This window comes from Convolutriloba macropyga, chromosome 9, assembly GCF_964194025.1.
Source record: "Convolutriloba macropyga chromosome 9, txConMacr16.3, whole genome shotgun sequence".
Taxonomy (NCBI): domain Eukaryota; kingdom Metazoa; phylum Xenacoelomorpha; order Acoela; family Convolutidae; genus Convolutriloba; species Convolutriloba macropyga.
In genome coordinates, this window is record NC_134476.1 from 18303176 (window position 1) to 18375264 (window position 72089).

The window sequence follows — 72089 nt, forward strand, 5'->3', positions numbered from 1 at the left end:
TCAGGCAGAATGTTCTTTCAGATGCCGTGAGAAACCTGTATGAAAACTATACAAACCGTCTGCTAGACGTTAAAAAAGCTTGAGGTGCAATGACTCGTTATTAGAGAACAAATTTGAACTCGAAATGTATTATTTGATGTTTGTAATGCTTTTTAAAAAATCTTCAGGTGTACGTAGCTTTTTTGATATCATAGTGTAGCTCTGACATCACGATTTCAAAACTCAGCATTACTGTAAAATGTGCTACATTACTCAGACACAGAGCCAATCAAAAATTCATAAATCCCACGAAAATGTAGATTTCGAAAACTGTAACTCAAATCAATTGATTCGTGTTTTCACATTTATCTGTTGTTATTTATGGATCACTGTTCGCGCCCCATAACAGAAAAATCAAACCATCACATTCTTTATGTATAACTTAACCAAAATCGATATCAAAACTAACTTCAGTTCAAAATTTCATTGATTAACCTGCTTTCTTTGTGTAAAAACCCTTCAAGGGAAGCGAAATAGAGTTTAGTTGTAAAAAATGAACGGTTCTGTTGCTCAGAATTCGCAGCAATATAATATATGCAAACTTTACAGACACAAAATGCATATCACTGGGTGACAGACCTCATTTCTTACTACTGAGTTCAATTATTTTTTACAGGGTCTGGGCAGCCTGCACCGCTTGCTGTGCAGCATTATCCAATTCCTGTGCACTAATAATATTCAGTCCACTGTTGCCTAAGATCTCCATGGCTTCGTCCGCATTTCTTCCCACTAACCGAACTACAAGAGGCAAGTCCAAACCCAGTTTATTTGCACTTTCTATTAGCCCTTTGGCCACTACGACTGAGTCTACGATTCCTGCAAAAATGTTGATAAAAATAGTTTTGACTTTTCCGTCCATTGACATAATTTTGAAAGCTTCTAGGACTTGTTGCTCCGTAACACTCCCACCGACATCCAGAAAATTGGCTGGTTCGCCTCCGTGCAGTTTGATAATATCCATGGTGGCCATAGCTAGACCGGCACCGTTCACTACACAAGCGATGTTTCCGTCCATACTGATGTAGTTCAATTTGGCATCTTGTGCGGCTACTTCTTTGGCATCTGGAAGAAAAATTATCTTTTCTAGTTATCGAACATACTAAGTTCAGAAACTAGTGATTGATCAGAATAATTGTTACAATAGCGTAATTATTGCGATAGACTTATTAAATAGCTTCAGAGATGGTATATGAGACTGATGCCAGCAAATTGCCTAATTTGAGATTTTTGCTCAAACCCCATTTCCATTAAGAAAGACGCTAACGGATCCAAACCAGACTCCAGTCCCATATCAGAAAGCTTTGAAGGAAATTTCCTAACAAAAAAACCTATTTGAAAGTGAACAAGATCCAAGTTTCAAAAATTGTTCTAATTCAGTGAGCAGTTTCAGTTAGATTCTAAACCTATACTTACTTCAGCTTCTAAACTGAATGGTTTTAAGCTTAATAATAATATCAGCTAGCAACCGCTCAAATGAACTTTGATAAACTAATTCCAAAAGACCATCACCGGGCTTCATCGGTTTATCCCGTTTCTTTCGATTTTGCTCTTTTGACATTATCCGTATTCACTAAACTACGTAATTCAATGCCTGAAAGAATTTAAAATCTATTCAGTTAAAACACAGTGAGGTAAGTCAGAAGTCAAACGTGAAAATCGTGACTTATGTAAAACGAAAAACGTGATCAAAAGGTAAATCGAATTAAAAAACATAGCCGGACAAGTCCTGACGTACAATTCGAAGAATTTTCATTGACTACAAACAACTTAGACCTAGAACAGACTATGAGTGAATTGGGAAAACCATTTCTAAAAAAATCAGATCAAAAAATTTTTTTAAAAAAATTGGAAAATCAATGTTCAAATGCGGCATGTGAACAAAAAAACCAAAAGCGATAAAATGAAAATTGGTTCAAACAAAAAAACTAGGACTAGAATGAACGACAAATGGATTGGAAAAACCATTTAGAAAAAATCCAATCCAAAAAATTGAACAAACAGTAAAAATCAAAAAGAAATTGCCTCAAGCGAACAAAAAACCTCTAGCGTGAAAGAGAATTTTTGTTCAAATACCGTTTTTTTCAATCTACTTTAAATTTAGGGGCCTTTCCCATTATAGGCCCCATGAAATTATAGCCCCCTATTATGGTTTAATTACCATGTTTGGGGGGGGGGGGGGCTATAGGTTATCTTACCACTAAGCTGGGGGGCTATAATGGAAAAGACCCAAAACTAGAGCAAAAAAATTTCACGCCAAAAATTACTCGCAATTTTGCTCTACTTCCTGTTTCAGCGTGATTAAAATCACTACTCCAATTTGACTTCAAAAATGAAAATGTATGAACAGATCTTAAAAAAAGACAGCACCCCAATGCAATTCAAGTTCTTTCAATGTAAAAAAAGGAGCGCGCCTAAATAATAGCCGTTTGAGAGGCTGACGAAGTATCACCAAATGTGAAACGAACTGATCTTTCAAGTACGAAGTGAAACTAAGCCGACTATCCTAAGCGCGGTTGAGCAAATCAACGTTGAACTAAAAACGGAAATTCTTCGACAAATTGAATGCGACTTATACTACCAAGAAGAATGTTGTAAGGTTGCAGCGATGGCTCAAACTGAAATTGAAGAAAATTATCAAAGAATAGAAAACATCAGAATAATTGGTTTCAAGGAAGATGTCGACCAGAATGACAATTGGAATACTGTAGCTGAAACTGTTATGATCAAAAAGATATTGAAGTCGCGTAATCGTTGCGAGTTGCAGTTGACGAGAAGGATTATCGACTTCCCGTGGACCGGCAGAAGGCAAAGTGATTGAGCGTTCAATAATCGCTCAGTTTGTCCGAGAGTTATGAAGTCTGATACTTAAAAAAAAGTTATCAGCGACAATTAACAGCGTAAAAAAATTTGAAGTTACTTTAACTGCGCGTGCCAAATTTCTTTTCATGATTAAAATAGATTCCCGTTTGGCTTCAGCGAGGACACGAGATTGAACTGTCATGTCAGGATTGCAGTGTTTGCAAAGCACGAAACTGATCTTTGTATGGGATCAAATAGCTTTTCAGTTTTCAAACAGATTTTGTCTGGAAACTACGGAAGACACGTGTTTGAGCGCTTTAACTTGAAATCCACCAATGTACTGCTCCTCAGAATTGTAATATCGCCACAGTGAAATTGTCCCGGAACGAGAAAGCGAGAAACTCAGCGACAGGGAACTATCAGATCTGCAACAGAGCCGTTTGATACTTATTTGAGTGAAATCAGAGACAAGAATCCTTTCAAAAGGAAGAGACTTGAGGGTTGTAAGGCATGTGCTATTGAATTATAAGGTAGAACCATAATCGAAAATCGATTAATGGAAATTCATGCTGATATGGTATCTCGTAGGAACGGTATAGTAATGCAATATGTAAACTTAACAGAACCACTTCGTTATTTATTTTCAAAAATCCCATGCCTAAATGAAACGCGTCATATAGCAATGGAATCACAACTTAGACAGCTAATCAGTGAAAAAGTTCAGCTGAAAATGACGAGCAACAATGAATATTATATCAAATCTTTGACCGATTGAATGATTAAATAACACCAATAATGGAGATTTTGATTATTCATCCTAGCTTGAGCACAAGGATTGCGGAGTTCGCGTAGAAAGTGACCATTTTCTTTGGTCTAATATCGTTCGTGATATCATTCATTCTTCAAATTTATGCGGCTTATTCTGCAACAAAAACAGAAATCGTTCCACTCTTACAGATATACGATTTCAACATCAGCAAATCAAAGTGAGACTCCTTGCGGTTGTGGGTGATGCCGAAAACAGTTTTCTTCAAACACAACCAAAATCTGAAATCATGAGGGGAGAGAGAGACACACAGAGAGAGAGAGAGAGAGAGAGAGAGAGAGAGAGAATTATGCCATTGATGCCCAGTTATTCAAACAGTTCACCAATTAACGAGTGTAGTAAAGAAACTGCATTGCAAATTCAAAAAATATAATTTAAGTTTCAAAAAAGGTTGCAGTCATTATCGCTTAATCAATTTGTTCCAAATGCTTTGACAATTTGTTATTAATAATGATAAACTGTAATTGTAGAGGGGTAATGTCGCTGCTATTGTACATAAATTGTAAAAATTACACACTATGACATTAAACAGATATTTCAAGAATAGAAAAATCTGATTGCTCAAAACTGTGATGTTAAATGATTTGGTACTAAGATATAAGTGGGTTAAAAATTTGTTGGAAAGAGTCGACAAAAACAGAAGTTGATTAGAATTAATAAAGACAAATAGAAAATTCTTTTTAAGAATGGACAGACCACACAATAAGCAACTCATATCCCAGGACCCGAAATAAAAGACAGATAGTATTTGGATAATAAAAGACAGATAATATTTGGATAATATTAACTAATTACGAATTTAAATATTTGCTCACTATAAAAAAGGAACAATTAGTTATCTGTGGAAGAAAAACAAGAAATTATACAGGATACTGGATTTACTTTTGCTTTCAAAAAAGTAAATTATGGCTTCTCGGAATTCGTAAAATGTTTCCAACGATCCTTCAGCAAACGTTTTTGGGCCTCATCGCCCATTGACAACACTTCTAAACCAAAACTTCTATACATTGTTGAGCACAATGTTCCAGTTCTAAATGTCTGCTTATTGAGGCGACACATTAAGAGTCTGGAAGCAATTGCATAGTTTTGAGTCTCATCGTGGCTTACTTTGTTTAACAGAAACACGCCTATGTGAATAAGATGATCCAAGGTTGCTTTAAGTGACTGGTTATTAGAACTCTTTATCTAAGGTAACTCAAAAGTGGTGGCATTATTATTCAAGTTAAAAATAATTGTTTCTTAACAAAATTTCTTGAATTCAAGATGGAAGAGTCATTGCTGGTTAACTTCGTTTAAGAAGGCTACTTAATACGGTTTATGATTAATATAAAATAAATCCAGGGCAAACAAAATTGAATTTACTAAGCTCAAAGTTTGACAACGTTATCGCAAACATTAGCTCGCCAAAACTTCCGACAGTAATTTGCGGATAAGTTTTCTCGTCCGTTCGACAAAAAACTTAAAAAATTACGTGCTGAACGCAAGCGTGCGCAAGGTAAATGGTGAAAAGACTCATAAGTCAGCTCAGCTAAATGGATTTACTATAAGAATGTTCAGCAATATTTAGGAGACTCATGACAAACGTTAACTCTTTCAAATGAACTATCAGAACAATAGCTTTAAAAAATTCTAGATAGATCTGTCGCATAAGCCGCTGTATTAAATTATAATATAAGCCAGAATCTGTCACCACGGCCAAAATCTATTTTAGATTAGGTACAAAATTTGAATCGAGTTATCATACATAATTTATTTACACAAGCGCCAAGGATGACGTTATCGGCGGTCATTGCAACTGTAGTCGCAGTATCTACAGGCCTATTATTTGTGGTCTTGATGGTCTTTATAAGCTACAAGGACAAGCAAATGGCCCACGGTCGAAGTGAAATGTAATATGGAACAATCACTGAGCCAAGAGAGGCAGGAAATAACGCTAGCCAGGCCGAAGACGACTCGCGACGAGAGCGTAGGGAAGCGAAAGTGATCGACGATGATAGTGCTAGTAATGAGTGCTAGTAATTCCGCCGACCGAGACGGGAGAAATGCCTATTATATAAATGCTAAGCATGAGCGACAAAAAAGCACAAGGCAGCTAAGCAGGCCAAATACGACCTGACGATTCCACTTGGCAAAAGCATCGTGAGATTGCTGAAGTTGCCAATGATGATAGAGGTAAAAACTAGATCGACCGAGAGCGGCCAAAAAACCTATTATATAAAGACCAATATTAGTGCTAACAAAAGTCACAAAGCAGCTAGCCAGAAGAAGGGCGAGGGAAGTCCTATCTCTTTGCATGTCGAAACCTCATTGCATGCAAACTTATTTTCTAGTCACTGTCCTCTAATGCCCGTCATTTTTTTTGCACGCTTTTTTTAAATTTCATATGCCTGGTCGTTCGCAATGTATTTAGGTGATTGTCACCTGATATAATTTTTTGCTGTTATGCGTCTTATATAATGATGGTGCTTGTTTCATGTGCACACACATTTAAGGAACTACCGTTTTGACAAAAATTCGCTTTGTATATATCAGAGAAGAGAAATGAATACAGTAAATGGCTCTCCTCCCAATAGATCTCCATCAGGTAAAAAAAAATATATTGGCTAAGACTTCAGGATCGATAACTACTAAATACCTTACATCAGTGATAAATTTATCGTTTTACGAAATATCTTTCCCCTCTGATCTCAAAAGAGCTTTAGTCTTCTCGCCTTTTAAAGACGGACCCAAAGTAGAAGAGAATAAAAATAGACCAATTTCTCTGCTGATTCTTTTAATCGAAACATTTGAACGGGCAAGGGTTACAAGGATATACGAATATCCAGGTTTTAATATCTCGTACTATAAACAATTTGACTTCCGTAAAAACACTCAACTATTGATGCCCTTGCTGAAACCAAAGAAACGATAAGATCAAGTAACTCTAAGACAGTTAATGTTTCTCTTAAATCTTTAAAACGCTTTCGATAAAACATTTCCTCAACAAGTTAGAACGGTATGGCAATCCGACATAATTGCTCGAAATGGTTCGACAGCTATCTATGCAGTAGATGACAAAGTTATAACATCTGGACTATCATCCAATTGGTTAAGTATCAGTTGTGGTATTTCGAGGATCCATTCCTGGATCCATGCTATTGATTTATATCAATGATTTACTTTAACCATGTAATGATCTTATTGTGTATCTGTTTGTTGAACTGCAAATAAAACAACTCCAGACTGGATGTTAAAGCAGACGTTGATAATGTCGCAAGATGGTTGAATGCTAAAAAACGTAAGCTAAATTTGAGAAAAACTTTTCAAGTGCAAAAACTAGTGCTTACAACCTCAGGTTTAATAATGCGTCTAATCTTGTAACTATAGAGCATGCATGTATGTACCTAGGATTGAAAATTAATTCAAATCTCTACTACGGCGCCCATAAAAACTGTTACTGAACGGGTTGGACGACAATAAGGTAAAATATCCAAGTAAAGACATTTTGTTCCGCATTACCAATTGATTGAGTACTAAAAAAATGTGATAAGCGCAATTATAAAATATTTTGTTCATGATTACGGGTTTTGTAGCATAACCCTTTTCCAATTTATCACCTGCAAAAGATATTGATCAAATTATTATACACTATAAAACGTTGTGATGATAGTGAAGATTTGTTTACGGCTGACAAGATCCTAAAAGTGTTTGAATTGCACACAAAAAAACTACTAAAATCAATTCTGTAAATAATTTGCATTCTGGGAAATGACTGGATTGTATTTTTCGGTTCGAAAGTTGCAGCCATACCATTGGATTTGCAGATCTGATGCTATTGAAAATCCCATAATTGCAAAATTAAATTGAGGCGAAAATCAGTTGCTCGTCGAGCTGCCAAATTGTTTAATATATTGAAAAAACAATTTCTCATACCTGAAACGTAACCGTAAGCAATGCAACTATTAATCAAGCTTCATATATCCGTTATAACTTGGTGGCCTCCTATTTAAAGGAAAACGTCGATATCATTGGAAAAGTAATTTTTGGAAAATGTGCCTCATCCCTGCAACTCCTGCCAACTGTGTTTAAAAAGGAATGGGAACACGCAAAACTTTCCCTTCCCCAGTGCCTTCGTAAAGGCACCGTGATTCAATATCTGCTTTCAAAAATAACTTTTTTCAATGTCTTAAGACTTTTACCTCTATCATAGGACCGTTTGACAAGAACGACAAACATAACCGACTAACGTCGGGCGAATTGCTCTCAAACGACCGGCGAGCGGTTGGCTTGGTCAGTAGCTAGCCACGGTGGGGGGGGGGGTGCACCGGGGGCTGATGGGGGCAGCACTGGGTGGGGGGCAAAAGCGCGGTGGGGGGGGTGGAGCCAATAGTGGGGGTGGGGGGTCAACAAAGGGGGGGGGGGGTGTCAACCTCTAAGAACCGCCCCCTCACACCATAAGTATAAGTATAAGTCTCCAAGACAGTTTGAGCTGAAACAGACCTGAAAGGCTCTAAGAGCACATAATGCCCGCTGGGCGCTACCTGTTTATCCCGTTTTTGAGGACGAAAAGTCAAAAGCGTCAGACGAAAAATTGGTCAAGCGAAAAATCGCATAAAAAAAAGACCGACAGGACTAATATAATTGCTACAAACTTCGTTTGAGAGCAATTAATAATTATACCAACGATGCTACAGGCTCTCTGCTCTAAACAAGATTCAATTTGAAGCAGTTTTATGTACTTTTCTGAGGGCTTAGAAGGAGCAATAGGTTAGAAGAGTGAAAAGGTTCCTTTACCAAGCTATTAATTGTACAAAAGTAGCAAGAATGTTATGAACATACCCGACAGATTGCCGGAGAACTGCCGCCACTGATTCTTATATCCACGAGTGGGATTGAAAGAATAGAAAATATTGAAAAATAGATTTTTATACAAAAACATTTTTTAATTGCAAACTATTTTGTTGTCCTTTCGTAGTTGAACATACTCCTATTTGTTAGTGACAAGATACAAGGGCTAGTATCAAAACCAATAAGAATTAGAGATGGTAGCTAAGGGTTTTGAGAAAAGTGACAGTAACGTGCATCTAAAATTAGCCTTTTTGAATTTATCTCATTTCTATTTCCGATTTGTTTTTTTTTTAATACTATGTTCATTTTGAATTGCTTTGCTGAGCAATTACTGCTTAAAAGCACTTCGAGCAAAAGGAGCGACGAGTGAAACTATCCTAGAGAAGTCGAAAAAGATTTCAAGCTAATAAGGTAAGCAAAACAAACTTTTGTTAGATGTAGTAAAAAAATCATAGCAGGACAAGTCCTGGCCTACAATTCAACCAGTTTCCATTGACTAAAAACACTTGACTCAGAATGGACTATGAGCGGATTGGGAGAACCATTTAGAAAATATTCAGAAAAAGTGAAAAAATTGAAAATTAATGTCAATGCCGCATGTGAACAAAAAGCCACTAGCGAGAAAGCGAAATTTTGTTCAACCACACTTTTTCAATCTACTTTAAAATCAGAGCAAAAAATTTTTCACGCCGCAAAACCACCTGATTGTTTGCTCCACCTCCTGTTTCCACCTCCAGTCTCACACATCTTGAATATGTGTGAGAGATCATTAGAAAAGACAGCGCCCAAATACAATTGAAATTATTTGAATTGTAAAGCATACCCGTCAGATTGCTGGAAAATAGCCGCCTTTGATTCCCATAACGACGATTGGGATTGAAAGAATAAAAATGAAAAATAATTTTTGTAGGAAAACAATTTTAAAGTGCAAACTATTTTAATGTCATTTTGTAGTTGGGCATAGGGAGACAATAGAGGAGCTAGTATCAATACCAATAAGCATTAGAGATGGTAACCAAGACTAAAAAGAACGAAGTTAAAGTAACGGGCATCTAAAACTGGGCTTTATGGGTTTATCCGGTTTCTATTTCTGAATTAGTTTTTGATACTGACTCTGTTCATTTTGAATTGCTTTGCTGCGCAATTTCTATCTAAAAGCACTTTGACCAGAGTGAGCGCAGAATGAAACTAACCTAGAAAAGTCAAAAATATTTCACGCAAAATGTTGAACAAGCTGTGAACTAAGGTAAAGCGAAAAAATTTTGTTCGATGAAGTAAAAAAGAATAGGAGCGCTATAATAGCCTTCTAGGAAGCTGACGCGGCTATTTAAAAAAAATATATGAGCGCTATAATAGTCGGCTGAAAAGATGAGCGCGGCTATTAATAAATTTGATATATTTATAAATTTTATTGTTTGGATCTATTAAATGCATTTATTCTGAATATTTGATAGTGACTTATGACTTATTTTGATTTTACTTTGTACATTTGATTTATAGGCCGGGATAAAATTAACCCCCCTCTCTGTCAGAAGTTGTAGTTTGAACTGGTGGCTCAGTTTAGGAGAGCGTAAGTAAAACTCTCAGTGTGGACCAGATGGCTCAATGGATAGCAGGATTCATATTATAATACAGAGGTTGTAGATTTGAAACCCATAAAGCGTCCAGACTCTACTCATCACTTAATGCCGCGGTAATCTTTTTGAACCTCGACATATATATTATATTATTCAGAGGCAATATATATTTATATGATCAACCTGTTAAGCTTTTGTCGTCTAATGCAAATATTTCTTTCTGTCGGAACTCGGCATTGTCATCGAAGTTGATTTTGGCATCGAACATCACCACGCGTCCTTTGTCAGTCAAACCTGAAATTATCACAAACAATTATAAATAACCCATCAACAGAAAATCACAATTCACGTAGCTATTTGGTGATCGCCAAACACTACACCATTTATGTCAGTCTACTTGGAGGTATTTATATTCGCACGATGGCTGTCGTGAAAGATGCACAGTTAATAACACACCTGTAGTATCTCGATGGTTTTTACAAATGACCGTCTATTTTTCTCATTTCTTGGACAAGATTGACCTAAATAGATGCCAGCGTTTTCATACGGCTTCCGTAAAATTATTTTTCGGCTCTTGCTTCACATTATAACCCTTCCCACTATTGAGCATAAAGCGTATAGCCCTATCCCAGTTACTGCAAATACCACAAAATGGAGGGCTACATTTTTTGCATAGAATAATTTAGAATAATTATTCTTGAGCAACTTCCTTTAAACGCCCCTTTAGGTTTCCTTTCAATGTTGTTTTCTCTACTTCCTATAAATCATCCAGCATGAGAAATTGTACCACGCCGTAACCGACTTTTGACCTAAAAACGGCGACTTTATAACCTGACAAAATCGATCTTTAAATAGAACCCCGCAAACGGAAAACTAATTCAAATGCGGTTTTGAGTTTCAATTAAAACTGTTTTGACTAACAAATCAAGTCTTTCTGTTCTTTCTGTCTCGTTAAACTCAATCGACTGCTTCTTTGTTTTTCTGCACTAAATCATACGCAAATTAAAATGTTCGATAAGACAACTCAATCAAACACAGCAATTCACAACAACCACCGAAGTGCTTTTAGGATATGCCAGAAAATCGACTAGCAAACAGCCATCGAAAAAGCATTTAATCCAAGCCCCTGTCCCATTGATCTTGTTAATTACTCAACATACTGTTTCATGAAGCCGTTTACTGAAATGAGGCTACGCCTGTATTAATGAATGTTTTGGAATAAAAACCGAACTGTCAGATAAATGGGGTGATTAAAAAAGAAACGCTGAAATTCCAAAAACATAGGGGATAATCGTAATATAAAAAGGTAGTGTAATTTTACTACGAAGTAGTTTCCATTACAATCCCTTGTTGGGGGCTATGATAGGAAATTCATGATAGATGGGCTTTTCAAGTAATCTTAAATGGGCTTTTTCAAATCTTCAAATAATTCCTAAAATGAAGCTACTGACACATCAAAAGAGGAATTACAAATATTAGGTTCAATCATCACTCACCAAAGGGATTGATTTCGACTTGCGTGGCATCTACGCGTGAGAAAAGGTGGAATAGCTTTTGTATCTGATCAGCTGCTTCCGCCACCTGTTTACTCGTGTCCAATCCCAATTGATTTGCAGCTTCCATTGCTTGGTCTAGGGTTATGCCTGCAACAAACAAATTACATGAAAATCTATTATGGGATCAAAAACAATTTTTATCCGCATCGCTAATACTTCACTTTTTACATACAGTTGACATGCTATAATTCAAAAAAACAAATGACAGGGCCCGATATCTGCAACCTGACTATAAATTACATACCTGATCGAACTATACGATCCTATTGTTTTAGAGTAAAATCAGTTTTTTCTACTGAAAATTCCGCAAATCGCCTGGCACATAACCTACTTACATCGTACGAATTGCTCTCTAACGACAGGCGGGGCTCGATTTTATTGTAGCCTATTTCAGTTTGAGAGGAGGGAAAAAACATAACCAATGGGCTTCGTGTGACATTACCCAGGTTGCCCGACCTTGGAAAACTTGTTAAGGCCGTAGTACGGCACCGTATGTCTTAGACAGAAACCGTACTAAGATCTTGTTAAGTTTTCTACAGCCCGTAGTAAGGCCTCTCAGTTACCGTATTACGGCCGTATCAAGATAAGTAAGTTCCATAAGGCCGTTCCAAGTTTAATAAGGTGCCCTCAAATTAGGAAATAGCATGACAACTGTCAGAAAACTCTCCAGTCAAGTTAAAAATTGACTTTCCAGTATAATTTCTGTGTTTTTCCTCTGTTTTTTTTTCATTCCGGGCTGAGGACCGGCAGTGGCGGAGTTACTGAAATAATTATAGGATAAGTAAGCCCGAGCGAGTGGTAAAACCGTGCCCCTAAGCCCTCTCTCCAAACAAATCATTTAAAAAAAATTTAACTTTTGCAAAATTTTGATTTCAATAAAATTTTATTCCGCAAGAAAGTATTGAACAAAGTTTCAGAATGGACTTTGTTTATTATGAAGCTATGACTCCAAACTTTATGGAGAAAAAATAAGTTCAAAGATAAATGTATTTCTCTGTAAAATACAGAAAAGTTCTTCCTTTTGTAATTCGTGATTTTCTAGAACTTATTGACTAAAACAACAAATTTGATCGAAGGCAAAAAGACAACATAAGACATCGCGGTTTGAACTCAATAAAAGAATGTTCTATGTATCTGTTTGAGGTGAAACAAATATTCAATGTTTTTGTTACTTATTTAATGATTGAAGCGTTCAGAATCCCTTATGACATCATTCTCAAAACTCCAAACGTATTAAATTATTCTAAAGGGTTGGTGTATCAAGAACGAACAGAATAATGACAAAAAATGAAGAACAGCACTTGGATGTAGTCAAAGGTAAATTTCTCCTTTTTCATGCAAGGCAGCCACAGACTTGCTCAAAAACACACGCTTCGAATATCAAGTCCATCTCGCGGAGGGTCGAGATATTAGCAATTATAATTTTGAGAGGCTGAAATTTTAGCTAGCTTAATTAGAGAAACACTTAAAATTTTAATGCATATTTTCTCAATTCTCTAAATTTTTACATGACTTACAGATTAGAGAACGGTCAAAAAATAGCCTGCAGCCGCTATCTGAAAAAATCAGTCGGAATTGAAAACGATCTCCTACGAGAATTTGAGCCAAAAAAAACTCATTCAGACAAAACATACCCATCGCCGCAAAAAGGTTTTCTGGTCAAAGACTAGCCTAAATGTAGGAAATGGCAACATCCACGCCCAATGATACAAATCCACGATTATTTTTATTGCCAAAAGCAGATTTTCTAAACTTCTAAACATGCGGTAACCAATATTTTATGTAACAGTCAATGCTTAATTCAATCTGAAGAAAAAATATTGGTTTAGCAGATCCAGAACAACCGCTGAAAAAGTGTGTAGTGAAATTTTGACTTACCTAAACATACCATTTGAAATGAATTTGCACAATATTTTAGTACAAAGATGTATGATATTTTATTTAAAGAACAAAAAATTTTTTTTAAATATTTTTAATTTCGTATTTCGATACGAAATAAATATTTCATTAATTGCCAAGTTGCAACTAATTCTGGAACTCATTTGAGGAATCTCATTTTTGAGAGCTACGTCAACAGTTTTTGTTCCGACCCACTTTAGAGGGGGAGGAACTATATACTCAAATGGGTTTTTTTGTTCAGTCAATTTTGGCCTATCGATATAATCATCGTAGAGAGTAGTGAGTGGTATCATAAAAAGTTCGTCCAGCATAGAATATAGAATTAAAAGCTTTTTCTAATTTCGTTTTTTTCCGGCGAAAACTCGGGGTTTAACGTTTTGTGAATAAAAGAGCGATTTCTGTTGTTTTTGTTCACATGTTACGCAATTTTAAGTCAATTTTGCTAAATTATATCGAAATTGTTAGCGGTAGCAGTATTGATTTTATCTTTACAGATAGAGAAGGGTTGCAGAATTGTTCGATCCGAGTTTTTGGTCCAGAATTTCTGCTAAATTTTTTCCAAATTCAGCCTTTTTTCGTCAAAAATGAGAGCAAATAAGCTCTTTTAGCCCACTTAAATTAAACTTGCTGGAAGTACACAACTTAAAAATGCGGTCATAAACTTCATAAACTCAAAAAGAGAGCTAGTTGCACTCCCGCTGACTATAAATGTCTTCAGAACAAATAATTTTGCCGGTTTTACGCAAATTAAAATTCGATAATTAAACGAAACGTATTATTTATTTTTGATATACTGAAAAAATTTGTTTAAAAAAGATCTATTTCTACACGCTTTGAAAAACTGATTGTTTTCTTAGCCGCTTAGCAATATCGGGGCTGATCTTGATCTCAACATGGATCCTTACGGTAAAAAAAATTGTTAGATTTTAATGGGGCGGGGCCTTTTTTTCAATTTTTCCGCATTTATACTTTTTTATATAAACTACTGACAATAAAGGCTCAATTATTGACAGATACAATTTACAACAGATTAAACCCAACGAAAAAAAATATGGTTTCAGAGTTAAGCTCATGGTTTTTAGGGATCTGACCAATTGTTTTCGAAAAAAAATTAGGGACTTCTGATTATTTGTTTTCATTTGTTATACTTTATGTAGACCAAAGACTTAGTTTCCCCAATCAAAGATCCAGTTGGCTTTTTCAGAGGTAAAAGTGAACCTAGACAATGCTTTCCGTCGTTATCTAATGTCTAATGACTGAATTTATTTGTTTTAAGGAAATGTTGGTATATTTTTAAAATTTGCCACTGTTTTATCTTGATTCTTTCAGCTTCTGGCGTAGTCTCAGTAAAAACAGGCGGAAACTTATTTCCAGTGAGATAAAAAAAAATGTCTGTAAAAATTTTATGCTTAACAAATAGTTTCTTGGTTCTGATGTGAGTTTAAAATTTTTTCGATTTTTGAGCATAATTGCATATTTTATAAGTTCACCCTGCTTCCTTGTCGATTTATCACATTATTGATAGATCCGATTGGAGGAAAGCATAGCTGGGAAAACGCACAGCAATGGAAAATCGCCTAACGGAGTATGTTAATTGTTTTTTTAAAGTTTACGCTTTTGGGCTGAGACACAGTTCTCTCGCAATATTTAGTAGACTTTTTATTATTTTTGCCTACCTTTATCTTTCTTTTTGTTGTTTTACGACATATACCTGATAATGACAGGTCTTAATTGCTTTCCAAGGCCGTATAACTGAACAAATTTTAAGATTTAAATTTATAGTTATTTTTTTCATCTGTCTCTTTTTTGGTTTGAATTTTGTCATCTTGTAACTCAATCTCTCTAATAGGTTGCAACTACTTTTGTTGATTCAAATAAAAGTTTGACTGATGGCTTCGCCAATTTGGTTTTATTAAAAGAATTCCTAAACTGTTCAATTTTTGGGTTTTTTTGACGCAGTCCTATTCATAAGGAAGAAGCTTCGATGATGTTCTGATGAGAGGCAAGTAGTGATTTACAGTTCTTGCAGATAACATCTTATAATTACAGTGCCTTGAACACTGCGGTGTCGTAAAAATGTTTGCGACATTTTTAATTCTGCCCGTATTTGTTGTTATTGAGTAGGCTCGTGGCTTAGTCTCATTAATAATAGGTCTAATTCCGTTCCCGGGGTGCCGCAACTTACTCCATCTCAATTTAATCAAATCTTATGTCTGTTGTGACTTTTGAAAACAATTGTTCTTAAAAACATTCGTATTTTTCAGCCTCGTGAAAATTTGTAGCTTAGTCTCTGTAAAGACAGATCACAACTTGTTTCCAGTGAGCTATAATTTAATCTAAATAACGGTTTTAATTTCAGTCATTCGGTTCTCGGCTCTGTTACTACTGATACTCAAGAGATTTCATCAAATGTTTGAAATTTTTATATTTGTATATTTTTAGGATTTTTGTTATCATTTAATTCATAACAATAATGGTAGGTCCCATTGGCTTCAAAATATAGCACAATTGAACGTTCTAATGCTCTTACTGACATGTTAAGTTTTTCACGGTTTCACTGCCATTTTTACGCAAGGTTTAATTAAAATTTTAAATTTTGACGGTATTTGTCCTTCTCTTTGTAGGCGTATGACGTACATTGGATAATGAGAGGTCTCAATTACTTCCTATGGAGATATATGAGTATTTTATTGATTTCAGTTAATATCTAAGGATATTTATCACTTGGAAAATAATTGCTTCAAAAATAAAGAAACCTCATTTTGAACTTCGCACCTTTTTTGCTTTTTTGTCGACATTTTACCCAGTCGCATTGAGGACAGGTCCCATATCTTTTCTAATGAAGCATAGGATAATTTGTTTTCTTTAAGTTTTATCTCATGCGAATTCGATTTTCTTATGATTTTTCAAATATAGACATCGAGTTTTTGTCTTAATTAATGTTTGTTATTTGATATTTGATTTTTATTATCGTCTTTTCTAGTAGTCCTATTAATAACAAAACTCATCGGCCCTCTAGCGTTGCCTTATTGTATTCTATTAGTGGTTTATTGAACGATATGTATGTGTTAGAAGGATTTTTATCATCATCATTTGGCAGCCAATTAAGTCAAGAATGTGGATCAGCGTGGTCGGAACATTGTGCGTACTCACATTACCGAGCCTCCTTGTCAAATTTAGAACTAAAGTACCAAAATGTTCAGCACAAAAAGCGAATAATAAAAACTTAAAGCAAAAACATAGCTGGCAGATTGCAAGAAAATAGCCGCAATAGCTTTGTAGATCTTCAGTTTAAAAAAAAACAGTAAAAAAACAGACCAAAAAAAGGATGAGATTAAAGGATGAGATATTATATTTTGATTGAAAATCTGTATAAGTTATTGCTGCATCTATTAGCTGCTCTCAAATAACCTTAATTTAGAGACACACATTCACTTGACCTTATCCCTTTGAATTAAAGTTAAGAAAAGTCAATTTCAAAGTGATGATGTCATTATTGATAGTGAGGTAAGTCACGTGTGACCAAAAAATTAATCAGGCCATAAACAAAAAAATTCTCTCCACTAAGAGTGAGAAATGACGCCACGCACGCATTTCAGTTGAAATTGCATGAAAGAATGAACAAAAAGCAGATTTGAAGTGATTGTGACGTCATATGGTCGTCACAAAAATCTTGACGGCGAAATAAAAAAAAACCAAAAGAAAATAATAGCCCCAGCTATCGCTGTAAGGCTATTAATAAACCGCTTTCTAGATTACTTCTTTAACAGTGAAAATATCAGTCCCATAAATTTACAAGCACTATCAAAAAACTGATCATTTTTGTTCTTTTTATCTATGAAAGGAATTGTACTTCATTTTCTGAACTCGGCAAACATTGAACACATAAATTTTTGATATTAATTTTTTTTCTCATTCCCGTTTAATATCCGGGAATAGATTTTTGTAATGCGGCAAAAATAAAAAAAAATTGAATCTGATTTAAAATTTTTGATCACATTTTTTGAAAAGGGTCAAAAATTGAAAACTTAACTTTTTTGATGATTAATTTTTTTCCGCAATCTGCGAAAGCCTGGGGATTATTCTGGTGCTTGGCCAAATATTTAAGGATGATAGCAGCCAATGGCGTAAAAAAACTTCTATAAATTGTTGCTTTAGCTGATATCTCATATGCCAATACGATTAACCTCATTATTTTTGCTCTACGAGAAATTTTAAAATACCCTTAAAATTGGTCGTCAGCTGTTAGGATTTTCGGTATTTAAAGAAAATTGATATGTAAACAGTTTGGCGAGAAAATTTGCTTTAAGATTCCTTGTCTTTGTAAATCTGTAACCTTTCTCCATATTTTCCATTGTAAAAACATAGCCGGCAGATTGCCGGAAAATAGCCGGGAAAGACGCTTGGGGCGTTCCATTTTTTGGGTTATAATCGGACTGTCAATTTTATGACACATTTTACGACACAAAGCCCTAAATAGCTTTTTCAAAATTGTAATTCAGAAAAAATCACGACTAATAATCAAGAAATAGGGCATACAAGTTTGGCACTAATTAGATGCACACTATCTAGTAAATGTTCATAAAACTTAAAGTTCCATAAGTGAGTTCAGAAGTCCATTTTTTTGAGTGCGGTAAGTCACGCAATTGACAAAAAAGCATAAACCACGTCACGTACACAAATTTCAACTGCAAAGCAGCAGAAGTCAGTGAAAAAGTCAATTCCAAGAAGTCAGGTCGTAAGAATCATCGATGGAAACCAATTAAAAAACATACCAGGACAAGTCCTGATATACAATTCAAAGAATTGAATGAAAAACTTTGAAGTACTTTACCTGACCAGCAGATCAATAGAACAACGCCAGGCATAATAAAAACAAAATCATCTCAAAAAGTTGAGAAACAAAAACAATCAAACAACTAAAAAATATACTCGTTGCTGAACTCTTGAAGCTTTTACCTCGAAGGCAAATTCGATCCCTTTAAAAATACCTATTTCAAAAAAGTGTTCAAAACCAATTTTTAGCTCCGAAGTCTTTCCAGGACTATATCTGCAAGATCTGAAAAATTCAATGGCCCTTGAAGATCGATTAACTTAGGAAATGACCAAAAATTTTTCGCAAATGGAAATCAATTGCAATTGTTACTGAAATGTTGCCAAAAATTGTCATATTAAAAACTTCAGTATCATCTTTATTTCTCTAGAGGCTATCCAGTAACCCAATTCCAAGCCTTGAAAAATTCATTGGCTCAAAGATCGATAGGCAAAAACTTCAAATTTTAGAATTTCAAAAAACAGAAATTCGCTCTATTAAAATGTTGAAAATCTTTCTATTGCCCCCTAGCAACTGTGTAATAAGATACTATCAAAACCTGGAGGAAGTTACCTGCTAAAGAGTTGAGAAAAAACGAATAAAATACATGTTTTCAAAAAACTTGAAAAAAATTTGAAATTTTACGAAAAAATTTCTGAAATTCGAAATGTTAAATTTTTGAAAACAATTCCATTGACACTAAAAACCACGCAATAACTGTTTGTCAGACCGTGGAATAAGTTTTCTGGCACTTGAGAATAGACCAATATCAAAAACCGACAAAAATTTGCAGTTTTTATTTAAAAAACTGCAAAAATTCGAGACATTAAAAAGTTGAAAACTATTCCATTGTTACTAGAAACTATGCAGTGCCCTTTTATCAAACTTAAAATGACAAAAACTGTCAAGAAACTTTATAAAAATGCCTCGCAAGTTATTTTGTATCGCAAAAGAACCCCATCAACTTTTAAAAACTTCAACCTAAGACTAATCAAACAAAACCAAAAAATCACAAAAACTTGAATAATCGCAACATTTTGACCCCAAAAACTCCTAAAAATGTCAATTTAACCTTAAACTGAGGCCATCCCAGCAGCTGCACCACTCTAAGCACTTGAAGGACTACTAAAGCCCAATTTGGGCCTATAATGAAACTTAATTACCGCTGGGCTTTACCAGTTTATTCCGTTTTGGAAGATCAAAGTCATCAAAAATGTGTGAAAACATCTTAAAACATAGCTGGCAGATTGCCACAAAATAGCCGCAATAGCTTCGTAGATCTGCAGTCTAAAAAAAACAGAAAAAGACAGACCAAAAAAATTCGTCGTTTGATTGAGAGCTCATATGTTATTTTGATTAAAAAACTTTATAAGTTTTTTCTGCCTCTATTAGCTGCTCTCAAAAAACCTTCATCTAGAATGAAACACACTCATTTGACCTTATTTCTTTGAATTAAAGTAAATAAAAGTCAATTTCAAAGTGAGGAAGTCAAGTGAGGTAAGTCAAGTACGACCAAAAATTTAATCACGCGAATGAACAAAAAAAACTCGCTCCGATAAGAGCGAAAAATGACGTCACGCACACACTTCAGTTGAAATTGCATGAACACATGAACAAAAGGCAGATTTGAAGTGGTTGTAACGTCATATGGTCGTAACAAAAATCGCGACGAAATAAAAAAAACCAAGAGAAGGCCAATAATAGCCGCAGCTATCGCTGTGCGGCTATTAAAAAAACACAGCGCACCAATACAAGTTATTTGAATTGTAAAAACCACGATCTCCCCAATAATAGCCGCTATCGATTCGCAGCTATTAAAAAATGAAATCTTTAGTGGACCGTGGTCTGAAATTATCAGCTTTTAGTCTTTTTCTAGTCAAAACGTTTTTCAAAAAACTATTCAAACAAAGTTGTCTCCCAACCACTGCTCTTTCGTATATCAACGCTCCTTGAGTCTTAAGCATGCAATTGTTGGTTATATAATAATTCTGGTACTAATTAATACACATTTGCAGGTATTAGCTTGCGAAATGTTTTCTATTTGGATTTTGCAACATTTTGAATTCCGATATTTGGATTTTGCAACATTCTGACTTTTCAAACGGGAAGTTAGCTGACCATACTACTTAGATCAAACGAGCGCGTTAAGCAAACATATATGCTAAACACAGATGCAACTTTTGATAATTCATAATTTGGTCGTAATTTTTGTGCTGCATATGGATAAATTTGATCTGATATCGCAATCGGCCAGGCTTAGAGAATAAACTCGATACCCGTGTCCAGATGAATTCTTACTTGTAATAAAGATTGCAATTTATGGAGAGAGCCCATAAAGAGTTAAAATTTTCACTATCAAATATACTCAAATTGTTCAAGCCATTATCACTAGCAGGTCCGTAAAGGCTATCTAAATGGATCTTATCTTGAAACATCAAGTATTGATATTCTCATTGAAAACTTATTCGTGATAAATGGTGTATGCGATAGTTTCAATGAATTTTTTTTGCAACACTACTTTGGAAACACCAACGAAAAATGAAGAGAGCCCAATATGTGAAAGAAAGGTTTTACGCGAGCTAAGAGTAATAGACGTTGTCAGAGTATTAAAAAAATGAAAACATATAGAATGAGGTATAAAGAGGGAGAGAAAGAGATCGCTAGCAGCAGATATATAATGAGTCTGAGAGAAAATAGATTTAAAAATGCGAAAAAAAACAAAAGACAGAAAAAAAGAAGGTTGAAAGCAGTGAATGAAGACAGAAAAAAAACAAGAGTCTGGGAGAAAGCCAACGGGAGCCAAAAGCGAAAAAGGAATTAACGAGAAAAAATAAAAAAAAATCGAAATAGAGGGGAGAGGAAAAAACAGAAAGAATACAAAACAACAAAAACAATAAGAACATCAGGAACCCACCGTAAGAAAAACAATAGGAAACAAAAATTGAATTAAAAAAAGGAAGAAAAGAACAACCCAGAAAAGAAAGAGAGAAAGAAGGAAAAAGGAAAGTGAGCGAGAGAGAGAGAACGCAAAAAAAGTGATAGAATGAAGGAAAATGGGACAGATTTGGAAAAAGAAAGAAGCCGAACTCATAAGAGAGAAAGTACAAGAACCGAGATAGTGAGCAGGCGCAAAAAGCAAAAATGTGAGTGCAAAAATATCAAAGTTAGAGAAAACACAAGAAGAGCAGAAAAAATAGAAGATCGCACAACAGAAAAAACTAAAGACAGAGAAAGAAACTGAAGATCGGGAGAGACAACAGTTCAAAAGAGAAAACATATCCTGGGCGAAACAATGAATACCGGTTCTCATAAAAAGGATGAGATTGCTGATGAGCACAAGATGGATGTGACCAAAACGAGGAGAGTGCTGATAAAAACGAACTGTTGGCAAGCCTTTGCGAATGCTGTTAAGAAGTCAACAAACACAGAACTGAGTTAAAGGGCTGGCTAAAGCCACCAACTAAATTTTCCTCTAAAAAATTAAGAAAATTATATACCTGTCAAGTCTCGTAGGCAATTATTTATTAGTAACAGCCCTTAAAATAAAAAAGTCATCTACTGAGCATTATAAAATTTGTATTTATTTCAAGACATCAGTTTTGTCATATACAATTTTTGGCACCTAACTTTGGTTTTTGCAACGGCACCTTTTGGGGGTTTCACACTTCACAAATTTTGTTCGCTGAATTCTTCAGTATTAAAAAACCTTTGGTACAGTGAAGCTTTGACTAAACAAATTTCCATTATCCACTTTTTAATCCTTGACCATTTCAGTGAGTGACACAAATTTTCAAGACAACCTTTTTCATCAACCACAATTTTTTGACAAAGAGACACAAAAAACATTTTTTTCAGTATAAACCCTCGTCGTCTTGAGACAATTTCGGTCTTTACCTTTTCAGTATCAAAAACTGTTCGGGCACAGACCGTTTTCTGAAGAAGTTTTTGGTCACAGACCCTTTTCTGAACAACTAATCGGCCAATAATTTTTTCGACACTATATTTTCGTTTATTGAAACACCAATTATTGTCATTTTGTTTATCAAAAAAATTTCGGCTACAGAATTTCCCCAAAGCATTTTTTGGTAGATGACACGACCTCTTAGCAACATTCTGGGTCAATGACCTATTGGCAACACTTTTCGGTCAATGATCTTTTTGTAACATTTTTCGGTCAATGACATTAAGCAACCGCTTAACCGTGCTCTTCGGTAGTACTGTTAAACCATGCTGCTCAGTGATGCTCTAAAACATGCCGCCTCATGTGTTCACGCGATTAATATATACTAACAGGTCCGTAAAGGCTATCTGAATGCATCTCATCTTGAGACTTTACCTATTGATAGTTCATAAAACCCTTATTCGTGATAACTGGTGTACATGCGATCATTTCAAAGAATTTTTTGTAAAACTACTTTGGACAAACTAACAAAAAATGAAGAGAGCCAAATATGTCAAAGAGAGGTTTTATTCGAGTTAAGAGTAATAGACGTTCTCACAGAGCATTAAAAAAAATCAAAACGGATAGAATGAGGTATAAAGAGCGAGAGAAAGAGATCTATAGCATCAGAAATATATAATGAGTCGGAGAGCAAATAGCTCTAAAAATGCGAAAAAAAACAAAAGAGAGAACAAAAGAAGGTTGAAAGCAGTGAATGAAGACAGAAAAAAAACAAGAGTCTGGGAGAAAGCCAACGGGAGCCAAAAGCGAAAAAGGAATTAACGAGAAAAAATAAAAAAAAATCGAAATAGAGGGGAGAGGAAAAAACAGAAAGAATACAAAACAACAAAAACAATAAGAACATCAGGAACCCACCGTAAGAAAAACAATAGGAAACAAAAATTGAATTAAAAAAAGGAAGAAAAGAACAACCCAGAAAAGAAAGAGAGAAAGAAGGAAAAAGGAAAGTGAGCGAGAGAGAGAGAACGCAAAAAAAGTGATAGAATGAAGGAAAATGGGACAGATTTGGAAAAAGAAAGAAGCCGAACTCATAAGAGAGAAAGTACAAGAACCGAGATAGTGAGCAGGCGCAAAAAGCAAAAATGTGAGTGCAAAAATATCAAAGTTAGAGAAAACACAAGAAGAGCAAAAAAAATAGAAGATCGCACAACAGAAAAAACTAAAGACAGAGAAAGAAACTGAAGATCGGGAGAGACAACAGTTCAAAAGAGAAAACATATCCTGGGCGAAACAATGAATACCGGTTCTCATAAAAAGGATGAGATTGCTGATGAGCACAAGATGGATGTGACCAAAACGAGGAGAGTGCTGATAAAAACGAACTGTTGGCAAGCCTTTGCGAATGCTGTTAAGAAGTCAACAAACACAGAACTGAGTTAAAGGGCTGGCTAAAGCCACCAACTAAATTTTCCTCTAAAAAATTAAGAAAATTATATACCTGTCAAGTCTCGTAGGCAATTATTTATTAGTAACAGCCCTTAAAATAAAAAAGTCATCTACTGAGCATTATAAAATTTGTATTTATTTCAAGACATCAGTTTTGTCATATACAATTTTTGGCACCTAACTTTGGTTTTTGCAACGGCACCTTTTGGGGGTTTCACACTTCACAAATTTTGTTCGCTGAATTCTTCAGTATTAAAAAACCTTTGGTACAGTGAAGCTTTGACTAAACAAATTTCCATTATCCACTTTTTAATCCTTGACCATTTCAGTGAGTGACACAAATTTTCAAGACAACCTTTTTCATCAACCACAATTTTTTGACAAAGAGACACAAAAAACATTTTTTTCAGTATAAACCCTCGTCGTCTTGAGACAATTTCGGTCTTTACCTTTTCAGTATCAAAAACTGTTCGGGCACAGACCGTTTTCTGAAGAAGTTTTTGGTCACAGACCCTTTTCTGAACAACTAATCGGCCAATAATTTTTTCGACACTATATTTTCGTTTATTGAAACACCAATTATTGTCATTTTGTTTATCAAAAAAATTTCGGCTACAGAATTTCCCCAAAGCATTTTTTGGTAGATGACACGACCTCTTAGCAACATTCTGGGTCAATGACCTATTGGCAACACTTTTCGGTCAATGATCTTTTTGTAACATTTTTCGGTCAATGACATTAAGCAACCGCTTAACCGTGCTCTTCGGTAGTACTGTTAAACCATGCTGCTCAGTGATGCTCTAAAACATGCCGCCTCATGTGTTCACGCGATTAATATATACTAACAGGTCCGTAAAGGCTATCTGAATGCATCTCATCTTGAGACTTTACCTATTGATAGTTCATAAAACCCTTATTCGTGATAACTGGTGTACATGCGATCATTTCAAAGAATTTTTTGTAAAACTACTTTGGACAAACTAACAAAAAATGAAGAGAGCCAAATATGTCAAAGAGAGGTTTTATTCGAGTTAAGAGTAATAGACGTTCTCACAGAGCATTAAAAAAAATCAAAACGGATAGAATGAGGTATAAAGAGCGAGAGAAAGAGATCTATAGCATCAGAAATATATAATGAGTCGGAGAGCAAATAGCTCTAAAAATGCGAAAAAAAACAAAAGAGAGAACAAAAGAAGGTTGAAAGCAGTGAATGAAGACAGAAAAAAAACAAGAGTCTGGGAAAAAGCCAACGGGAGCCAAAAGCGAAAAGGGAATTAACGAGAAAAAACAAAAAAAAATCGAAATAGAGCGGAGAGGAAAAAACAGAAAGAATACAAAACAACAAAAACAATAAGAACATCAGGAACCCACCGTAAGAAAAACAATAGGAAACAAAAATTGAATTAAAAAAAGGAAGAAAAGAACAACCCAGAAAAGAAAGAGAGAAAGAAGGAAAAAGGAAAGTGAGCGAGAGAGAGAACGCAAAAAGGTGATATAATGAAGTAAAATGGGACAGATTTGGAAAAAAAGAAGCCGAAATCATAAGAGAGAAAGTACAAGAACCGAGATAGTGAGCAGGCGCAAAAAGCAAAAATGTGAGTGCAAAAATATCAAAGTTAGAGAAAACACAAGAAGAGCAGAAAAAATAGAAGATCGCACAACAGAAAAAACTAAAGACGGAGAAAGAAACTGAAGAAACTGAAGATACAACAGCTCAAAAGAAGAGAAAACAGATCCTTGGTGAGGCAATTAATTCCTGTTCTCATAAAAAAGATTAATGTGCTAATTAGAACACGATGGATGTGGCTAATACGAGGAATGTGCTGATAAAAATGAATTGTTGGCAAGCCTTTGCCAATGCTTTTAAAAAGTCATCAAACACAAAACTGAGTTGGATAAAATTAACGATATTAACAAAACATTCCTCGAAAAAAAACAATGACGGAAAATTACAAACCTGTCATGTTTTGTATGCAAAAACTTATTAGTAATAGCCCTTAATCAGAAAATGCTCTCAACTGTGCGGTAAGAAATTGTATTTATTTCAAGACCTCAGTTTTGTCATAATTATTTGGCACCTAAGTTTGGTTTTTGCATCGGCACCTTTTGGATGTTTTACACTTCACAAATTTTGTTTGCTGTACTCTTCTGTATTAACAACATTTTGTACCTGGAAATTTTGACAAAACAAACTTCCATCATCCAACTTTTAATCCTTGACGTTTTTGGTGAGTGACTTTTTCTCAACAAATTTTCAAGACAACCTTTTTCATCAAAACATTTTTTTGACAATGAATTACTAAAAACAATGTTTTTTTTCGGTCATAAACCCTCTTTGTCTAGACACAACTTCAATTATTTACTATTTCAGTATCAAAAGAGTTTCGGTCACAGACCGTTTTCTGAAGAAGTTTTTTTGTCATAGACCCTTTTCTGAACAACTAATCGGCCAATGATTTTTTCTACACTATTTTTTTTGTTTATTGGAACAACGATTATTGTCGTTTTCTTTTTACGGAGATTTTGGCAACTGGCTTTTTAGCAAAGCATTTTTCGTTAGATGACACGACCTCTTAGCAACATTTTGGGTCAATGACCTTTTGGCAACACTTTCCGTTCAATGAACTTTTTGTAATATTTTTCGGTCAATGATCTTTTAGAAACATTAATTGGTCAATGCCTTAAAGCACCATTTTTCGGTCATTAACCCCATTTAAGCAACCGCTTAACCGTGCTCTTCGGTAATACTGCTAAAACATGCTGCTTAGTTATGCCACTAAAACATGCCGCCTTATGTGCTCACGCGATTAATATAAAGAAAAGATAAACAAGGTTACTGCTATCTAAATCTCAACTGATAAAGGATATGAAAGCTGTGAGCGATTTGGAGATAGTTTACAGTTTTTCCAAAAAAAATTACGCGATAGCGCTACGCTTCCCTGATACCTTTGGTTTGCACATGAGTGTAACAGTACACGCAGATTACCTATGGTCAATGTTTACAATTCATGTTTGTAAAACATACCTTGTGTAACATCTACAGGTACTTTGAATATTGCATCTGGTGTGGCAGCAGCCACTTCCTCTATATCCACTCCACCCTGACTGGAGCCCACTAGCACAGGTCCCCCAGCCTCCCTGTCCATCACTATGGCAAAGTACGCCTCCTTCACTATTCTGCACAAATCAAAGATCAAATTAAGTTTTTACTTGCTTCAAACAGAACGAGAGCGTAGATTACACCGGTAACAAAAATATCATCAAAAAATCCTTCTATGAAACTCCACAGGTTCTCGAGTTAGAAATATGTAACACCGAAAAGTAAATAGCGAGAATTATGGACCAGCGTATCTAATATTTCCGTAGAATGCTCAAAAATGCAATTGTTTGACTTACAAATCTTTGTTCTTTTCCATTGCACGTCTATCGTCTCAAAAACTCCTTCGTTAGAAACCAATATGGATACATTAGAAACATTTATGAATAGTTACGAAGGAACATTTTCGTGCCATGAACAGAATTCGGGAATATAGCCAAAAAAGCTATCATTTATTATTGTGTTTATAATATTTACCTGTAAGATTCAGCTATCATGACTTTCTTAACCACCACACCTGTAGATGTGGTCTGATGTGTGACCAAATGGTTGCCTATCATCTTCTCAGCCAAATTCACAACTTCTGTAGTGTCTGTTGTCAACTTAACTCCACCTTTGAACCCGTTCTCCTAAATATCGATCAATTTCTGAAGACATAGTAGAGTTTACCTTCAGATAATATTCAACCGTATTGGTAAAAAATGACGCCTAAAATAGATGCTATCACACACTCAGTGCACTGTATTTCAAGTAGGCAAAACTTTTATGTCTATTTCTAATTGTGATGTGTTCAACTGCTTAGATCTTGATTAATCTTTCACTCATAACCTACAAAGCAAATTGATATTAAAAGTATTCCGATCTCAATCTGCGGATTTCTTCGTCTCTGTCCCCTTATTTCTTTTTCCTGTCCTACTTCAATTGCTTTTATATTGTGACCACGTTTTCTATTTGACATGCCAACTGCTCGCCTGGTTTCATTGATACTTTTGCTGATTGGGAGACATGCCTGATTCAATGAACTATCTGTCGATAACCTACCGAGTATATCTTTAAAAGTGGTACATTGCAGGATTTGGAAATCTTCCAAGCATTTTGTTAAGAGTACATTGAATTGAATGATTTAATCTTTGGGGCCCCGAGTAACAGCTCAGAACGCCAACTACAATTTCTGAATCGTCCACTTAAGTTACAAGCTCTTATGTGCTGTTTCGTTCCCCTCTAATCACTCCCCACAACTGTGGTAATGAAGCACATGCTTTTAATAAGCACCCAAAGTTGTGAGGTGGGTGGCACAAACAGAAAAAAACCATTTTTTCCATATCAGCTTCATATTAGCGAAGTTGATTTCAAAGTTCTGTAAGTTTGTCTATTATTTACAAAGCTTTAACATAAGTAACTGTGCAAATAAGATGGTTTAGTTCGTCACTACAGACGTTAAGCTCTTACCTTAAAAGTTCCCTTTCCACGACCACCCGCTAATATCATGGCTTTTACCACATATTCATCGCATGGAAATATTTTACATATCCTCTCGACTTCCTTCACTGAATCTGCAACGTGAAAAGGCTGTACGTTCAATTTGAATTCTCTCATGAGACTTTTGCTTTGGTATTCTTGCAGGTTCAACTGACGTTTAGAAACCACGCTGTTGGCAATACATTTAGAGCACTTTGGCAACAAAACATTGCTTAACAACCGATTTGAAATCGACATCATTCAAAATCTGAAAGCAAAAAGTTATTGCGGCATTTTCTATTCAGAATGATAACTAACTTTTAGTAACTAAAATTGGCAAAAACAGGATCAACTCAAATGATAAGCGTGTTAAATTTCTTGTTTTATTAAATTCATTCTTACACGATCAACGCCTTTTTCTATTGCGGATTTTTACTATTATATTTATCACTTAGTAATACTTCATAACTTCAACAATTCTACGTATTTTATGAACATGGAAAATCCCCAAAATTGCAAATAAAAATCTCCAAATTACACCTTTGCTGTTCTCAACATAACTCACAAATCCAGCAAACTTTAAAATTTGGTCCATTCTAACCTCCTTAACCGACATTTCATTTCCTTTCTAATTGTGATTGAACAAACCATTACAGTTCACATTACGCATACATAAAACATAGAACAACTTATACAACCATCGCGCATAAAATTCATCAAATTTCAAAATATTTCCATTCCAATAAATCGTTTGATATTTCCCATCGTTTCCCGTACATTTCAGCTTCCTTTCGGCGTGGAACGCTTTGGAACGGCGATAATTAATTCATTAAAGGTACAATTCATCTTCCTGTGAAAAAGGAAAAAAGAGAAAAGCCTTGAAAGTTCAGATTAAAACAATCACGTCGCTAGCAGGTGGTGAAACTGAGTCCTCATGTTAACGATAACAACCTGTTCATCATGCAAACACTTTTGCAAATCTTCCTTCTTCAAACCGAGTCGCGATATTCAAAAGCGGAATTGATCACAAGATTTCTCATAAAACGGCTATGCATACATGTAGCGGTTCTAAATTCGCCAAAGGCAACGCAAACAGCCATCAAAATTGCACGCAAATTTAAGGAGAGAAATATAATTATGCTTATTGCGGCTAGTTTTGAATCAATTTTAGGCATGGTACCTTTACACAATGAGCGTGCACATTTCTGAAAACAGACTATGTGAAAGCAGAGAAAATTCCAGTTTCTGCTTGACGAGGCGCAGAAAATTTGGCGCCTTTTCCTTATTAAGCAAAGTACCATGAAACGCTAGTAACTTTGTGATAAAATCAAGGCACATTAGAACTAATCAGACAGAAAATTCAAGTTGCATTAGCAAATAGGCTCTGATCTGTGCTCCCCATTATGTTATGCACCTTAGTTAGAAAGCACATGCCATTAAATAGTAAATTATTTAGTAAAAATATCAAACTCGCGTTGGCGTGTGCATATAATACATACGCACCCCGATGGTAGGCGGGGCACAAACGGACTCGAACGTAAAAGTGATCGAGCATCTTCCAAACAGATTTCTTCGCCTATCAGATAATGGGCAGGTTTGCTGGAATTAAAAGATAAACACCAAACAAGGATGCTCGTTAATGTGCGTTCGCACAAGATGTGCCGACCCGAGATCAACATTTTTGACTTCACAGTCAACCAAATGAAGAGATAATCAAAAATAGATGTTTGAGTTTTAAAAAAATCGTTACACAACCAAACTACTAATTGAATTACAAAATATCATGCCTCAATACAGCGCTCATGACATCTGCCATTAAAAAGACTACGAGAAAAAAAAAACAAACAAAAAAATAAGCAAAAACTCAACATCTAAATTTAAAAGCACCTAGTAACAAAGTCAAAATGCAATTGGATAAAACCGTAACTACAAAAATTTACTTTTTCCAAACAACACAGGAGATGGAAATTTGCCTTAAGGAGATTAGGTAACAGGTCAACAAAAAATTTATGGGGCGAAATACAAAAAACAATCAACATTTTTAAACCAAATAATTTCAAAAATCTTTAGAATCATTAGCTTTTAAAGAAATTCTTGATAAATTTACTAAAAAGTCATTGGTCATTGCGAAACCAATAGGACCTGCTTTTGGTTAGACTAAGCCAAAGAAAGGGACTAAAGATGCAGAAGCACTCAAAAACAACAAACAATTTGCGAAAAAACATTATTGAAGCCATTGTAATCATCAGCTATTATCTGAACATTAAGTATTTTTTCAATTGTTATCTATACTTATTCAGCTAAAATTATACTCGCAGATTAAGTAATTTTACTTGGGCCTCATTTGAAAATCATTGGGATCTGCTGTTACGTGAATGTGTTAAAAGAAGAGAAAAAAACAAATATGGACCACTCACAAAACTTTTATGAAAACGCAGAATGTCCAACAAACAAAATATCAGTTACAAAATACCAAAAGACAACCAAATTTTTGAATTACAAGGAATTCGATGGGACCTCTCAATGATGAGAATAAGTTAAAGTTACAAGAGCAAAAACCGAAAAGTTTAAAACTTGAAAACGAATAATTAGCTAACGAAATATTCGCTATAAACTGACTGCATTGAGTAACATCATTCATTCAATCCTCAATTAGAAGCTTATGAGACCAGTCACAATTTTACGGCTACATGAAGGATAAAAACAGGCAAAAACAGCAAATTTTTTTTTAAAAAAAGAGCAACAAAGGAGTCGAAGCCATTTAAGTCTTAAGTCGAAACATAACTTAAGACTTATTGTGAATCACAATAAGTCTTAAGTTATGTTTCGACATCACAATAAGTCTTAAGTTATGTTTCGATGCGGAGACAAGGATGTTTGTCAATCATAAGTCACATCACAATAAGTCGTAAGACTATGAAAACAACAACAAATACAGGCAAACACGAGAAATTCAGTAGAAAAGTGCGAGAAGAGAAGAAAGTGTCGACGCCATTTAAACCATTAGCTTTTCTCTGAAGAACGTCTTCTTTTATCCAATGGAAACTATGAATATAAGTATAATGTGATAAAAAGGCACCAAAATTACGAAAAAATATCCAAACAAAAAAAATATGAAAACTCGTGACATCAAAATCATAAAACCAAAAGTTAGAAGATAAAAACGGTAACGAGATTAATTTTGTTGCAGTAGAAAGGAAGGAGTTCTGTCATTTTTGAGACTGACTTACAGTTCACGAAAATAAGTTAAAGACGGGTTAATGTTCAAAATTTTTTTTCGAAATTATTTTTAAAGTCTTAACCCCATTAAATTCAATAGCTTTCAACGGAACTCAATAAATACCTTAAAATCTGCCTCGATGGGAACAAAAGGATGTTGGCCATTCAGAAGTCATCAATAAGACATCACAATAAGTCTTATGAGTATGAAAACAAAGACACAAAAGCAAAAACCAAAAAAATTCAGCACAAAAGATTATTTTTGAAATCTTAACAGCCATTAGCTTTCCACTCAAAGCACTACATGGGAACACTTCACAATAAGTCTTCACATGGGAACACTTCACAAAAGACATCACAATAAGTCTTATGAGTATGAAAACAAAGACACAAAAGCAAAAACCAAAAAAATTCAGCACAAAAGTGCGAGAAAAAAGTGTCGAAGCCAATTAAACCATAAGCTTTTCTCTAAATAATTTATCTATGATCTATTGTACGTGTTCTCTAAGCCAGTGGAACTATCAGTGTTAGGATAATCTGATAAGATTTCAAAAGGAACAAAATTACGAAAAAAAAATCTAAATTTCTTTATTAAAAAAAATATGAAAACTCGTAGCATCGAAATCAAAGACCAATAGTTAGCAGAAAAAACCGCTAACCAGATTAATGTTAACTGCAGTAAAAAAAAGAACGGGGTCTTGTCATTACTGAGACTGACTTACAGTTCACGAAAATAAGTAAGTTCGGTTAATGTTCAAATTTTCAAAAGATTATTTTTGAAATCTTAACAGCCATTAGCTTTCCACTCAAAGCACTACATGGGAACACTTAATGCACATTAGGAAGCCTTTTGCACTTTTAGTGAGCAATTCTATGCTATAGGACTGCAAAAATTCAATAAAATTCCAAAAAGAAAAGAAAAACTTCATTAAAAATTTCGGAAGCAGAAGAGTCGAAGCCAAAAAAACATCAAAGTCGAAGACACAGAGTCGCGGCGATTCCTTGAAAACCAAATTTTTGTTCATTGGGCGTCATTGGTATCATTCGAATGTAAATGAGGTTTGTCATTTACGGAACCTGGGTATGAAAATTGACTAGTCTCTAAGTGACTAAAGAACAAAAAGAAATAGGAAGTTTTCTAAAAAAAACAGCTAATTGAATTCGAATTTTTTTATTGTTAACTTTTGTATCAGACAAGAACCAACCTTTCTATCGTCTTTCGTCAATTGGTAACACAACTTTTTTTTTAGTTTTGTAGCTTGCAAAGTAATTTTGAATTAGACTTTTAATTTTAAAAAAAAATTTTTTATCAAAAAACTTAAATTAGAAAAATTTTTATTATCAAAAAATCTGAACAAAAATTACGCTAAGAGTAAACAAAATCATTCAAAAATAAAACTTTAAACCTCGATAACTCATCGAAAAACACGAATTCAAAAATCTTTTTAATTTCGAATTCTACGCTGGACGAGCTTTTTCATAATACCACTTACATTTCTCTACGATGAAAATATCGATCGGCCAAAATTGACTGAACAAAAAAACCCATTTGAGTATGTTGCTACCCCCACATACACACACACCCGCACACACACACACACACACACACACACACACACACACACACACACAAGTGGCGTCGGAACAAAAAACCTTCAAACAGACGGTGATACAAACAGACAACATCCGCAACCATCGATTAAATTGACAGGAAATCAAAGTATGAATTATTACTGTTGAGATACTGATTTCGAAGCTACTATTGACCTCGATCACCTTGGGATAAATCAAAAACTTCCAATCTTTTTCTCATTAAAAAACGTTAATGTTAATTCTCCATATAAAGGCGAAATTAAATTTAAATGGGACGTGTAATCTATAAGTAACATAATAAGCCAAAATTATCATACGAAAACTAAAATAATACGTTTTATGTATTGAATTTAAATTCAGCCCAGATCAATTTATCATGCGATACTTGGTCCGGGTCCCGTTTAAATTCGTTTTGAAAAAAATTTTATTTTTGAGTTGGCAGTTTTGACGTAAATGTTCCATAATGCAAATCCAACTCTGAAAAAACTCTAATCGAAAGCCAGACAACTTGATTTGATTGCGTGTGAAATGCACTTTGTCTGTTTATTTTCAATCAGTTTGTAGGTTGGGTAGTCTAATCTGTTATGGGCAGGCATATGATTGCTTCCAATATTTTAGAGGTAGTATATACTTGAAACTCAAAAAAATTCTGTTAGGTTTTTGTTTGCACTTTCTCGCAACGAAACTATATGCGATGCATTTGCTGTAATGGTGAATATTTGCTGTTGTCTGATTTAGTCTTTGGGTAACTATTGTTGAATTTGACAAAATTTTCATTAAAACTGTAAATTTTGTCCATTTTTGTTCTCTGTTGTTTTGTTGCTTCGTCCCAATACTGACAGGTCTCACTGCAGTTCTAACGAGTTCTAAGAGAGCCTAAACAATGTTCTCAGTCAATAGTCTATGGCTTTGATTACTTTGAAATTAATTGCTTTAGTAAATAAAAATAAATTTTTGTGGTTCAACTAAGATGTTTTTTCTTGTAGTGTTGTCAGTATCAAAAGTCTCATTGATTTTACTAGTGGAAAAGCGGAAGCTAATTAAGGGATTGATTTCATAGCTACAGGTTTAAGACAGATCCTATATGTTTATAATAAAAAAATATTCATAAATTTATATTAAATTAAAGTTGATAGTTTGGCATATCTGAATTTATATCTCTTTTTCCATTTATAGCTTATGATAGTAGATCAATTTTTGCCATTTAAATTGGTAAAAACTCAGTAACACTTTTGCCTTGTCTATGTTTGGTTTTAACAACATTTGATGTTCAAGTCAAATGTGGTTTTTACAATTTAACACCAATTATTCTGATCGCTAATAATCACAATTACCAGATTTTGAAGAAAATTGCCCCTCAATAGTTTTGTCGACTTGTCAGTTAACCCCATTAGCAAGACGTTCTAGCTTTTTCATGTCCTATCTTCTATTCTTGTGCTTAGTGGTTTCAGTTTTTTTTTAAATTAACTGGGAGGTTGCATTTTGTTTCTCAAATTTCAACACTAAGATTTTTCAAATAAATAGGAGTTTCAATCAGTATTTTTTCCTATTATTTTTGCATATGTGGGGGTATGTAAATTGATAACCAATTTGCTAGAACAATTGTTAGACAAGTTATAACGTGAATCAGGGCCTAACGCAATCGCGATTTACCTCGTGATCATTTTGCATACGTAAACTCTTCAAATTTGATCTGACTTGCATTCTCGATTTATCAATAAGTGAGTAGATTTCCATTTTTTGACTTCGGCACATAGTTATAAGTCTGAATTGAGAATTTGAAATTGAATCGAAATTAAAAAGAAGCCAACTGTTACGTAAAAGACATTTGAGTATAAGATTTATGTTTAAAATGGGACTGGAGTCGATTTTACATGAACGTTGATTTCATGTCTGTCGTTTCATTTGTTTGAGTGCTCCTTCTAGTGCAATAAAGAACTGGTATGACCCTTTTTTGAATAGATGTCTGCCTTTTTAATATTCTATCAAAGTTTCCTTTAACAAAATATGAACTACTTCTTTAAAGGCAGTCTATATCTACTACAATTATTAGACAATTACGACAGCACTGTTGATCAGCGCGTTCGGAACATAATGTGCTGTGCCATTTCAATACGTTCCACTGTAGCAGCCAACAATGGCCAGGCTGTTCTAGACCTTAAACTAAGGTTAAACAAGCGATCATGGTCCAATAAACAACTTCACCGAAGTAGAGGATTCGAACGTTAATTAACATCGTGTGAATCACATACATGAGTTATCTCGGTCAAAATTAAATGTGATTGAATAGCTGCTGCTACTTTAGTTTAGGCTGAATTCTAGCACTAAAATATACTAAAAGTAGATGTACTACGAATAGATATAGTGTTCGGCCTTTCATCTGATGTAAGAATTAGCCGAAAAACTTATAATCAAGAAAATAAGAAGAACTAATTACTGAGATAATTAAAGAGCACACTCAAGAGGGGCACGCAAATATCTTGATAGCTTAAACGAGATCAGCGCATTTGGCCTTGGCTAGCGGACCGTGGCTGTGGTGTGCTGAATTCTTATCTTCTTGTTGCACGAGGTAGTTAGATTTACTGCATGAATGTACTAATCAAGTTGTTTGCGTGTGTGCATGCACAATTTCCAAAATGGGTTTTGATTATTTAGGTTTTCAGCTGAGCGGTTTGTCTTCTGATGCTGTGGATCGACAACTTCTATATATTCTTATTGAGTAAGTATATTCTCTCAAAATTAGCAAAATTTGAGGTTTCAAAATAGTTAACTTTCTGCTACTACCAAATTAGCTCTCTCTATTTACTAAGCAAATATTAGTTACAGCTTGCATCAATCTAGAATATTCTATCTGATAATGTGTACATGTTTAAATCAGTTTAATTGATTCGAAATTTTAAGGACCGTCACACTCCCCCACTTCAGGAAACTTCCGGGCACAAAAGTTTTCTTACTACAATTTTTCTTTGACGGTCAAAATTGAGTTTTCTTTACGAGTTTTGCCACTTTGTTCCAGTCCAGTTGTTATCAGTCGAAATAGAAAAGAAGAGCCAAAAGGGCCAATAGAATTCCGAGTAAAAAATATTGTATCCGAGATCCAAATTTGAATATTCAAGTCCAAGAATAAATAATTGAGAATTTATTGATGATGCTGTTCCTACGGCCATAGAAAGTTGATCGTATCATAGTTGGTTCCACCTGATTTGTCAATTGATTGCCAATTGTTAGTCCATCGTTTCTGCGGTATATTGTACTGCAAGAGTATTTTACAAATTTTAAACTGCACCGGTTGAATAGGGGTTTATCGGATGATTAACAGTTTGAACAGAATATGATCGATCAAGATTGTTAATAGACTCTGCAGTGACATTTGGTGCACTGGGGTATAGACTTTTTTGGGATCTGGTCATAGACTTATTTGAGCTTGGTCCTAGTTCGTCCTCGTCAAGACTTTTCAACTCTTTTAATCGGTTAAAAGCGCATGAAAAAACATGATTGTTCTCTTTCAGTATATTATGTACTGCTTCTATCTCATTTGGGTCATTACTGTGTATGATGGCGATAGGTTTATGAACCACTTCAATTTGTTGATCAGCAGTCAAGAACTTAGGCAAGTATTTACGAACAAATTTAAATTTATGATAGAACCAGATGAACAGCACATGTAAGGCCAGGTTGAGAATGAACACAATGACAGTCAAGGACAAGGATATCTTTATGGGAACATATTCGCTCAAGTGAGATTTTAATGTGGGCTTTAACATAAGCATATCAGAAGTGAAAGGTTTTGCAACGGTGACTAGGTCTTCACTATTTTTTACTTTTGGGCTGAACAATAATTCTGCTCTAACTTTTCTGAGTAAGTCTACGCCTGCTACGGTGCGTGACTCGAAATATGGTAGCTGTTCAACGTCTGGAATGGATGCCATCAGATGTGCAAGCGGGTCTGGTAGTTGAACATCTATAAACTTAGCTGTAATCTTGTCACAGCTTTCCAAGTCTGATCGAATTTTTATATTGTCGCCTATTATTACTTGAAAGTCACAATCCACTGTCATAATACAGATCTTACAACCTGGAATTAGACGATTCCATGACTTGTGCTTCGAGGCGAGACTGTATTCTCTCATTTCGTACGCATCTGTCGCTGAGGTAATGAGCCATATGCCGTATCCAAGATTGTCTGCCTGTACTTGAGTCGGTAGGTAATGAACTTCCGTGTCACATGTTTCAGCAGCTTTCAGTGGTGAGCTCAAAAATAGCGTTGCTAGGCATGAGGGATGATTTGCTTGAGATGCCAAAGGCTCCTGGCAAATGCGATACCGCGATGAGCCTAAGCAACTATCAAATTGGACTTGCGACAGTGTCATTGACTCCATTTGATCCTCCGAGATAGCAAGATATGGGTCCTCAATAACCCATTTAATTGACATTCTCGGTTCGTCCTGAGGCATTGGAATAACTTTTGCGCTATAAGTAGTAAAAACTGTCTGTCGTGAAGCTAACGGAATCGCAAGGGTTAACAGCAACCCTTCTTTGACTGTAATAACATCACGCAGAAGTTTGGAGTCATAATAGGAGAGTATGTCGGAATTTGGAGGTATGGCTAAAGATAGTCTGCTTCCAGAAAGAATTAACTCGTCGGCGACAGACTGTAAAATAGCCATTAAAGAAGCTTTTGGTACGATCGACATTGGAAGATGCTGTTCAAGTAAAGTCGAGATCGAATTTAGGATGTTTGTTCGATAAGTGTACACCGCGGCTCTATAGCTTTTAACATCAGCGTACAACAGTGACAGAAGTGATGCTGTGGTGTCAAAATTGAAATTCAGTTGTTGATTTGAAAACAACAATTGGGTGCAATCTCTCAATATATGAAAATTATTTTCAATGGCCTTCAATTGTTCTTGTACAACTTGCCAGTTCTTATTTAAAGTTTCTGTCATCTGTTTTCGTGCTTCCTCTATTTCCGCTAATTTATTGCTTACAATGAAGAATTTTGCGTCGTTGTCTGTTTTCATTTTCGATACGTGGTCGACTAGAATTGTAGTAACTGTGCCCAAATGTTCAATGTTTGCTGCATTTTCTTTTGCCTGATCTTGGCATGAACCAAAGATACCTGTCAGTCCACAATTGGCTGATCCTCCGACCATCATCCCTGATCCAAAGAGCCCAATTCCAGCCATTGCAAGGGCTCCTACGTGGGCTCCCCTTCTTTTTCTTGATGGTCGTTTGTCTTCATTTTTAAGGAATGTAGCTGTTTCATTTCTAATAAGATCAACGTCTGTTTGTGATTTTTTTACTTCATTTTCGACTTTTCTTAGTAGCCAATCTACATTAAAAGACGAGGTATTGGCCTGAAAGTTTGTTGAAAAATCCAGTGGGCAAGATGCTGATGGTAGATTCCATTTCTCATTCAAGTTTCGTAAAAGTGCTTTCAGTTCTGGCTTCACGCTGAAGTTGTACTTTGGGAAAGGAACCAAAAACTGGACTGGGACAAATTTTTCTGCCAATAATATTTTTGATTCTTCATTAAATAAGATTCCTTTTTGTAATACGTCGTCGTAAGTTTTCTTCGGGTCGTCTGCTTTGATTGATAAAATACTCGTTAGTAGGATATTCAAGGTTGATGCAAGCCTCATCTAAACATTAATGGATTTTTGAACTATTTAACCTTCTGATTTGTTTTAGATTTAATTTTCATCACTTTTCTCTTTTGCTGAGAAAGGTTCAGGTAAACTAAGTCTGTTTTGCAGGTAAGTTAGCTGAAGGCTGTTTTCAGTTGAAATGTTGAAAGTTGTACTTTGCTTTCTTTTGTTCGCTGTCAGCTTCGGCTGTCAGCAAATTGAGTGGCGTGGCCACATCGTGAACTGTTGCCAAAATGGCAGTTTTGTTGTCGTTGGAGGCAACAAAGTGTGGAGTGAGTCGTCTCCCTTCTCCTGTGCTTCCTCAGAGGGATCAGAGGTTGATTGGCTAATGATAGCGCTGGCTGTCATTTCCTTTCTTTGCTGTTGCAAGTGCTCTCTCTTCTCCTTCTGTTATGGAGTTTACAAACTCATTGCTTGAAGAATAAACTCAAAACTCTACTTAGACTCAACTACCTTTGACAACTACTTAATTTGACTTCTTTACTTTCTGCGTTTTGTTTTTCTAAGAATCTTGGTGAACGCTCATACTAAGTAAGAATTTTTTTTAAGATACAATGGAGCCTAAGTTGATGGCGGCAATAATTGCCTTCAATAATCATCATGATTGGGACAAAAACATTGACTTTCTCGACGATGAACGAGAGTTATTTATTAAACGGTTTTCCGAATTCAAATTTGATGGAAAGGACTTGTTATTTTCTGGTGGAGTTGTGCCTACGATGGAGCAGGTGCAGCGTGAACTTGACAAAGTCCACTATAAATTTGATCGTCATAGACGGGGAAAACGTTATTTGAGAAAAGCCTTGATGAATGCTGGCTTTCGGATGCCAAGTTACTTAGGAGGTCTCACACGTGTAGTTGACGAGTAAGTTTTTTGTGTTTGTGCTTTAACTGTTTTCATCAAAACTGATTGTGTTTTGTGTGTTTAGGTTTTGTCGCTCCTGTCCCTACTGTTATAAGCAAGATCATAAAAATGATCGCTTTTTTATCGATGGAATAAGAGAAGGAGTGAAAAGGAAATTATGTTCTGAGCTTGGGATTGATTTCGAAAGGGATCCCGTAGATTTTCCCGAAAGAGATCCCACTCCTGTCACCATGTGGTGTGCTGAATTCTTATCTTCTTGTTGCACGAGGTAGTTAGATTTACTGCATGAATGTACTAATCAAGTTGTTTGCGTGTGTGCATGCACAATTTCCAAAATGGGTTTTGATTATTTAGGTTTTCAGCTGAGCGGTTTGTCTTCTGATGCTGTGGATCGACAACTTCTATATATTCTTATTGAGTAAGTATATTCTCTCAAAATTAGCAAAATTTGAGGTTTCAAAATAGTTAACTTTCTGCTACTACCAAATTAGCTCTCTCTATTTACTAAGCAAATATTAGTTACAGCTTGCATCAATCTAGAATATTCTATCTGATAATGTGTACATGTTTAAATCAGTTTAATTGATTCGAAATTTTAAGGACCGTCACAGTGGCCAAATCTTACTGGCCTGTGGGACTTGATATTAATCCATCACAAACTAACATATACCCACAATAAAATTTGGGTGTTCATAAATTTAATTCGTTAATTTAAAATATTGGCACTTGTTCGACTAAAATTCTATTTTGAAAAAAACCTCGACGCCACCACAAGTTCGGCGAAAGAAACGGCGGTTCCGTAACCATCGATACCTCGAAATGGAGAGCACCACCAATATTATGGAGTAAAAATGAGCAAAATTCATCAATTTTTGTGTTCAATCGATCATCGTTATAGGGACAATTGTTATATCGGTCATCTTGCCACAAAACTTTCTAATCACGTGACGGTAAGAAAGGACAGGCAGGTAAATCTGAACAAAAATAGCAGGTGAAAAAAGAGAACACAAATCAAATACAAGAGCCCAAAATTTAGACGAAATTGTCCCTCGTGAGCAGTTGTACAACGTACAGTGGGGCTACGTTCTGGAGCAACAAAAAGTAAACATACAATCAGCTAAGAGCAATATTTACGCTCATTGTTCCATTTAAAAAAGAAGTTTCAGGTAAACTATCCTTTGCAAAGTAATGCTATGTATGCAAGTTCTAAAAACTCATCACTTGATGCTCCAATATTTTAAGATTTTCAGATAATTCATCTCTTTTGATGCTCAGAGAGGTAAAGAATTCACAGCACATAAATTTGAAGATTTACATGCAAACTCTCAAGGCTAGCTTTTGGCTGCTTAGAATAGTCATATCTATGCGAACCAACTTCGTTTTGGACCATATTAACAACATTTGCTACAATAAAATCAATATATGTATTGTGTATCTATCTATCTATACGAAACTTCAAATTAAACAACTTCGTTCACATTTTCAATTCTCAACAAACTAGAGCTAAAGACTTAGATAACCTTTACTAGAATTCTGTTTATCAAAAGTTAATCATCTATCGATGTGTATTCGCTTATTCAAATAAAGTTTTGGCAATTTGAAACGTATATTGAAGCTAAATTATAGCCTCTAATTATGTTCAAAGTCTTTCATTTTGCGCACGCGATTGAAGACAAACATTTTTCTACGCAGCCGGCATTTTTCAAAGAAGTTTATTGTACGTCTGACTATGCAAACCAGATAATAAAAAATTAATCAATCAAGTCCGAAAAATTAAAGCTGAGTCCAATTTAAACTAGCGTTTATGCACTTTCGCCAATTACGCCTGCAAAGTTTAATCTTACAAAATACAAACATACTCTGAGCAGTTACTCTCATTAAAAAAGAGAGAAAAGTTTGATTAGTGAAATCGAACTCCATTCGATTCCATAGTTCCCAAATTATGCTCCACAAAGCATGCATTTCTAAATTCTAGCAATTCCTCTATAAATTTCCCTCAAACGAATATTGCGAAATGCAACATAAGATCTGAGGTCATAACAACAAAGTATTGAACTCATTCTTACAATAGCAAAACTTAACATGAGTCGTCCATTCATGGCAAGACTAAGGTGCAACCATTCATCCATGAAAACATCAACATCAAAATTATTCTACTATTTCACACTTCAATAACAACAAGCTTTGAATTCCTACCACAATCAAAATTTAATACACAGAAGGACCGCAACATACTGCCGAAATTTGAACAGTTTTATTCCAAGCTAAAGAGGAGTTAAAATTCTCTTCAGACAGTTTTTCGTGCCACGAATCGATAAAAGCAAAATAATTGCAGCAAAATTTCCATAAATCGATGCGATAAATTATATTGCGTCATCGCTGTAAAGCCTGAAGTGTAAAAATCGAACATTTGAACAGATTCTTTCTAGTAAGGGATAACAAGCTCAATTAAGACTCGATTCAAATATTGCTTTTATGCAATAATTTGAAGAAAATTTCTAACATCTAAACTTTGAACCAAGAAAGTGATGTGTTAGAAGCAATCGTCTAATGTTCGACTTCACTTCCTAGATAAAACGCTTTAAGAGAAATTGAATCAACCCCCTTCCCTTGAATGCCATAACGATCAATTAGATGATTTCGTGAGACAAAAAATAATTAACTAAGTAACTCTGACGTAAAAACTCAAGGTCCTCATTCCACGCAAAGACGAAAAATGACCAGCTTAGAAGCAAAAAAAAAACAGATTTCAACAAAAAAATACTTAACTACTCCTGAAGTCTAACGCACAATAAGATTCAAACTTTTCTCCAAGAAAAAAAACAGATGAAAGGGGTCAATAAATCTATCACAATATTTAATTGTTTGATTGCGAGTTGTCAAGATCAAATTTTAAACGAAAACAAATTTGACTTTTCCAAGGTTATAATCACGTGCAATGTTTAATTCCGGGATATGGATTTCAGATTGTCTATAAATCCTGTAAGTGCTGTTGAACTGTTTAAGATCAATGAGTCCGTTTATACCCATATTCAGATACTAATGAATTTGGCCTGAATACTGATAGGGCGGGTTAGTAGTAGAAGAAACGAAATTTCAAGTTCCGCTTTGATGAATAAGTCAATGTATGCCAAAAGAAAGAGTTGATAAATTCGAAGACTCTCTGCGAATTTAGAGAATGAGATTTTTACTATTCAGAGGAACAATTCCTTAGATCAAAAATTGTGTGAAGAAAAAGCGCTAATACACATGCACTTTAAGATCTTCAAGCTTCGAACTCATTCTCTGAGGCTCAAGTGAATAGTCCATATTAACGCTATTTTAATAACATTTGCAACTATTTTCTACCAAAAATTAGCATATTTTTACATTTGACCTGATATGCACCAGACCGATTTTGCTTTTCAAATTTTAATGAAATTGGGTTTTCTCGAATTTGCAGAAATTGAGTTGCGACCATAATAGCGCAGAGCTATTTCCTTTCCTGAAAAGCGCTACAATCTAAGATATCTATTATGCTCCGGTACTCGGTTCGACAATAGAAGTTAAAAATATTAAATTGGCTAAACCGGCAGGAAATTTAAAACAGTTCATTTCAATTCATATCATTATTTCATCAGGCAGAGTTGTTTATGTACAAGGAAAAAATGCAGTAGAGAAAAGGAATTATCAAAAATGGAGTCAATAACTACCAATTAGCTTACCACTCACAAGGCTAGAAAGCAACTTCTGCGAGTAATTCAGAGAATGCACATTGAAAATTTACACCTGTAATCTTGAATTGAAATTTACACTACGCGCTGATTATTATTATTAGGACTCGATTAGCACAACTTATTAACAGAGTTATCTGGGAATCTTGGAGGGTACGGGTGAATATAAGGGTGTATGGGTATAAAAGGCCATATACAATTGCATCGTCGTTTTTCTACGAAGAGCATCTTTATTGCTTCATTTGACTCTGATTCAGCCTATTGGACTGCAAATATTCAAAGAATCAAAGTTATTTTGCATCTCTAATGCCATAGTTAAGATTTTAATTCCAAATGTGGGAGCCAACAAGGCCTTAATAGCAGCAGTTCATGAGGTTGTTCAAACTTAAAGTCAAACGAATTAAACCTTGTTTGTTGTTACTCTATGACGCCAATTCAGGTCAAACGAAACATTTATCATAAATACTCTACAATAAACATTGTTTCAAGCAAAGTCGAGAGATCATAAAAGTACGCGGAATGAAGATATTGAACGATATCGTATTTCAAGATAGAGCAAAGATGGTTTTAGCTGTTTGGTTATTACGCATCTGATGAAAAATCTGATTTGATAATTTTGATATGTCAAGTAGCTTAATCTCGAGTGATATAAAATAAAGGCATTGTCTAAGTTAAGATAGATGATAGAAAGTAAGCTGGTTTACAGAACAGTCTACAGAGGGCACAAAAATTGATAAATTGCAGTCAGGGTACTATTTTTGGGTCGCTAGAAAGGTTGTGCAAGTAGCGCAGGCGACGTACGTTATTTGGTGACATCACTGAATGTCTGTTTCGGAGGGGGCAGCAATATTTTCCTCGGATTTTTCCGCCATTATTTCGGGAATAGTTTCGGACGATGAGGGTACAAGTAAATGGTTTGCTTCTTTCTCGGAAAAGTCTTTTTCCTTTGATTTGGATTTTTTTGAACTTCCATCTTTGTGTTTTCTCTCCTTCTTTTCCTTTTTAGTTGACGTTCGGTCAGTATTCATCACAGGAATTTCGCAACAAGCATCGGGAGTAGTGACTGTCATATTAGCATTGCTTTCGGCATATTGAGCGACAGCTTCGAGCTGTGATTTTCGATCCTTCGCTACAATGCTTTTTGAGAAGCTTGCGAGGATAGAAGGCATGACAAAGCTGTATTCCATCAACACTCTAGTGTTTCCTTCGTCGATAGGCGTAACAGTGTAGCTGATTGAAGCGTCGACGCAAAAATATTCTGCTTTTCCACTGTGATGCACCAAGCATTTGTCGTAATATGGGTAAACAGAAATGACAAATTCAGCTTGAGCGCCCATGAAAATTTCCTTTACACTGAAGCAAGTCTCAAGATCGTTTAACGGTTTCACTTCTGCCACTGATTTCCGTAGGCTCATAAACCAATCCGGCCTTGTAAGCGTTTGAAACACTGCATCGAAAGGAGCCTTTACATCTCGTTCAAGTTTTGGGCCATGAACAAGAGATCTAGGGGACTGAGCAAGGACTCCGGCTGCGGCAACTTGCATTTTGCTATTGACAATAGGGTTTGAGACAGACCACACTCAGGTAACTGATCAAACTACTCTAAAACGCAGTTCCATTATTAAACGGTCAGAAGAGAAAAAGAATTAAATTAGCGTTCGAAGAAATTCATTTTGTAAATCACTAATTAACAAAGAAAAAGGGATCTATTCTGTTTCGCCCACCCCCCAGCTTAGTGAGCATAAATCTTTTATGACCCCCAGGCGCACGTGCTAATTACTTACATAGTAACGTGCTATATAACAACATATAATTTGTAAATGGGGGTCATAAAAACACTGGGGGCCGAAACAGAATAGATCCGAAAAAAGTCACGGATCTTTTCTTTTTGCCCCCCCCCCCACCAAAAGGGCCGTTAAAATTAGGGTCAATTGAAAGAAAACGCTTGATTTAATATAGAACTATCTTGAAATGTTGAAAAAATACTCCACAAATCTTGAGAACTTTTAATCAAATGCCATACTCCAAAATCATTTTTTCGAGAATCGCAAAATTACAGTTAACATCGCAAGTCAGAGAGTGGGAGAAGGAACGCAGGAGTAGACCCCAACAATGCTTTAATGGAAAGCAAAGCTTAGTCACTCAAACCTGTAATCCAGTCGAGCATTGTCATTGCCCGCGGATCAGCGGAAAGAATTTGCCCAATAGCTGTTCATACTAAAGCCTCATTTGAAGTAGACTTTAGGTGTTTTAAGAATAACGAATTCTTTTCCTCTGTCTCAGGTTAAAACTGGCCGTACCAATTTTCCGTTTACAATGAAGATTTCAGTTTCATAGCACCCGCAAGGAGAGAAAAATCACTTTACCTAGCTCTTCTCAGTTTTCTAAATTTTGTATATATGATAAATTTTCCATTTAATTTTTAAGATAGTTCCTAGAATTGTTTAAATTGTGGTCTCAGATGTAAATACACGATTTGTGAAACAGTTTTAATCTGACGAACGTAAAGTTCGAAAACGTTTGTTCCAAAGAGTCAATTTTAATTTAACAAATTAGTTTATTCTACATCGATGAAGCGAAACATAGCAGAACAAGCCAGAAAAATCTCACTAGCCAAGTGAGCAAAGCCCTCGCGAAGTCAGCTAATCGCAGATATTAGGAACATTAGTCAAATTTCGTCAGCACTGAACTCTCACCTCAAAGTACCAAGATAGAAAACCACAGCCTTAAAAAGACGGGAACTTACACATCAATGGCCGAAGGCGAACTTTCCAAGACCTTTCACGAAACCAAGGCTTTTTGAAGATGAAATTAAATTTTTTAACAATGCTTCATAATAACGAATTCTTCGCTGGTTTTAATTCTTCACTCGATAGTTCATCATGTTTTCAGACTACTATAAGCCTCCCTAATTAATATCCCCATTATTGTCCCAGCAGTCACAATGCTCGAAATGTTCAAATCGTCTCGGAGGTGTATGACTTACATGGTATTACTCATGCCCCAATTACAAGCACGTTAAGTTTAGCGGACTCGGTGCCAGGCTAGAATACCATGAGAACTTTTGCTGAGTAAGCTGCGAAAGGAAAGCAACCCTAAGCTCATCTGAAGCAAAAACTCTAACCCATGCGACGGAAACCTCGAGGAAAGCAAAAAGAGAGCTCATGAAGAACATCTAAAAACAAGTTGTCCATTCGAAAGCAATCTTTGATACATTGCCAAAAACAAGGCAGGCTGCAAGTTAACTGACACATTGAGTGAAATCCTGTCTGCCAGTTTGAATGATTCTAAAATGGAAACGGCAATGTACTGCGCAATGGTGATGCCTCATCTCATTCTTCCAAGAACAAAAACGGAGGATGACGCCTAAAATAACAAAGGCATTGCAAGTCGGTTAGTCATTTGGATAAAGTCGTATACAGATTCCCAGTTTTTTGAAGCAAAAGCTATGCAGGAACCGTGGACGGCCAATTGGCCGACATACAAATTAGCCGACACACCTTTTAGCCAACACTTAAGCAAATATAGCTACTCGAAAACCACAGTTCGTGATAATCACCCGCTCACTAATTGGGTAAAGTAGCGTCCCTTAGTGTTAAAACAAACAATATTTAGCTATAACTACCAACTAATTTGGCCATGCTTCAGAGGCCCGTGGGACTTGATATGAATCTATCACAACCGAACAAATTATTACGGCCGAACATAATTAAGTCGAAGCTTCTAATATCACTACTTAATTTATAGTGTTCCGCATTCCGTCATTTTCACGTCGTCTTGATGAAATCTGTCGGCCAATTGGCGTGTCTTCTAATTTGTGTGTCGGCTAATACCCCTAGCCCTTGCAAGAACGTATGCTCAGAAATTAAGCAAAAACAATCTGTTGATCAGTACAAAAAATTTGATGAACACATGTCAACAGGAAAAAATTTTCAATGCCAATCGAAGTCCTATTGAAGAAGCAAAAAGTTGCTTACTTTATTTAGCTGACCAAAATGACAAATAATCAATCCGTGATCTTCTACGCGAAAAATATCCAAAACACGAAAAGCAGATTTGTGTTATCTTTTGCGCAAAAGAATGCAAGACGTGTACCATACACATTCCATCACCTTCGGTTCATATTTGAAAAACTCTGTATTTGAATGGTTAGAAATTCTGCCGTGCAGTTGCATGGGAATCACGACCTTTTCGTGCCTTGATGCCAACGAATGACAAAAGCTGACATCGATTTAGGCGTACTTGGCTCATCAATGCAGATTGGTTGCTAAACTATTATCATGAATAGCAATTTCTCATTTGAGTTTCTTTCTTCCGCATAATTAAAATCGGTTGTTAGCTCTCGATAAAAGCCCCAATGTACGACCGATAGGAACTGGGGAAGTCCTAAAACGAATAAATGGCAGAACTGTTTTCTAGTTGATTAAAACTAACTTTATAAGAGATAAGGTGGCGATCAAAATTTACGTATGAATCAAAAGGAAGGAATTAAATATCGATTAAAGACTACAGAATTTACTTATCGATACAAAAAAGATTTCAGTATTCTCAACAGTGATCTTGATAACAAGCATCGAGAGGTTGTGCCCTTATCTCTATCATTCTATGGGTAATTTATATCGTGAAGTAGTAAATTTGTTTATTAACAAACAATCGAAACTGTCATAAAATTTATAACCCAATGTGATCAGCTTGCAATCTCGATGTACGGAATTGCCATTATCCCCTTAATTGAACTTCTTTACGAATGCCAAACAGTTCAAATTTGGTATGAGATAATGCTGTCGGCTCTCTTGATAACTAGAAAAAACTTTTTAACACATCAAAAAACTTTGCTTTGCTTTCGGTTTCAATCTTACCAAGTGCCATGTTTTTACAAAAGAACATTTTTATGGAAAAGCTATTCTAATTTTTCTGCACAATGACGAACGCATAAAGAGTTCTTGGTAATGTAATTGAACCTGATACTGCAGAAACAATTTTTGTAGAAAGATCACTAAAACAGCAGAAATTAATAGAAAAAATTCTGGAGTTCATGTCAACGTTTTGCCTTAAAACGTTTAAAAATTTTCATTTCAGCTTTTCAACGCAAATTGACCTTCATACTTCCTACAACACTGAAGTCTTTCCAACGAATGCGAGAAATCAATCCACAATGAGCTTTTACCTAATCTTTTAAAACAATCCCGCCTACAATAAAAAATAATGGATCCTTATATCGTTGCCAATAAAGAAAGGTGGCCTAAAATTTCCTGAACCTTGGAAAAGTTTTATAGAAACTGAAAGATCCGTTGAATTGTCAAAATTTTAATCCTTGTCTCCACCACAAACTGAAAAAAAAGCAACAACAAAACCTATATGGAGTAGAAAAAATTGGAAAGAGCTTTAAATCAAATTGAAGAAAACAAGAATCAAAAGCAAATTTAAACACAACAAGATTCCTTTACCCGACTTATTTGATGAAAAAGGTTGAATGATGACGAACGCTGGTCAAACGCTATACCAGTGAAGCGATATCACATTGAGCTAACGAAATGCGAGATTCGTTATGGCAGTGTCCCTTAATATGGTTGGCCCCTGTAAAATTACCATCACTATGCGCATGCAAAGAAAACTTCACTGTGGCACAAACCATCCACTGTCCAATAAAAGACACACCCACTTGGGATATAATGAACTTCTCATTTTTTTGCGAACTTTTTAAATGATCTCTGTTATAATAAAAGATCAAACCACAGCTTGAGCTGTTGCAAGGAAAATCATCTGCTCTTTAATCAACAACCAATGATGAAGCAGGATTAGATGTCAAGGCAACTGGACTTTGGAACTCTAGGTTCAACAAATTGTATTTTGATGTAAAAATATTCAACCCGCTTGCAAATACTTGCTCTGAAAGCAGTTGAGAAGCTTACAACTACCATCAATCTTTCCAAAAGAACAAATATGAACAATGAGATTTTGATATTGCGAAATCAAATTTTTGTACACTTGACTTTCCGAGTTTCAAACGAGCTGAAAAAATATGCATTGATGCTCTCTGCGAGAAAAGAGGTCAGCTAAGCTAACATCTTATCATATGTCTAGACAAAAGTCAGCTGTGTTCCCCCAAAGAAATCCATCCTCTGCATTCGAGGCTCAAAGGCACATAGGCGAATCAAAATTTTTGATGATTCAATTGGAGTTGTGTTTGAAAAAGGAAGGTTGTTTGTTTGAGTAATATACTTTCGACATAGAATGTTTGTTTTCTGATAATGATTGTCTTTTGTTTTGCATTTCTCTCATCTGATGTTTGTGTATAAAATTATCATTTTATCAAAAAGTTTGAACAACACAAAATGTTTGTGACGGACCTCCAAGACGTCGTGCTGGGAGGGCGCCGGACCAGTAGATATTCACCAATTGACGGGGAAGGCATTTCTTAATTTAGCTTCTGCTTTTTAAATAGTCTTATCTATAAAGGACTCAGTCTATTTGACATAAAACAACGATTAAAATTTAAGTACAGCATGTCCCAAGAAATACGTTTTTTGCCTTACTGGAATATGGATTGTTTCAACAGAACCGAATCGGGAGCTTTGGCTTCCTTGTTATGAAGCATCACTAATTACTTTTTTTACTGAAAAGACCGAGCTTCCAAAAATTTGTACGCAAAGCACAGCGGAGTGTTCATTGCCATCAGAAGTTCAATAAAGGAAGAAGTTGACAATCTTGTGTTGGACTATTACGCCGTAGTAAAACTGTTCATTCAAAAACACTAATTATTTGTTGTAAAGCCTCCCTCTCAGTCAAAAGATGGCGCCCAGCAGCTCAGCAGTTTCAATTTTAACAACTTACTGACACTTTTATTTCACTAAGCAAGACTCCTAGCAGCAGACAGCATCATTTTAACTGGTGAATACAATTATCAGAACCACTGGCATTCGGACTATGAAAAAACAATTTCCTTTAATTCATCGGAGCAGACAGCCAGACCCAGCGAGCTGTTCATTATATTCACTATATTCCAGTGTTTTAGAATGTTATTTCCAAGATGTCTTCGGGGGTATACCGAATTGAATCTTGCCTATCTCGAACTAAGAAGGTTTCTACGTTAGAAATGCTGGCATCTGGCATCTGTAAATACTGGGTCCGGACATTATAGGCTGAAGTGGAATTTCAAGTTCAGTGTAAGCAACAAGAAAAACTGATGAGCACAAATATTTCCCTTCAAAGAAAGTTAGTCCAGAATCGACAAAAAATGGACGATTAAATTGATACGTCTAAAGAGACAAACAGAGGTGCAATAGTTAAACTGAGCGCTGTGTGTGAGGCGCTTAGATGCAATCTAAAGGCAGCGGCAGCCACAAATGCCGAAAACGAGAATTCGATTGGCTCATTTAAACCAATGTTGGCCAAGTATAAATTCGATGCAGCTAAAAAGACCACAAATGCAGAAAAACAGAGGAAAAAGAGTGACCAATTGCGGTCCGAGCTGCTTAAATTGCAACCAGTGCTTGGCTAATGAGTGCTGGAAAAATGACACCGTTATTGATAGAGAACCAAATTCTTTAAAAAATGAGAAAACCAATACTAAGGTCATCACGAAAAGTCTCATTGAGCTGGGAAGCAAGGGTGTACGAAATCTTGTTGATGAAAGCATCTGCCACCCAAGAGCAAAACAAGAAAAACATTGCCACAGAATGAGCCTATTGACAATTCTGATGCTGACGGAGATGAAATCTTCAAAACCATCATTCGTGCGCATCAGACATTTGTGGTCAATGAAGCACGAGAAGCCAATAATATTTTCGGACTGGAAGAAGCCGAAAATGGTTGAATAATGCCATCAGAAATTCATTCAACCACGCAATTATCACATTTGAGTTCGATTGCTATTCCTTTGTGAACAATACTCATTCATAAAACTACTATTTCTTTGTTGATTGACCCCTCCGTTTAAAAATACCGTATACCACCTCAGAAGTTTCAATTTTAACAATTCACTGAAACGCGTATTTCACCAAGCAAGACACTTGGCAGCAGACAGGATCATTGTAAGTGGTAAATTCAATTATCAGCATAAGTTGCCTGTCGACTGTGAAAGAAAAATGTTCTTTTTAGCTCATCAAAGCAGGGAGCGGACACCACAAATTGGCGGGTATATTTATTATTTTCCAGGGTTCGAAAAAGTTATATCCCAGAATTCTCCGTGAGTATAAAGACTTGAATATTGTCTATAACGAACTGCAAAGTTTCCTAAACTAGAACTGCAGGCACCTGCAAATATTCAACCCGAGCATTTCAGGTTGAGCTGGAAATTCAAAACCAGTTTAAGCAACAAGAAAAACTAAACAGCACAGTCATTTCATTTCAAGGAAACCTAATTTCGACTGAAATTGGACGACCAATTCAATATGGCTAATTAGTCAGAAAAAGTGCAATAGATAAATTGAGCACTGAGTGTTAGGCATTCAAAGAAATTCTAAAAAGCACGAGAACCAGACACGCGGAGCACAAGAAATTTATTGGCTCATTGAAACAAAAGTTAGCCGAGCTTGAACTGAATGCAGCCAAAAAGAGAAAACTGCAGAAAAACTGAAAAAAAAAACGGAAATGGCTAGTTGCGGTCAGAGTTTCACGAACTGGAAGAATACAGCCAGTCTTTGCCAATAAGTGCTGGAAAAAAGACACCCTGGTTGATAGAGAATAAAATTTAAAAAAAGAAAGACAAGACTAAGGCCACAAAGAAATGTCTCTTCGAGCCTCAAATCAATGATATGATGAACTGGACTTCTACGTTGTACGAGAACTTGCTGATGAATAGCTCTGCCACTAAATATCAAATCAAAAAGCAGAATGATCCTATTGATAAATACTGATACTGGCGAAGATACTGAGTTCTTCATTATCATAAGTCGTGTGTATCACATTTTGGACGATGCGGCACGACAAGCCTACAAAACTGTTGGACTAGAAGATGGCGAGAAAGTTTTGAATAATGAAATCTGTCATTGAATTTTTCTATACTTTATGTCGTTGAATTGAAGGGCATTTGGAAAAAAAATAATTTTTGAATATTGAGTGAGTGCGTGCTGCACTCTATTTTTACAATGAGGGGCCTGTGTGGCTTTGATACGTGTATAAAAAAGAAGACCACTAAAACACCTCGGACTTCAAGGTCAAAGAGATAGCGCAAATCTTAATTTATTTCCCGCTTTATGGTTGACAAAATAATTATAGGTGTCAAGAAATAATAATGGAAAGTTGTTAAAACAAAACTCGGATCTCGAACACACCTGACATATCAGTATTGACATGTTTGAATGCAAAAACATGTCAAGTAAATCCAATTTTTTCAGGCTGACTGGGGCTATAGCATTTTAGTGAAACAGCAGTTAGCTGATTAAAGGCCGCTTTTTGTGATGTCAATCTGACAACGCGACGCTTCTCTTCAGGTATCATTTGACGGATTTTTTCTTGTTCCCAATCTCTTAAGTCAAGTCTTGTGTTCTACTTGAGCAATCCTATACTTTTTGAGATGAATGTTATTCATATCATCTTTTCCAGGAGGCTACACAGATGTGAGTGACGCACCGTAATTCGTGTTGCATACCATTGGCTCCCAGATGTATTGTTCATCCTCCTGGGTTGCAGCGGAATGAAATCAAAAGGGTTAAAGTTATCAAATCAGTTATCAAATCAAAAAGTTGCAGTTATCAAACCAAAAAGCAGAATGCTCCTATTGATAAATACTGATACTGGCGAAGATACTGAGTTCTTCATTATCATAAGTCGTGTGTATCACATTTTCGACGATGCGGCACGACAAGCCTACAAAACTGTTGGACTAGAAGTTGGCGATAAAGTTTTGAATAATGAAATCTGTCATTGAATTTTTCTATACTTTATGCCGTTGAATTGAAGGGCATTTGGAGTGAAAATAATTGTTGAATATTGATTGAGTGCGTGCTGCACTCTATTTTTACAATGAGGGGCCTGTGTGGCTTTGACACGGGTATAAAAAAGAAGAACACTAAAACACATCGGACTTCAAGGTCAAAGATATAGCGCAAATCCTAATTTATTTCCCATTTTATGGTTGACAAAATGTTTATAGGTGTCAAGAAATAATAATGGAAAGTTGTTAAAACAAAACTCGGATCTCGACCACACCTGACATATCAGTGTTGACCTGGGTTAATTTACCAATGTGATAAAAAAATATAATTGGTGCCAACCACATTAAGACTTTCATTCAAGCACTGAACAGAATTTTTCCATCTGATCTAATCGCTTAATTTAATTTTTGAATTAATAAAATCTTTGCCTGCCCAAATTATTCGAATTAAAGAAAAATTGAAATTATTTTTTTGCGTTCTAACACGTACCAAGCTCAATTCAGTAAAAAGTACTATATATTGAGCACAAGCGGCTCCTATAAGGTCTTTATGCAAACTTAAAACAATTGTGTCAAAAAGTTTAGTTGAAAACCGCCTCAACTTTTCTCACTCCAAATTAAACTTTGTTCTCTTTAATAGCCCCGAGATATTTTGAAGTTCTCGTCAAGATTTCTTCTACTATGAATATTTTTGTTCCGATCATAACCCAATCGTAACCCAAGTAAAATGTGTATAAGACAACAAAATCCAGTTAGAGATGAATCTTAATTTGCGTTTATCCAATCTGATTGGATCGGTTATTTCTTTCATACCTGACAAAATTTTCAAACCTTACCTTGTCGATGTCTTGATCAGACAAGTGGAAAAACTGGTTGAAAACTAAAATCAAAAAATTCTTCCTGGCTATGTGATATGCGAACCCGGATCAGCAATAAAAACTCTCTTTTGATTAATTGTCTCAAGTCAAAAAACAGAAAACTCAAGGATCAGAAGAAACGCTTTCATGTTAACTGAAAACAGAAGTATTGAAAAACAGAAATTGCTATAGATGTGGGCAACGATCTTACTTGTTTTGAGACTGAAATGATTGCAAATCGTCAATTCAGTTACATTCAAAAAACTCTCTCCTGCATTCGAGCAAGACCTGTTCTACCGCAAAGATTTTCCTTGGAGATTATCTGCTGAAGACAATTTACTAAAAACAAAATCATTCAAAGAGCTGTTTTCTAGTGTTTTTGGAAACAAATCAAAGCCAACGCAAGCTTAACAAAACAGTAAAAAGTACTATATATTGAGCACAAGCGGCTCCTATAATGACTTTAAGCGAACCTAAAACAATTGTCTCAAAAAGTTTAGTTGAAAACCGCCTCAACTTTTCTCACTCCAAATTAGACTTTGTTCTCTTTAATAGCCCTGAGATATTTTGAAGTTCTGGTCAAGATTTCTTCTACTATGAATATTTTTGTTCCGATCATAACCCAATCGTAACCCAACTAAAATGTGTATAAGACAACAAAATCCAGTTAGAGATGAATCTTAATTTGCGTTTATCCAATCTGATTGGATCGGTTTTTTCTTTCATACCTGACAAAATTTTCAAACCTTACTGTTACAGCTTGTCGATGTCCTGATCAGACAAGTGGAAAAACTGGTTGAAAACTAAAATCAAAAAATTGTTCCTTGCTATGTGATATGCGAACCCGGATCAGCAATAAAATTTCTCTTTTGATTAATTTTCTCAAGACAAAAAACAGAAAACTCAAGGATCAGAAGAAACGCTTTCATGTTAACTGAAAACAGAAGTATTGAAAAACAGAAATTGCTATAGATGTGGGCAACGTTCTTACTTGTTTTGAGACTGAAATGATTGCAAATCGTCAATTCAGTTACATTCAAAAAACTCTCTCCTGCATTCGCGCAAGACCTGTTCTACCGCAAAGATTTTCCTTGGAGATTTAACTGCTGAAGACAATTTACTAAAAACCAAATCATTCAAAGAGCTGTTTTCTAGTGTTTTTGGAAACAAATCAAAGCCAACGCAAGCTTAACAAAACAGGAACCTCAAATACTCTTGATTTGACGAAAGTCAAATGATTGAATATACAGCCTTAAAAAACTCAGTGGTTTGGACTCTATTGTTTTATAAGCTTGGTCGAAAACTTTGAGCGAGTCGGTAAAAATCATTTTTTGAATTATCATTTACAAGGGATCTCATCCAACTCTTGCGAAAATTACCAAATTTAGTCCCTTTTCAAAAAAGGGAACAAAGTTGATGCAGCTTTTACGAACAGTGCCATCACGGATTTTAAAAAATAAAATTATTTTGGACTCCGATGATAAACCTCGGTTTGCAACGCCCCAATTACTCAAGTTTTTTTACTCTGTTTATCAATATCTTAAATATGAAACACTGATTAGGAATAATTAACAATAATTTACTTAGACTTTGCACAAGCAGGGTACCACACGACAGGTTTTTATTTGAAAATCAAGAAAACTTTCAAAATGTTCGAAGTTCGCTGAAGTTGAAGTAATCCTAACTTACTGATAGAAAACAATTTGTTAGGATCAACCATACCGCATCAGAATCTTCAAAAGTCACAATGTTGTACCGCAGGGCTCAATCCACGGGTCTCTTTTGTATCTCATTTTTGTTAACGACTGAACTAATGTTCTTCCATTGTGGTATACGGTCTTGAGAACGTCTTTTAAGTGGTTTCAGAGAACCAAGCAAATCTGGATCATGCCATGAAACCAGATTGAAGAGGATTGTAATTCCTTTCACATCAAAGTTAACGAGTTAACGCAAACAGTGCGGCTTGTTATAAAGAATCAAAGAAAATTCAAAAGCTCATTCAACGGAGAAATGTTGGGCTCTCTGGCAATCCAAAGAGATTTGCAATCTTTGATATCTTTTATTTTCAATTGCAATGATAGGTGTCAACTCCGAAGCAGCAAAGCAAATAAATCTTTCTTCTTTTTCAAAATAAATCTGTTAACTCATCAGTAGCTATCTACGGTTTAGTGAGACTATCTTAAGATTAGTTAAAAGGAAGTAAGTTGATCTCAGGGGGCACCAAGATGAGCATTGACGAGGGAGCAACGGTTGAAGGGATCATTGGCTGCACGGGGCCCGTGTTTACGGCTTGAACGACGAGCACGTAGATTTGGGAGGGAGGGGTTGGAGTTGGGTTTGGTGGGTGCAGTTGTCGAAAGGTGAAGTGAGATGAGGTGTCGAACTTTACGAGCCACCCGTATACCATGAGTATACGTCTCCAAAACAGTTTCTGTGATTGACCTAATTGAATACCAAGAAGTTCAAAACCCATATGAGCATTTCATATCTTCATATACTAAGTCAAACAAAAAATTGCGTAGAAAACAATACAGGACTAATAAAATTGCAACTAATTTCGTTTGAGATTAATTAAACATCACAGCACCCTATTTCAATTTACCGCAAGAGCGCACTGTACTTTAAACTACTTCAGCACAAGGAGCCGAATCAAAGCGTTGAATTAACATAGTAAAACTTAAGTGTCTATCCTTCCCTCCCGTACAACAACAGTAGTGGGTATTTTTAACTTCAGTTACAGTTTACTGATAATAAGCTGCGTAGACGTGCAAAAATTCTCTTCATTCAAATGTTTGCTATTGCTTCTAGGCATGTTTCGTCGTTTTTTGGAAATTTTTTCTGCTAGTTGTTTTATGTGCGTGTTGTTGATGACCGTGTCCCTCATTCTGGAAAACACAGGTGGAACAAATCAACATTTTCAATTTCACTAATGGTTAGTAGATTCTTCAGTTTTTGAGCTACCTGGTGATATTTGAAGGCTTCCTTGGCTCAATTGGGGCATGACCTGGCCAAGTTATGCCAACTGCCCACCACTTTGCACAGTGGAGGGCACGAATGAGAAAAAATTTTCCTCTCAAAGATGTTTTTGCTCAAATACTGTACTGAATGCACAAACATGTCAAGTAAATCCAATTTTTTCAGGCTGACTGGGGCTATAGCATTTCAGTGAAACAGCAGTTAGCTGATTAGAGGCCGCTTTTTGTGATGTCAATCTGACAACGCGACGCTTCTCTTCAGGTATTATTTGACGGATTTTTTCTTGTTCACAATCTCTTAAGTCAAGTCTTGTGTTCTACTTGAGCAATCCTATACTTTTTGAGATGAATGTTATTTATATCATCTTTTCCAGGAGGCTACACAGATGTGAGTGACGCACCGTAATTCGTGTCGTATACCATTGGCTCCCTGATGTATTGTTGATCCTCCTGGGTTGCAGCGATTAGAAACGACCGGCATCGTTGATGAGGGGCAAATCTATGAACAATAGCGCCTAAAATTTTTCAAATGTTTCTTTGCGTCGATGAGAACGTGCTGGGTGCTAAGAATTATTTGAAGAGGAAAAGAGAATTTTTGCTGAACACCACTCTCAAAATACAAGTAGGCGTTTCGGGGTGATGAGTATAAAATTTTTGAAAGTTTTCGAAATGGAACCGAAATTTCGCGTGGTGTTGTTGCTAGGAGGGATCCACTACACTCTTCGCCGCCCCAGATTGATCTCATAACACTGCAAAGGACTATATTATCTAGGGAGTTTCCGTTAAAAATTAGTAAATTCTGGATTTTGCGAGGTCCCTTACAGTCTTTTGGCATTTTAGCTAATTCACTGCATATCTAAGATGCTATCCATGATCGGATAAATCCCTAAAACCCCCCAAAAAATGTCAGTATGTCCCCCAACCTTGCTACCGCATTGCAATCTTCCGCGTACTGTTTTTGCGTTAACTTTGAGTAGCGCATGATCTGAATCAACGAGAAAGGTGCTACCCCATAAATTGCGATGGCAATGAGATCACCATGTGTGGTTTCTTCTTCTTAGTTCAGAAAAGTGCCAGCTGGAAAGAGTTAGGATGGTTCTTTGTCTAAAGTTATAGCAAAACAACTTCAAGCAGCGGGTAATTTCTTTCGATATTCTCAAGAGCTTAATGTTGATTGTATGAAGTAATAATTCGTTTTTGGCAGCATCATTAACAGATCGAAATGAATGAATAGGATATTCAAGGCCCAATTTTTTTGCCAAAGGAGAGTTGGCTCTTGCCTCTGAAAAAACGGAAGTCAGTTTCAATGTGCTTTATGATACTTTTATCAAAATTGCTGAGAAAGACTTCACCAACGCCAAAAAGCCAAAAAGATGAACGCTAGGTTTTTCTGTTGAGTGGCTTAAGGCGATAAATTTTATTCAAAGTCCATTGCTCAACAGGATTCTTTTCGAAAGCTAACCTGATAGCAATCATCAATAGGGTGTTAGCAAGATTGACCGAGCCCTCTTTGAAGCATATCAAAACTCGTCTTCATCCTTGGTGTCTAAACATGACGGACAGTCGTCACAAAGTGTTGCCATGGCTGCTTTGTTAATTGCTGTTGCAATTATGTTTTTAATTATAGAAGGGCTGAGTGGAATTGAAGGATTTAAGAACAACCAAAAATTTGGATTGGCCGGAGAAGAATGTGTGTATTTTTCGTGGCTTAATTTAAGTAGTGCCTCCATATATTTTGTCCTTCGGGTAGAGGTTCCCGTATAAAATTTTCTGTGGTAGACACTTCATTGCGTTGGATTGTTTTGCCTGTTCTTATGATTTTGTTGAATTGTCTCCGCCAGTCATTCTGTTTTCCGTTAGATCTTGCTTCACAAAAATATCTTGCAAAGTATTAGCTGGAGAAACAGTTCTTCGACAGTAAAACTATTCACGACGGTTGAAAAGTAGTAGATAAAACAAGGGAATCAACCACCAGTAAAATCTGTCCCTTTCTCCTAACGCTAATCGCGCATTTCGAACCGGGCCAAATTTCTGCTGTTTGTTGATTCCCTTGTTTTATCTACTACTATATATTAGCTCTAAATTCAATGAAAAAAATCAATTAAAATCAAAAATAAAACAAAAAATGAAAAAATCAGAGCAAAATTTACATTACACTCTTTAAGAGGGATTCACTCTTATTCGGAGTGATCCCCCAGTAGAAAGATCGCTCTTTTTCGCTCTTAAAGAGTGATTCCCCCTTTGTTGATATTTTTTAATTTTTTTATACTTTTATTTAAAATTATCTATACTCTTCAATAAATTTATATTTTCTTTTACTTTTTCTATATTTATTCCAGTATTAATAAGAAATGATACAAAATTACAGTATTTACATGAACAACTTTCCTCTGTTTGGACAATAACTAAAGGACTTACAGCTCTAGGACTTTGTCTTTTGTCTAATAAGCTTCTACTAAATCCTCTAGTTAATTCTACATCTGGATGTTGTTTCTTTACATGAGCCCGTATCCCAACATATCTCACAACAGAAGTACAATATGGACAATTAACTTCCACTGAAGTACAACTTCTACATGTATACTTACTCTCATCAAAATCAGTTAGTGGTTTTATATAATTACATTTATTACAACTTCTAATTAAGACTTCTGGGCTAAGGTTAAGGTTAGGGTTGGGTTTAGGGTTAAGGTTAGGGTTGGGGATGGGGTTAGGGTTAAGGTTAGGGTTAAGGTTAGAGTTAAGGTTAGGATTGGGGTTAGGGTTAGGTTTAAGGTTAGAGTCATAGATAGAACTAGAACCAGAACCAGAACTAGAGCTAGAACTAGAACTAGATTCATTTTTTAAAGAACAACCCCATGGAGAAAAATTATTAGCACAAATACCACTTAGTATTATTTTACCACACATACATTTATCAGTTTTATCTTTATGACATGATTCATAATGATATTTTAAAACAGCAATATTTCCATCTTTATAGTTACACTCTAAACATTTTAAAAGCATTTATAATAGGGTAAACTTTAATATTTACCTAATCATGTCGCAGATAGGACTTTGTCCATCAGTGGAACTGCTTCGCAGATGTTTCACCATCGGTGTAATTGCTTCGCGAAAAATACTTAGCCATGATTTCAATAAAATCTTTAGTATTATCCTTAGATGTGATACACTCTGCTAAATATTTATTTCCTAACGCATTGAGTGTATTAGTTTTACATCTCTTATCTAAAATCAATTCAAGGTCTTATTCTTTTTAAACCTCTTAAAAAATTTATAATCTCTTCTCTAAATTCTTCATTATTTCCATATAGTCTTGTTAAAAACTTTCTTCCCTTTCTATTTAAAGTCCCATCCTCATCGTTTATATATTCTTCTTGTATTGCATTTCGTAGATCAGTCAAACTGCATCGCAGATTGGGCTTTGCCCATGTTTCACTATCAGCAAAGCTACTCAACAAAGTTGTTTTGCAAATTCGCAGACCATTATCCAACTCTTCTCCATATCCAACGTTAACTAATGTATTTACTCTACTCAACATTGTGCTTGCTGCCATTGCTACACTCCCAGCAATTCTTGATACTATATCGGGACAAAAATAAAACTAAATATAATTAAACCAGAGCTTATAATTCCACCAATAGTTGATAAACTTTTTATACCCTTTCCCATAATCATTTCTTTAGTTAAAACGTCATTCTGTATTTTAATATTATTTAATTTAAGAAGTTTATTAAAATAGAATATATAGTTATCGTGATTAATAACTTTTCTATCTGTTGCATTTATCATGAGTGGTTTCATATATGCTATAAGTTTATTTATATCTTCTCTTTCTAATTCATCTCTTAAACTATGAGCTTTTAAATCAAGGAAACCAAATCTTGAATCATATATCATTGTTCTTTTACTATTAATAATAATAAAAGTATTTTCCTTCTTATTATATTTAATTATACTATTACGAAGTTCATCTGACATTCCGTCTGTACGATTATAATGGTTACTATTTAACTCACTAATTATTTTACTAAAGTCATGTTCACATTTATATATCTCATTAAAGTTTTTAAATAGATCAGGTCCATTATAAGTTGTTAAATAAATAGTATCGCAACTCATTCTTGCAGTATAAATTATTTGAGCTGGTTTATGACACATTGCAATCATTTGAATATTATAATGTCTATCTTCAGTAAAATAATAAGCTATATCCTTATTTAACTTGTCACCCATATCATCAAGTACTATTACACAATTTTGAAATTTATTCATATTATTTTTTGTGATCATATTTATATCACATTTATTCAACCCAGTATAAAACTTATTAGACTCAGGACCTAGCCAGTCTCTGTCATCTTTACACACTATAACTATATTTTTAGCTTGATCAGTGAAACTGCTTCGCAGATCTTGGTTTTGGTTTTGGTCTTGGTTTTGGACTGAGTATAATTTTAAGTATTGTCTAATAAAAAATGTTTTCCTTGTGCCAGTTCCACCATAAACAATAGTATGTAATCGTGACTTTTCATATTCAAATCTAACTAGATTCCTATTCATAAATCCACTAAGGCTTTCTTCTAGTTTTGTATATTTACTTGGTATTGAATCATATATTATATAACAAATTCCAATTATAATAATAAGAAAAAAAAGTATACCGCCTTTATCCATTTTTATATATAAAATTTATTGTATAAAAATGCATTTCCTAACTTTTGAGGAATTCAATAATAAATTTAATATTGATAATGATGCTATGAGTGGTATCAGAATAAAAGATATAGGTAAAGATATAAGTCTAACACCAACTGAAATAGTAATGAGAGATGAGACTACAAATATCATCCGTGAAACGGCTTCACCGATCGGGGAACCTAACTTCAACATTATTGTGAATCTACATCCCACTGATGGTACACATTGGGTTTTAGTTCAAAGAAGAGAAGGTGGTCCTGTGTATTACCTTGATAGTTTTGATAGTTTTGGTGTAGAAACCCCACCATTATTTTTAGAAGAATATGTTGATCTAGGCTCTAATGAAAGAGTACAACAATATGATGAATCTAATTGTGGGGCTTATTGTTTATATATGATCTATCTTATTGATAGAGGATTTAGAATTAAAAGTGCTTTGAATATTCTAGTTAATCAATATAAATATCCAGGAAAATATAATGAGTGTTTTTGTTTAGGTTGTAATGTTAATCAAGGATGGGACGAAGTCCTTGGTACCCCAACCTGCTTCGCAGATGATAATGATAATGATAATGTTAATGTTAATGATAATGATAATCAGGGAACCTGCTTCGCAGATGATCTACAAAGTAGCTTTGCTAATAATGATAATGATAAAGATAATGATAATGTTAATGTTAATGTTAATGATAATAATAATGATAATGATAATGTTAATGATAAAAATAATGATAATGATAATGATAATGTTAATGATAAAAATAATGATAATGATAATGATAATGTTAATGATAATGTTTATGATAAAGACAATTATATATCAATTTGATGAAAAACATGACAAAGCATCGGTTCCCGGATGGACGAAGTCCCATCAAAAGGGTAAAACTAACAATAATACCCCTACTAGTGACATCTCTGTTAATATAAATGATGATCTACAATCATGGCTAAATGATGATAATATAATTACTGAAGCCACATTCCCAGATAAATTTAGATGTATAATATGTGGTCCTAGTGAATGTGGTAAGACATTCTTATTAAAAAAACTAATTCTAGCTAGTATATATTTTGATAAGCTATACATCATTGGTCCTACTGGTGATCAATACAATGGATTAGAAAGAATAAACCAAAAAGCAATTATAGAATTTATTAGAGATATAAAAGATTTACCATCTCCTGATAAGCTACTCAAAGACTTACAGAAACTAATGATATTCGATGATGTTAGAGCCAAAGAACCAGTTATTAATGAATACTTTTGTAGAAATAGACATAATAATTGCAATATGATATATCTTAATCAAAACCTGATCTCTCTGGATAGGCAGAGTGTTAGAGAACTATAATCTATTTATTTTCTTTGAACAGAGAGGTAAAGTCCTAGCATCGATATATCAAGATTTCTTTAATAATGTTGAACTTAGTTTTAATGATTTTGCTAAAATATTTAATAAGATATGGAAAGAGCCCTATAATTATATTTTCATTGATATAACTCAAAATAAAAATATTAATGGAAAACTAAGAATTAATTGGGATCGGAGAGCTTTGTAGTTTAGTTTAAGTTTAAGTTCATATCCACACCAGATAAACGAAGTTGCTGACTACGTCAGATGTAAAGTAAAACTTAATACATCGCCATTAAAGTCTATAGGTCTTCCATGCTCATCTTTAATATGAAACTCTATATATTCTATTCTATCTTTAGTTACATTTTGATACAAGATATTAGTTGTTATAATATTTATCAAGTAACCTGGTGGTTCTGTTAGGGTAAAAGTATAGAGTATGTCTGTGTTATTCCCATTATCTTTAACACCAGATATCACATTACAATGAATGTTAATAGCACTAAAACCCATAATATCAACAATTTTTTGAGATGTATATTTACCTTGTTCATATACTATTTTTCTAAAGCCCAGTAATGGGGCTGTTGAATTTTCTATGTCAGAGTTAATTGCACCTTGTTTTACTTCCATTAAATTTTTCATTGTATTCTTATCAGATTCTATTATAACATTACCATTAGTTTCTCTTTTATTTATTCTGCTATTTCGAATAATTCATATGCTCCTGGTATAATAGCTAAAATACGGGTTTGTTCACCTTGACCATGTTTCACCCTTGATATCATATATGAATTGATTGTTCCTTCTATTTACATTAAGCACCGAATTATAAACAGATAATCTAATTAAACCTAATTTTGATGAGTTAAGTATAGGTTCACTAAAGTTAAACTTCTCTGTTGGCTTTATCATTCTAAAGTTAATTGTATGCTCTTCCTTAATTTTAGTTAAAGCTTCATGTATATTTTGCAGTTCTCTTAAAATTAAACTATCAGTCATTTTCTATCTTATAAAAATGGATTTTAATTTGGATACAACTTATGGTTATAATAATTATATACATAAAAGTAGGATTATAAAATATAAGCCAAATAATCTGCCAACAATTAATACGGTTAATACCAATTTTAATATCATTCTCAATAGAAAAGAGAATCATTTAAATTTGCATGATTCATATTGATAGAGATAGAGTTTGTTGTATCAGATGATGCTGGTGGTGTATTTGCTAATGATGCTAATATCAGATTAGTTAATTATGGTATGATGGCATTATTTAGTTCAGTTAAGCTTGAAACTAGTGGTGGTAGGACTATTGAATATATAGATCATTGTCATCCTAATCTGTTGATGTATAAGTTATTAACTAGTACTGATGATAAATATGAGAGTGGTTTTGTTAGAACTCAAGGTAATAGAGATAGTCAACTTAAAGGAGACCATACTGCACAACGATGTCATATGTATATGATGATTAAGATGAGTGATCTATTTGGTTTTGTAAATGATTTAGAAAAGATTATATATAGTTTAGGATTTAAACTAATATTAAAAAGAAATAATAATGATAGAGCTCTATATAGAGTTAATGCTAATCATGGTGCAGTTGCTAATGATGGTAATATAGAAATTAGAGATATATCATGGTGTGTGCCCAGTATTGATCCTAGTAATGATAAAAGAATTATTGTACAGAAAGGATTAAATAAAAAGAATAATGTAGATTTTAGTTATTTTGAAAGAAATACATTTTTATAAGAATGTGCCCAATGCTACTAACTTCTTGTTTGACCTTGGTATGGAAAGTGGTATGGAAATACCACAATAAATAATAGTTGGTTTTGAAAACAACAATGTTAATGAACAAACTCGTGATGCAAGTACATTTGATGTAATGAATGTTACTGAATGTTATTGTAAGATTGGTAGCGAGTTTTATACTGAGGATGGAATTGATATTAATTATGGTACCAATAATTATAATGATGCTTTTAAAGAGATTTTTAGCTTTAATAAAGATTATAATGGGCTACCACATAATATAAAACCATATATAAATCAAAGAACATTCAAAAGTGGTTATAGAATATATGTATTTGATACTAGATATCAAAGTGATCATATAGGTCCACAACCAATACAACTTAATTTTAAATTTAGTGCTGCAGTTGTAGATGTTATATGTCATGCATTAGTATTAACTAGAAAGGTTATTAGTGTGAATAGTGATGGTAATAAGATGGTTGATATAATCTCATAGACATAGTCTTAGTTATAATTAAGTCATAGTTATAATTAGGTCATAATTATAATTATAACTATAGCCCTAGTCATTATAACTATTTCTTACTTGTCTTAACAAAACCCCTAGCATAAATAATATCTAGTTTCTTTTTATTCTCTAGAGCTAAGCCTCCAGCTTCAAGCTTTGGTTTAGACTTGGGCTTAGGCTTAGGCTTAGGCTTATTAACAACAAAGGGATTATACTTTTTAACTTCCATTTTTTTTATATATAGAAATGAGTCTTTTAAACAAAATCAAAACTAATTCATATTGTGTTGGTGGTAGACATTATAGTGGTACTAATATCAAAACAGGTTTTATTACTTCAAAAGGTACTAAAGTGTTAAATGGTAATTGTGTTAGGTGTAAGAGAAATAAGTCAATGACAGTATCTGATGCAACAATAGAAGCAGAGGGATTGAAAGATTTCTTTAAAAGTGTTGGTAGGGCTACAGTTAACTTTGGAAAGAAGGTTGCCAATAATCCAGTGAGAGCATTAGAAATAGCAAGTAAAATAGGAAGTGCAGCTGCATCTAGAAAACCTAGAGCTGCTTTATCAGCCAAACCTGATTTATTTAAATTTGCAACTACTGATGAAGGTATAAAGGTAATACAAAAAGGATGGGGGTTATACTTAGGTACTAAGAAGAGATAATTATTTGATTATAGTCATGATTAAATTTATGATCATGTTTATATTTATGTTTATGATTATGGTTATATTATATTTATGATTATGATTATGCTTATGATTATGATTATATTTATATTATGTTTATGATTATCGATAAATATTAATACTAATATTATTATTACTGAACATACTATTATTACAAAACACTAACAACTTTAGTTTAAAAAATACTCAGCTTGTTTTTCTTGTTCATCTTATATTCCTCATATACCTTGACTAAGTCATTATATTTATCACTATCTATTTTATTATCTTTTATTGATTTAGTATATAGTCTATTAAACTTGATGCTAAACCGTTTACTTAAAATATACATTTGTGAATACTTTATAATTTTATTTCTTATTGTAGTATTAATTGTTTTTGATAATGAACCGCAAACAGTTGCTGTAGCAAAAAGCTGTTGGTATAGAATAAAGTAATCCTATACCTATTAATGCAACTGATGTTGTTGTTGCGGTTGTTGCTATTGATGATAATACTATTTCTGTTATCTCAGCTATGTTAATATAATTTTTATACCTACTTAACTTCTTATTATAGTTATTAGTTTCAGTTTCATAATAATTTCTAGTATCTTTTATAATGTTAATATTGTTGTTAAATTTAGTATTAGCTTGAATCTTTTCGTTTATGTATTGTTCATTAACGGTTGACATGTTGGGATATAGTAATCTCTCACTCGGTGCTGTTGGGTTAGTCATAGTTTCGGTTATTTTAATTAGTAAAAATTCTTTCTATTTTTTTCGTTATATCTTCTTGTTTAAAACCATAATGCTTCTCTAGACTTTCTTGTTCTTTATTATCAAGTAGCGTACTTCGTAAAAGTATAGCAATAATATATTGTACTATTGTCGTTTTATTCTTTAAAAGGGCTTCATCTATAAAAGAATTAGTCTTTTTATTAACTTCTTTAAATTCTTTTAGCCCAGTAGTAAACATTTCATCTAGTTGTATGTTAGTGATATTCTGATTAAACTTATTATTATCAATCTCTAGTTTTTATTGATTATATTTAGAGATAGTATCAGCAGCAACTTTATTACAAAACTTAACAGTATTTGTGACTTCATTTGTTGATTCAATAAACTCATTAATTAGTTCTTCATTAACTTGTGTTTCATTTAGTTGTAATGTTTTAGTTGTAGCTTTATCAAATCAACCCTTTCTTAGTTCAGTTATGTTTCTACGTAAAATGTCTACTTTATTAGAAGAGGATAATAAATCATAGAACATTCAAAAGTGGTTATAGAATATATGTTTTTGATACTAGATATTAAAGTGATCATATAGGTCCACAACCAATACAACTTAATTTGTGCTGCAGTTGTAGATGTTATATGTCATGCATTAGTATTAACTAGAAAGCTTATTAGTGTGAATAGTGATGGTAATAAGATGGTTGATATAGTCTCATAGACATAGTCTTAGTTATAATTAAGTCATAATTATAATTATAACTATAGCCCTAGTCATTATAACTATTTCTTACTTGTCTTAACAAAACCCCTAGCATAAATAATATCTAGTTTCTTTTTATTCTCTAGAGCTAAGCCTGCAGCTTCAAGCGTTGGTTTAGACTTGGGCTTAGGCTTAGGCTTAGGCTTATTAACAACAATGGGATTATACTTTTTACCTTCCATATTTTTTATATATAGGAATGAGTCTTTTAAACAAGTTCAAAACTAATTCATATTGTGTTGGTGGTAGACATTGTAGTGGTACTAATATCGAAAGAGGTTTTATTACTTCAAAAGGTACTAAAGTGTTAAAGGGTAATTGTGTTAAGTGTAAGAGAAATAAGTCAATGACAGTATCTGATGCAACAATAGAAGCAGAGGGATTGAAAGATTTCTTTAAAGGTGTTGGTAGGGCTACAGTTAACTTTGGAAAGAAGGTTGCCAATAATCTAGTAAGAGCATTAGAAATAGCAAGTAAAATAGGAAGTGCAGCTGCATCCAGAAAACCTAGAGCTGCTTTATCAGCCAAACCTGATTTATTTAAATTTGCAACTACTGATGAATGTATAAAGGTAATACAAAAAGGATGGGGGTTATACTTAGGTACTAAGAAGAGATAATTATTTGATTATAGTCATGATTAAATTTATGATCATGTTTATATTTATGTTTATGATTATGGTTATATTATATTTATGATTATGATTATGCTTATGATTATGATTATATTTATATTATTTTTATGATTATCGATAAATATTAATACTAATATTATTATTACTGAACATACTATTATTACAAAACACTAACAACTTTAGTTTAAAAAAATACTCAGCTTGTTTTTCTTGTTCATCTTATATTCCTCATATACCTTGACTAAGTCATTATATTTATCATTATCTATTTTATTATCTTTTATTGATTTAGTATATAGTCTATTAAACTTGATGCTAAACCGTTTACTTAAAATATACATTTTTGAATACTTTATAAATTTATTTCTTATTTTAGTTTTAATTGTTTTTGATAATGAACCGCAAAAAGTTGCTGTAGCAAAAAGCTGTTGGTATAGAATAAGGTAATCCTATACCTATTAACGCAACTGATGTTGTTGTTGCGGTTGTTGCTATTGACGATAATAATATTTCTGTTATCTCAGCTATGTTAATATAATTTTTATATCTACTTAACTTCTTATTATAGTTATTAGTTTCAGTTTCATAATAATTTCTAATATCTTTTATAATGTTAATATTGTTGTTAAATTTATTATTAGCTTGAATCTTTTCGTTTATGTTTTGTTCATTAACGGTTGACAAGTTGGGATATAGTAATCTCTCACTCGGTGCTATTGGGTTAGCCATAGTTTCGTTTATTTTAATTAGTAAAAATTCTTTCTATTTCATTCGTTATATCTTCTTGTTTAAAACCATAATGCTTCTCTAGACTTTCTTGTTCTTTATTATCAAGTAACGTACTTCGTAAAAGTATAGCAATTATATATTGTACTATTGTCGTTTTATTCTTTAAAAGGGCTTCATCTATAAAAGAATTAGTCTTTTTATTAACTTCTTTAAATTCTTTTAGCCCAGTAGTAAACATTTCATCTAGTTGTATGTTAGTGATATTCTGATTAAACTTATTATTATCACTCTCTAGTTTTTATTGATTATATTTAGAGATAGTATCAGCAGCAACTTTATTACAAAACTTAACAGTATTTGTGACTTCATTTGTTGATTCAAAGACTCATTAATTAGTTCTTCATTAACTTGTGTTTCATTTAGTTGTAATGTTTTAGTTGTAGCTTTATCAAATCAACCCTTTCTTAGTTCAGTTATGTTTCTACGTAAAATGTCTACTTTATTAGAAGAGGATAATAAATCATAGAACATTCAAAAGTGGTTATAGAATATATGTATTTGATACTAGATATCAAAGTGATCATATAGGTCCACAACCAATACAACTTAATTTTAACTTTAGTGCTGCAGTTGTAGATATTATATGTCATGCATTAGTATTAAGTAGAAAGGTTATTAGTGTGAATAGTGATGGTAATAAGATGGTTGATATAATCTCGTAGACATAGTCTTAGTTATAATTAAGTCATAACTATAATTATAACTATAGCCCTAGTCATTATAACTATTTCTTACTTGTCTTAACAAAACCCCTAGCATAAATAATATCTAGTTTCTTTTTTTTCTCTAGAGCTAAGCCTCCAGCTTCAAGCGTTGGTTTAGACTTGGGCTTAGGCTTAGGCTTAGGCTTATTAACAACAATGGGATTATACTTTTTACCTTCCATTTTTTTTATAAATAGAAATGAGTCTTTTAAACAAGTTCAAAACTAATTCATATTGTGTTGGTGGTAGACATTGTAGTGGTATTAATATCGAAAGAGGTTTTATTACTTCAAAAGATACTAAAGTGTTAAAGGGTAATTGTGTTAAGTGTAAGAGAAATAAGTCAATGACAGTATCTGATGCAACAATAGAAGCAGAGGGATTGAAAGATTTCTTTAAATGTGTTGGTAGGGCTACAGATAATTTTGGAAAGAAGGTTGCCAATAATCCAGTAAGAGCATTAGAAATAGCAAGTAAAATAGGAAGTGCAGCTGCATCTAGAAACTCTAGAGCTGCTTTATCAGCCAAGACTGATTTAATTAAATTTGCAACTACTGGTGAAGGTATAAAGGTAATACAAAAAGGATGGGGGTTATACTTAGGTACTAAGAAGAGATAATTATTTGATTATAGTCGTGATTAAATTTATGATCATGTTTATATTTATGTTTATGATTATGGTTATATTATATTTATGATTATGATTATGCTTATGATTATGATTATATTTATATTATGTTTATGATTATCGATAAATATTAATACTAATATTATTATTACTGAACAAACTATTATTACAAAACACTAACAACTTTAGTTTAAAAAAATACTCCGCTTGTTTTTCTTGTTCTTCTTATACTCCTCATATACCTTGACTAAGTCATTATATTTATCATTATCTATTTTATTATCTTTTATTGATTTAGTATATAGTCTATTAAACTTGTCGCTAAACCGTTTACTTAAAATATACATTTGTGAATACTTTATAATTTTATTTTTTATTTTAGTATTAATTGTTTTGGATAATGAACCGCAAACAGTTGCTGTAGCAAAAGCTGTTGGTATAGAATAAGGTAATCCTATACCTATTCATGCAACGGATGTTGTTGTTGCGGTTGTGTCTATTGATGATAATACTATTTCTGTTATCTCAGCTATGTTAATATAATTTTTGTATCTACTTAACTTCTTATTATAGTTATTAGTTTCAGTTTCATAATAAATTCTAATATCTTTTATAATGTTAATATTGTTGTTAAATTTATTATTAGCTTGAATCTTTTCGTTTATGTATTGTTCATTAACGGTTGACAAGTTGGGATATAGTAATTTCTCACTCGATGCTGGTGGGTTAGTCAAAGTTTCGGTTATTTTAATTGGAAAAAATTCTTTCTATTTCTTTCGTTATATCTTCTTGTTTAAAGCCATAATGGTTCTCTAGATTTTCTTGTTCTTTATTATCAAGTAACGTACTTCGTAAAAGTATAGCAATTATATATTGTACTATTGTCGCTTTATTCTTTAAAAGGGCTTCATCTATAAAATAATTAGTCTTTTCATTAACTTCTTTAAATTCTTTTAGCCAAGTAGTAAACATTTCATCTAGTTGTATGTTAGTCATATTCTGATTAAACTTATTATTATCAATCTCTAGTTTTTATTGATTATGTTTAGAGATGGTATCAGCAGCAACTTTATTACAAAACTTAACAGTATTTGTGACTTCATTTGTTGATTCAATAAACTCATTAATTAGTTCTTCATTAACTTGTGTTTCATTTAGTTGAAATGTTTTAATTGTAACTTTATCAAAGTAACCCTTTCTTAGTTCAGTTATGTTTCTACGTAAAATGTCTACTTTATTAGAAGAGGATAATAAGTTATTGTCACAATACTCTTTATTGACAACATCTTTTTCATCTGTCGGAGGATGAACATTTGTAATTTTATAGGGATCCTTCATATCAATATTATCATTATCTTCTAGGAATAACCCACGAGCCTTACTTAGTGTTAAGTTGTTTGTTGATGTTGATCCGAGAAGTGGGTTCCTGATGGACCTCCGGTCATGCTTCGCCATTGATGTTTCGCTTGGTTAAATCTATTTGTTGTCATCTTTGTATTTGTTTACATATAATTAGAATAAAAGTTAGTCTTGTAATTAGACTTATAATTATTCTTACAATTACACTTAGACTTAGAATTATAATTAGACTTGGGACCGCAGGTCAATATTTAATGATTCCAAAACCTTATTATTAGATTCAAAGTCAAACTCGGATTTTTTGATAGTTCCTGTTCATAATATTTACCTTCTATTATCTCACCATTAATGTCTTCTATTTTATATGTTGGTGGTTGTGTTTTTAGAACTTCATTAACTTTAAACAATTCTCTATTCCAATTAGAAGTTTATCCCTTAGAGAAGATATTACGTTTATCTGCATTTCTAACATAATCACCAACTTCA

General features: G+C 34.2%; 1 protein-coding gene across 1 annotated transcript; it reads right to left on the reverse strand.

Moving 5' to 3' along the window:
* Positions 1–448: 448 nt before the first annotated feature.
* On the reverse strand, positions 449–28502 carry LOC142345653 (succinate--CoA ligase [GDP-forming] subunit beta, mitochondrial-like). Its single transcript, XM_075397845.1, has 6 exons — positions 28230–28502; positions 27258–27409; positions 26709–26860; positions 11565–11711; positions 10252–10362; positions 449–1101 (listed from the first exon to the last, which is right to left on the reverse strand). Exons 1-6 carry the CDS (start codon positions 28497–28499, stop codon positions 650–652), a joined length of 1284 nt encoding a protein of 427 aa, XP_075253960.1. The 5' UTR covers positions 28500–28502; the 3' UTR covers positions 449–649.
* Between the last annotated feature and the right edge of the window lie 43587 nt (positions 28503–72089).

Bases quoted from the DNA above. Each gene is read 5' to 3' on its own strand.
- LOC142345653 (XM_075397845.1), bottom strand. From the start codon at position 28,499: ATGATGTCGATTTCAAATCGGTTGTTAAGCAATGTTTTGTTGCCAAAG. The intron at 11,712-26,708 runs GTATGTTTTACA...TGTTTGTTGCAG, and splicing joins ACCTGTAGATGTTACACAAG to GCATAACCCTAGACCAAGCA. The intron at 1,102-10,251 runs GTTGATCATATA...TTTTTCTTCCAG, and splicing joins AGACGACAAAAGCTTAACAG to ATGCCAAAGAAGTAGCCGCA.